Here is a 72089-nt window from a genome sequence, read left to right on the forward strand (position 1 = left end):
CAGAAACAACGTCCTACCAGCACAGAGCAGCCAGTGTTGCACAGCTTTGCAGGTAAACAGGATTTCATGTAAAAAAAGACAAACTGATTACAGAGGTGATGGTATGAGTTGTCTGCAGCATTTCTTATAAGCATTTAGCATGGTTAGCATAGCTTGCTACAGTTCCTTTGGATATTTCCTACAGCAGTGGTTCTCAAATGGGGGTACGCGTACCCCTGGGGGTACGTGGAGGTACTGCAGGGGGTACGTGAAGCTTTTCAAAATATCTTTAAAAAATCAGCAGGCTCCTCATAATAAGTCTTGGGTTCAAATCAAATCAAATGTTCAATGCAAAGTGATTAAAGTGCAATCTTCTTTTTTTTTTATCCTAAAAGAGGTAACGTTTATTTTTTTTGTGAGCAAATCTTTATTTATTAAGTTAATTTATTTTGTAAACAAAATATAATTTATTTATAATTAAATTACAGATTTATTTCTGTGAACACATTTTAGTTATTTATGTATATATTTAATTTTGTACCATTAAAGAGACCAATATAAATTAGCAGCGTTTTGCATATTTCAGTTTTGACTGGTTTTATACCTTCCTGGTGGTCACCGTCTTCTGTTTTTCTTTTTTGTTTAACCATGCAATGTTTGCAATATGGATGTATTTGTCAGGTTCACTGATATAAATTGTTTGGCTTTAATAAATCAGACAGTGATTTTACAGCACTGTACCTCTTTTTTATTCCAAAAATGTTTTGCCCGTGTCAGGGGGTACTTGACTAAAAATATATTTTTAAGGGGGTACATCACTGAAAAAAGTTTGAGAACCACTGTCCTACAGGATAAGAGTTTGAATGTGAGAGTTCAACAGACTGTCAACTTTAATATGAAACTCTGAAAGCCCCGACATACTTCATGTGAAGCTGAACAGTAGACCAGAAGTAGACAGTTCACAGTCATATTCGCACACACCTTTTATAGAACGGCGCAGACCGGGAGCCCACCCCTTCCAACAAAGCTGTTCATGTGGCCCTCAAGACTTCAGAAGCCACATAAGTAAAACTTCAAGATACCATTTGAGTGTTTGAATATTTTGTCAGTCAAATCAAAATGTATATTTTTGCATAGAGACAAATTACATCAAAGTAACAAGATTTTAAATAATTCATTTTAAGAAATCATAGAATACAGTTAAAGCTATATTAGTTAAACAGTTTGTTTATAGGTTTAGTTTTATTGATGTAGTTTTATTTTTTTGCTTGGTCAGTCATACAACGCAAACCGCTGTGTGAACGGTTTACGACTCCAAAGCAATTGACATGTGCAGAAGAAGAATGTAGATTTCACACAGCAGCGCACTGTTTATGAAATTAGTGATGGATGCCACCATCTACCAATCAATTTTAAAGTTATTCAGACCTGAGAGTATCGTCACAAAATCAGCAATACAAGGGAAGCTAATAAAAAAGCAAAACAGAGCAATGGCTTTGTCTAGCACTGACTGAAATTTATGTAGAGAAATCTCTTTGGATTCAATTTTTTATTCTCACACCAGTGGCATAAAAGTTGGAAAGAATACAACATGAGCATTCAGACTGCAAACACTAGAAAAACAATCATATTTGATCTAGTACCACATATTGAAGTGACACAATTCAGAATTTGGGGGAGTGAAAAGATTGGAATTGGGCCATGAAAACATCAGATATGGGCCACATAGAGAGCTCTGGTGAGCTTTGTTTGCTGGAAAGTATTTTCTAAAGTTAAAATGTCCACAGTTATTTGGTCACCAAAGACAATAACTATTCTACTTGTGCTACACCATTTACTGGCAACTTATAAATTATTACAATAGACAGAAAGACAGTAGTCTCAAATTTACTGCAGCTCTTTACATTGTGCAACATTTATATGGTGTGAAAGTTGTCAGTTGCTGAAGCTGTGAAGGATTATTAGGTGAGTTTGTGCTTGTTGAATGTGTGTTGTGCTCAGGCTATTACAAATGGTGTTTTTCTGTTATGGACCAAACATCCAATCAATCTGACACTTTTTCAACAACTTATAGTATCATCAGTGTTAGACCCAGGTGGGCTGATCTGTTACAGAAAACTGATGTTTTCTCTTCAGGGATGTTGCAGAGATGCTTTTATCTTTTTTTCCCTCTTTCTAATTTAGTTTGTTTGAGTATAATGCCAGTTATCATATACAGCACATTCATATTTAATGAATTAGAATATGCATTCTGATGAGGCTTGTTTTTTAAATTAAAAGTACAAAACGTAATAAAACGTCAACATGTTTTAAACGTTCTTTTCGATGAGGCCACATTTCTGTATTAAACATTTGATTGATTGATTGATTGATGGATTGATGGATTTGAATGTGAACCAAAATCTGTTGGTCTTTTTCCTTATCATAGAGTTTGTATTGTTTGAGTTGGTCTTCCTTTGACTTGGTGAGTATGTAAAACTTTGGGTTTGCCAGCACTTTGGCAATTGGGTTCATATTGTTGTAGAATTTTTCTTTAGACAGAAATTGAGCCCTTTTTATAAAAACTGATTTGTCAGAAATCACTTTCGTTGTAATTATTTGCTTATAGATGGAAGCTGTTTAAACTGCCTACGCCATAGAAGGATTGATGGTTTCATTAATAATGTTGAAAGTTAAGAAATAACATGAGACAAATGTAAAAAAGAGATGCAAGCCTACACAGAGTTTACACTGCATTTCACTAAATGCAGAATATGCAACAATAAAGTCCTTTGTTAAGTAACACTGTAGCTTAAATGGTGATTGATCACACAACTTCATATAAATCAATACTCTGAAATATGCAGTTCTTAGCTATAAAGTATGCCTGACAGCGCCTGGACCTTGTTTCTTCTCTTGCAAAGATGCCGATTGAAGACTGAAATATCAAAGACAGGCCAGGATGTTTTGTGAATTCCTCCTCCACACTCAAGTGCTTTCCCTTGTTGCTGAATTGAAGTGCTTTTGATCTAAAACTTGAGGCCGCTGTGTTCTCAGACGACAATGAATATTACATGGGAACAGCGCTGAGACGCAGTTCAACCTTGTGTCCTCTACAGTGATGTAGCGTGTGTCAACAGGAAAATGAGTGTGAAAAAAACAAAAAAAACAAAAGCTAGATCCCGCAATTTTCTCTTGATGACTGCAACGTTAGGGCTGCAAACGTCTTAATTAGTAGCAACGCCCACCTAATTCCACGTGCCGTTTATTTCCTGGGTTGTGCCAGAGTGACAGGTGATAGGCTGAAGGGGCAGCATAGAGCAATTAAATGATGAGTGGAACCTGCTGCTAATATCAGTGGCTCTCTTCCCAATGCATGTCAGGATGTCTGTGGCTTATTTAGCTACATCAAAGTCATGCTGGAAGTACTGCAACAGGTGAAATCACAAGGAGTCCTTTGAACCTGAAAAGCACATTATCGGTCCATTTCTACACAGATCTCTGTTATCTCACTTATGTCAGAAAATAAGAGGAGGAAATAACCATTGCGAAGCACAATTACATGACCCGCACTGTGCAGAGAGCAGATCAGGCCAGATTTCATTTTGTCATGGTGAGTGGTTGCTCATACATATTGCGCTAAGCAGAGATTATGTCAATTCATTTTCAACAGGTTTTGACATCACTTCGCAATCAGTGCTACTCTCAAAAATTGATGCAGCTGGATTTCAGCCATCTCCTCAAAACCTGTGTACAAATAATGATTTCATTACACCATAATCTTATTCAGCCCAAACATGCTTTGACTTTGCCTTAAAAAGGGTACCGAAGTTGTATTGCCATGAAAACAAAGCAGTGATCACTTTGTGTTGGCTGCCAGCTGATTAATTAGTTGCTAAGTTACGGATAATAATTGCTTAAGTGGACTAATGCATGTGTGATGGTGTATTGAAGTACACTGGCGGTTGTTCAAATGTCTGTGACAGATGAGTCGTATAAGGTATACTGACATTATAAGCTGTGGGTAAAAAATTTGCTTTTAATGTTACCTCTCCCCCTTAAATTTTAAATTCGTTGTCATTATCAACTGTTTGGGTTTTTATGTTTATTTCTTCCAAAGCCATGAGGGCACAGTTCCAGCATCTTGAAAGCATCTGCAGATGCAGTGGCACCTGATTACTTTCATCAACTCTTCATTAGTTATGCCTTAATCACAGATCATAGCAGCTGAGGCACCTGTGAGCGAAATGGTCTTAATATGGCTGCTGGCAGAGATGAGCTCTCCAGCTGTTTGCTGCCCTCCAAAGCTGTCAGCCCTCATTTGAGCCAATTGCCCTGTGGAACTCAATAATCAAACCTGTAATAACCTCACACAACCTGGAATGTGCCTGTGTGCGGGGGGCCCGGCCGCTGCACATCTCATTTCACTCTTTCTCTCCGGCGGCCAAATCTAAATGTTGTGCAAGTCAGCGTAGAATGGAAACTGGTGGTTGCATGATTAATTTTTGACTTGATTATTTGGCTTCAGACTTTGTGCACCTGACTTTTTTTTTTTTCTTTCCTCGAATTAATTCATATGGCATCGCAATAAGTAAGTGCATCTTTGCAATTTGTTGAAGTCAAAATTTCAGTTCTGGAGCATCGAAGACTGACACAGAAGACCACATCAAAGCGGTTACTTATAAAACATTACTTTGATATGCAAATGACTTGAAGTTTTAACCTGCAGATTGCAGGACTGAAATATTAAATTAATAGACTTCTCCAAGGCAGCAATCAGAATTTACTTTCTCGTATTTTTAGTTTAGAGTCTGTTTATTAATACAACCCACAGTTCTACCTTTTCAGCCCAGATTTCTTCCAGCTTGAAGGTTATATACTCTTAAGATGAGTGTTTGGCTTTGTTTGCAACCCTTTCACGGAGTAATACGTTTCTACCCGACCTGGGTCGCCCATCTTTGTTTTTCTGTCAAAACCTTTCTTTTTTTTTCACTTTCATATCTTCCCTTTCTTATTACATTTTCTATTTTATTTTTGCTGCCACTATTTGAGGGAACAAAAGCATCATTATGAGATTAAATAGATTTCAGATTTATTAAACAAGCATATATTTTAGAAAAAAGAAAGAAAGAACACAGTCAGAAATAATCCAAATGCACTAAATTCCATCCTTAATCTGAGAACATTTTATTGGCTAGAAAAATGACATTAAACTTTGATGTGATAGAATGAGCAATAATTATCTTTAATAATAATTAGCAACATTGTCATTTTATGTGAACTCACTGGACACTTTATTAGGTACATCTGTAACTGCTTAACACAAACAGTTAAATGGCAGAAACTTTATGCGTGTAGGTATCTCGACCCGTGAAGACAACTTTCTAAAGCTCGAACTGAGCAACTCAATGGAGATTTGAGAGATTTTGAACATGGTTGTTGGTGCCAGACAAACTGGACTGAGCATGTCAGAAACTCCTGATCTACCAGGATATTATCTTTTACAAGCTTTCCCCAGATTTACAAAAACGGTCAAAAAAAAGAGAGAATTTCCAGTGAGAAGCAGGTATGTGGAGAAAATGCCATGCTGATGTCTGAGCTCAGAGAAGTATGGCCATCCTGGATGAAGACAATGAAATGCAGACAGTAGCTCAAATTGCAACCAGGGTGTGTAAAATACCATATCTGAAAGCACAGCGACTTGAAGCGAATCTGCTAGAGCAGCAGAACTCCATACCTCAAACACTCCTGTCAGCCAGGATCAGGAAAATGAGGCTGCTTTTCACACCGACTCACCAAATTGAGACTTAACAGATTAGCAAAGAGCTCCCATGTCTGATGATGCTCAACTTCAGCTGTGACATTCGGATGGAAGGGTCAGAATTTGGTGTAAACAACATAGAAACACAGATACGTCCTGCTTTGCACCAACAGTTCAGACTGCTGCTAATGTCTAATGGTGGTTGGGAGTTTGTAGCACACTTTGAGTCTCTTACAAGTTGAGCTGCAGCTGACCTGCAGCTCAACTTGCTGAGCTGCTGGCCAGCTGCAGATGACCATGCCTGATTCTTGATGACCACAGTGGGCTAGTCTTCTGATGGCTTTCTCTTGTCTGGAGGATATCAGTGAAATAAAGTCTTCCTTCAGATGTTCAGTGATCAAACGGCATTGAGGAGTGGATTAGCACCTGTTACATCTCTACTATGCCTCAAGCACCAGGGGTACATGCCAAAGAAATCAGTATTACTCTTTGGTCAGCAATGTCTGACCACCAGCAATGGTTACTCTTCATTGCTTGTATTACTTCTTAGGTTCTTGAAAACAAATTTTCACTTAAACATTACAGTTTCAGAGAAAGCTCACTGCTTCGCTGGTTGGACATAGGGGAACTTTTCCAGTCCACGAGAACATCTAGCAAGATGCAGAGTTGTTGCTATGGAACAAATCTAAAAATACTGCAGACTTTTACTTGCACATGGACAAGCTGCATGTGCATATTCATCTGTAAATAATCCATTCTATGAATGAACACTAGCAGGAAAACAGCAGTGGTGTAGTTTTTAATGAAGGTAAGCTTTAAGCTGTGCTTACCTAATGGCTGTGCTGAACAACCTCTGTGCCAAAGCACACAACTAATTGTGTATCCCCAGCTCAGTCAGGATTTAGCCTTGCAGATTGTTTCATAACAAACTGCGTATAACTGCTTTCATGGAGCGAGAGAGATGTAGAGCCCTGAAAATATGTTAAGAACGTGATAATGTTAAATTAATAGGTAGTTATTTATTTGATTTAGTATTTAGTCCGAAGAATTAATTTGATTTATGGTTAAATATGTGCTAAAACTACTTAATTTTTTTTTGTCATAGATTTCTGTCATGATAATACCCCTTTAAGAACGACAATGCATGATGGGAGTTGAAAGTTCATGACTCGTGATTGTGTACGGAAAAAGAGAAAACTACACACGCTGTATTAGCGAACCGTGGATTTTGTTTAATAAAGTTGCACAAACGCAAAAATCTATATAAGTTTTTCAGTTCTTTTTAAGGGTGCAACAGAGACGACTGCAAATGTGTCTGCAGGAATTTTCAAACTACCGTTTCCCACCTTACTGCTAAATAATATGTGTTTTATAGGTTACCAATGTATCTGTCAGGTGTGATTGCCTGTCATAGATTTAAAAAAGAGGGTATTTATAATGTTTTGTTAAAGTCAACTAACTTTTGGAATGGTAAAACTTCTAAGATAAAATGTGATGCAGACTTAGGTTTCATTTTATGCAACAATTAAGCAGGAAAGAGTCCACGTTGCATCATATTTGTCAGATAAGACTTTCTTTAAACCTTATTGTACAACGAATTTGCTGCAGTTGTTCATATTAAACAGCACAGTGCAAATTTGCAACTTCACTATTCCGTTTTTGTTTGATGTTTCTAAGACTTGGAAGCACCATCTGCCTTGTCCTTTAGCACTCTTAATGAAAATAGTTTAAAGCCTAAACTTTTCTGAGCAGCTTGCCTTTTTCTTTTTTGCCTAACAAGGTGGGTATTTCATTTCACCCGGGAGCTTTCAGATACACTTTAGTCTCCACAGTGTGATGAGGTGCCAAAACTACCAGGAGAAGGTAGCACTGTGGAGAGTCTGTCAGTTTGCCGAGGATCAAAGCCTTTTGCAAAGAGCGCACACACATCAAACGCTGCCGTGCACCGTGTTACCTAGCAACCTGGACCAGGTGGTGCAGAGCTGGAAATATTAAGGCTCACTTTCTTCCTGTTTTCTGCAAGTTTTAAAGGAAATCGATAAAGTCGTGAATGTGTTGTGCATGTTGGAGTAGTGGAGAGGCCTTTCCTCTGCATTATGGCAGACAGCAGGGACGCAGAGAAAGATAAGAGGTAATATTAAAAGCTGTAGACGGTGGAAAAAAAAAAACATATGAAGTGATGACGCACATCATCTGGTGGATCACACTAATAATGCCCATCTGCTGTAAATGAAGTAAGTGCACAGCAAAGTTGGCAGAAAAAATGAGCACGTAAAGAAATAACCAACATGTAAAGAGAAAAAATGAATCTGTGGTATTCATACCCTTCAAAGTTTGTAATTTTTTTATTTTTTTGACATAGGAAAACAGTGTTTTATGAAGCAGAATCTGCAAGGCTAGCCAAAAACTTTTTATTTTATGATAGACAACACAAAGCAGTGAACAATTATGAAGTGGAAGGGGAGTATTTATGGTTTTCCAACTTTTTAAATGAAACTGCTGACAGAATATATGTTTCTCCACAAATCTGGTCTTCAATGAATGAAAGACATCAGAGATTGTGAATGAAGGTTGTTGCGTGTCATGTGAGTTGATATGGAAACATGTAGAAAAATGTGCTATGGTCAAATGAGACCTAAGTTGAAGTTTTTGACCTACATGCAAAACAATATTGATGTAGAAAAACTCCCACTGCACATCCTCCTGCTGTCCCCAAAGTGACACCATCATGCTAAAACCTGTCAAAACCTCAGCTACAGTATTGTTACTTATCTATTTTTTTACTCCCAACTTAATCTGAAATGTCTGGCTGCATTAAAATTCATATTCTCTTTTATTTTATTTGTAAATCTCGATGGAACAGCTAAATGATTAAAATTGGTCGTGAAAATTGTATTGGCGTTGACTCAATCTCAAATGAGGTGTTTTTGACTGAAAAACTAGTGAGAAGTCTTGAAAGTTTTTGTTTACACATTATTTCTGTTCAGTCTTACTAAACCTGAAATAAGAATGAGTAAATATTTCACTCTAATGCTGCAAAGCTTTAAGATATATACTCGAAAAAGTCTGAAATTGTAGCAAAAGGGGATTCAACAAAGTGGAGCACTTTTAAATGATTTTGAATATTTTTAAAAGGTTTCTTTATTTCAGTAACTAATTTCACATAGTGATAAAAACCTTATGCAGATTAATTATACAGATTGATGTTTAAAAACCTTTATTTCCGTTAATTATGATGATTTCCTGCTTATAGCCACTGAACAAAACATTTGAGAGTAGAATATTACCTCAGACCAATATAAAAAAGACATGTCTGATACTGAAATGACGACTTAATGAAAAGTATGCTTAACACCTGCTTTAAGGTTAACAGGTATTCTAATGTATTGAATGTATAAAAACATTTAAAATGTTCATTTGTCAAAAAATATAGAAAGCCGTGTTTTTATTTCCTTCCACTTTACAGTTGTGCAATTCTTTATAATAAAATCCAAACCACAGACATGAGTTTGTGTTTTAGTATCAAAATGTAAACGACTTATAGGAGTTTAAAAGCATTTTTAAAGCAATGTATCACATGGTTGGTGTCAGACGGAACCAGTGGTCATAATGTTCCACAAGCAACTCCACATTTTGATTATAGCACAGCGATTAGGTTAGGAGGAAACTGAGGATTCCTGCAGGTCTTTGCTACACAGAACAGGAGGCATCTATACCTCCTGCCACAGACAACGACTATATCACATTACTGGCCAAGTGTGAGGTCTTAGCCCACTATCTCAGCCCCCTATTCTACAGTATAAGCCAACCGTGAGGGATTATCACTCTGTCTCGTTGCTTTATGTGCTCCTTCAATGCACCTGCTGGTGTTTTGGTGATTTAGGCCTACCATTAACACCCCCTTTGTTGGCTCCCAGTCTTGCCAAGGCACATTAGCTTTATTTACCTATAAAATGTGACGGTCATTGTGGACTAAGAAGTGAGTGCATGTATAGCCACATAATTGAACAGCTGGGAGACCACCGAGAGCGACGCCATGCCGCAGCCCACAGAAACAGGTGTATGCTGGGAAATTATTTGATGAATGTTCTCTTTAGTGTCGGTGACTGACTGCCCTTATTCAAACAGCAGACAGCTCTTATGGCCAAGTACTGAGGAAACACATACTGTACATGGCTCACGCAGTCAACCACACACACGCAGGCACACCAGAATGTGAACACAAAGATATGTTAGCCTGAGCAGCGCACAATGCCAAGCTCCCTCCGCTTTGATGGAAGACATTTCAATGGAACATTTATTGATTTATTTGGTTTGTTGATCATAACTGACAGAAGAAGCCATCCTGCAGCCAGCCCGTGGGTGGGAACGCAGGTATGAGAGATGCTCCTTTTCTGACAATACCAACATAGCCAGGTTAAAAAAAGAAAAGGTTGGGAGGACACAAGCCTACATGTGATAACTTCATTAAGCCACACAGGGACAAAAAAAAATCTTATTATAAAGGGGCATAAACAAACTGAGCAGCATCTTTCATTTTGTATGATTTATGAATAGAGCGTTCAGCAAAAGGACAACGATGGGTTAGAAGGCCCGGTAAAATAAAAACATAAAAACCCCTGCCACCCTTTAAGGATGAAGTGGTGCGTCGTGATCTGAATATCCTCAACGCTCCAACTCCCACCTTTTACAAAGGCAATGAAGATTTTAGCTTTTAAACCAGGTGCTCACCGTCCAAACCGTAGCTCTCATCTCTTTCAGCCTGACTGTAGAAGGAAAGGGAAGCTTGCGTATGCTGGCATAAGATCCCAACACACAAAAAAAGAAAAATACAAAAATAAATCAGCAACAACTGAATTCTGGTGCCATGCTTCCTCTCTGTGGGTGTGAGGATGTATTATTGTTTTCTTTTTTTGGCTGTACTACGACTCAGTTGGCACTATCATTTCTGTCCTCTTTTCTTTTGATTTTTTTTGATGCAACATGCAATTATGTTTGATGTTGCAGGAGAAAGTTTCCCCGTGAAAACTATTTCTCCTCTGGCTGAAAGGGCTAACATTGATGAAATGATCAATGTGTTGGGAATGGGACATGAGGGCTTTTTAAAAACCGTCACCGACATTGTAGTTTGGGAAACAACAACGTCTGAGCCCTCTTACAACCTCTCAGCTTTTCAGTCTGCTACATGTCCCTAAGAAACCAATTACTCCCTTGCCTAAGATTTTCTGCAGCTCAGGATTAGGGTTTTTATCTGTCTTTGGCCTAGGTCAATAGTTATTCACTATTTAGCTATTTATTTTTATTTTATTTTTTTTTAAACACCTACATTTCATTGCTTAAACTGAAGAAAATGTGACGTGCTCTTCCTTGATCTCCATGAACCAAACATGAAAATAAGAAGGGAGCCTATATTCACCATAATTCTGCCCCAGGAAAAACCCAGAGGTGGCATATCCAGATGTAAACAATGGTAGGAGATTATCATTATGAAATTATGAAAAGATCTGCGTCTGAAACGCATCACGTCACATCACAATCCCACCAAACCTGGTCCAACTGCATCCAAACAGACTTTGTAGTCAGTTGTCTACAAAAGGCCATCACTTTTAGTTGTGCTTTCATTTTCTTAGCTTCCCTCATGTTATGATTTTGTGACAATACTTTAAGCTTGGAAAAACGTTAACACGATCCATAGATGGTGGCATCCATTATTACTTCTGTAAACAATGTGTTGCTTTCTGACGATATGTTCTACTTCTGTGCATGTCAGTATGTGGTAGCCCTAAGTATTGCAGAACCAGAAGAAATCTGTAAGGCAGCAAATGCTTTGTCACAGCACTGTGATAAATGCATTCATCCTTCTTTATTGCTATATGAATTCAGCCATGCAGCTCCATCACTCAGAATTATGTCAAAAACGTGTTCTTAACCCGCAGAGTTTGGGTTTGTCCTGAAAAGGATTGCACTACTTACAGTATTTACACCGAATCACAGAGAGAACAGTGTAAACACAGCAACTGTTGTTGCTTTCAAACTCTTCTCTGGGGCGCCGGCACCAAACCCTTTGAGGAGAAAAATCTTCTTGATCTGCCTCCATACAGCTGAACTTTCCACTGGGGAGAAACTTCATTCGCATATTTGGCTTCAGCTGCCACAAGCGCTAGAATTATGAGCCAACTATCAGCAAGGCATCTGGCTGGTTGATCTCAGCAGGTATGCGAGAGCGATTCTAAGTAATCTGTCTTCTTTTTTTTTTCTGATAAAAAATGTGTATTTTGAGACAGGTGTTAAAATGTTTGTTTTTTTTAACAATGTGTTGAAATAATTCAGTAAAATCATGTTTTAACATAGAAAAATTGCCAAATGTGTTGGTATTCCAGGTAAAGATGTTTGAAAAGCATTAAAAGATAATAAATTTTTTATCGCAGTAGCAACAAAAGACTCACTTGATCTCAAACCAGAAACAAAAACTTAACAAAGCTACCTTTATTAAGAGAACATTTATTCAATATTTAAGTTATCGGATGTGCGAATATTGCTTTGCACATCATAGCAGTGCGTTCTACACCTTGTACAACCCCTTTTCTAGTAGATTAGCAACAAGTCATCTAGGAATTTCACAAGGCGAGAGATTGCTAGACCATTTGAGCATTTCTGTTTGCACCATCTTGTGTTATTTTTTTTTCATTAGCTAATGTCACAGGCTTTCTATGTGATGTAGGTCTTGGTCAGTGATGGCGATATAACCGTTGCTGTTTTGAGTTGACCTTTGGATCGTTATGCTTTTGAAAGTCCAAGCGACAACTCATTTTGAGTCTGCTTATTATTTTTATTAAAGATGGCTTGGTATTTCAAACACTTTCTGGTGCCACTGTATCAGAGTTCCCGGGGCCTTTGGAAGAGAACAGGGGTATTAATTTAGAACTAGAAATTATTGAACTTTTTCATCTTGACATTATGCTAAAAAAAAGACAATTTCATTGTCCTTTTGTTTTCTATTTAGTTTGTATTCTTACTATGTGTGGGTTGATCTTTAAGTTTTTTCCCCCAATCATTTATAGCAGCAGATTGTCGATACCAATGTGTGTCTACAGTTTTTATTACAGGCTTCATCTGGATGCTTGAAAACAAACATGCACTACACTTACAAACAAAATATGACTTATCCATGAAAGCTTTTTCAAACACCACTGGTGTCCTCTCTTGCCCTGACCCATGGGGGGCCTCTTGGTTTAGTGTGCAGCATATGGTGAGAGCACAAACCACCACTCCAGACTGCTCTGGGTCAGCCTGAGGCTCTTTAGATGTTTTTGCATGCTGCTTTTGCTGTAATCGGCACTAACTTTTTTACAAAGCGTTTCCATAGTTTCTTCTTGTCTTAAACATCTCTTATTCTTGCTGCATTAAGAAAATAAAAGAACATGACTGAAAAACTTTTCCATAAACATACTCTTGCAAAAAATTCAATTTAGATACACAAACGGGGTAAAACAAAAAACCAACATACGATTTTCTTAAACACAATTTCTACAGCATGACAGCAAAAATCTTTGCAGATTTTCCAAAACATCTGAAAATGTTCTTTGCTGATTTCTTCACATCCACACTTCAATTCCACAGTTTTCTGTTCAGTTTAGGAACCAGCATACATCTCTTAGTTTCCAGAACATTTCTTGTTGAAGCCAAACCTCAGTGTTTTACCAGTTGAAGGCAATTTGTTCAAGTGCTGAAATGGGGTCTCTTGTTGCTTTTAGAGTACTTTCTTTTGTTAAACTATTTCAGTGTTCTGAGACTCTTATTTATTTTTTATTTTTTGCTATTGTACTGAAGATACTGGAAACAATCAGCTCCTTTCTTGGCTGTAAAACCTTCTTTTGCTGGTTGATTTTGGCCATTCAAACGCCGCCAATCAAGCTCAGGTGGGCCTCGCTTTAGTTTGAGGAAACAAATCATATTCAAACACATGTCCTGCTTGTGTTCTCCACTTCATTATGTAAACATTTATGCAAGTTCTTCTTCCATTATACAAAAGTTTCTGACAAAACATTTCTCCAATTTGCATGTGATTGCTCCAGGTATTCTGTAGTTTTGTAAATAGTGTTGAAGTGAAGGTAATTCTGAGCAAACCTGGCTGTCTTTATATGTTGTGCAATAAATTTAAGATAAATGAAAAAGAGACTGTATTACATGCAAAATAGTATTGATTTATTTAAGAGGAATAAAGATATTCAATGGCAATCTTTTCCTGTTGGGCCATTTATGTGGGCTTTATTCAGAGCTGTAAGGACAGAGACTCTCCTGGTATAAAGAAAAAATATAAGTGGAGACTAGCACAAATGCACTTTTTGTAATGTGGTACAAATTGTTCAACTCTTTAAATTCACATGATTCTGTCAGTGTCATCTGTCTTTTATTAAAGTGCTCTCTGGTACTATCAAGTACAAAATGATTGAAGGCTGCTAAGTTTTGGTCTTGGATCGTAGCAGCACACTGTCAATCCCACAGAGGTCAGTTTGTTCTGTCTGCACTATGACATAACAAATATATAATTTACAGCAGACTCGCCTGAATTATTGGATTCAAAGGACTTCTACTAGCCATAAGTGTTTCATAATGCTGTTTTGAAACACTGAAATAACTTTTCTGTCGCTTGGAAAGAGTAGATTGCAGCCACAGAGCGCTTGAATCTGGAAGCAGATGCATGCTTCATCAAACTTTAATCACCAGCAAGTGGTGTCCTCTTCTAATCGAACACACTCAAATCTTCGGCCCAATTTGTGACTGAAGAGTAGGATAAAGTGGAAATGCAATGTTTGACAGCATTTAAATTAACCATCATTACACATCGAAAGGATTTTAAATCACGATTTGCAATGTCACCTCTTATTTGAATTGAACTTCAAAAACTGGGTTTGTTGACTCCTACCAGGGCTAATCATGTCATGAACTATATTTTGGGACGTTGAGCGGGCTGTTATGTGAGAACATGAAGAGGATTTGTAGAACATCAAGTTGTGTCAAGTGTTTGAAACATATGTATTGCCTTTTATGTGCATCTGTTCTGATTAGTGCATGTGTACTGGGATCCACGGTGTGGATTTGACAGGGTTGGGTGCATTACTTTTGCTGTGATGTCAGAGCTTAAGTTACAGAATGATTTGACATTTAAAAATAAAATCTGGCACAGCTTGCCTTATCTGTATGAACCAGTGTCACACACAGTTAGATTATGATTTTTCTTTCATTTTGCACACATACTTTTTTGTTTTAAATTAATCTAAACAAATATTTTCCCTCTATTTTTGATCATCACAAATGTATTCTCAAGCTACAAAATATCCAGTGGCAAAAACATGTTTAAAAATACTTTTCTTGATTCTTTCTGATCTCTATGTTGCATATGTCACCTTAAGGCCACAGTTTCCAAGGGACTATGCGCAGTAAAGGGATTTAATAAATGGAAAGATATTAGATGTCCATGCGGATTGATTTGATATATATTGATTCTATCCAGCAAGAGCCAGAGCACTGACATGCCCATAAAAGATACAGCTCACAACAAATCTGATAAAAGTTGTGCTCACACAAGCTCAGCATAAGTCACAAGCACTGTGTGGATCTGAGATGCTACATTTACAAGTGCAAAATATTCTTGTGTCCTGAACTGGCTGACAGTCTAGCCAGTATCTACCAGTACACAACTTGTATCTAATCCCTGCTCTTTGCATGCAGTCTTATAACTGATGCATGTCAGCATCATTTTTGTTCAAATGCAAGAACACATATGTAATATTACATATGGGCAATTCTTACTTACTGTGAGCAAGTGTGTTTTTTTTTTTAAAGCAAAATAAAAATAAATTAAATATATTGTATTTAATATACATTTTGTATAAATTGACTCCCCAAATTAGATTTTATTTTTTGTTGTTGTTTTTGTTTCTGGATAGTAACCTATTAATTTTAATATGAAACCGTGGATGCAAAATTTCTTGAACTGCCAGAAAATAAATGCGAAGAGATTGAAAAACAATACTTCAAGAACTACAAAGATCAATTTTGTGATGAGTTTGGCTTAATGTTTGGTATGTTTGACAAAGAACAGTGTGGGATTTTAGAGAATATTTGACTTTTCTTATCTTTATCAGCTTTATATTAAGTACAATGTTTTCTTAATATTGAATATATGCTAAATCTATATTTTCTAAGGGAGACCTAAATAAAACATCCCTTTCTACTATACTGTAACCTTCTCTTTAATTTTTTTAAAGGTGTTTTTGGCTCTAGTGGCCTTTATTTGACAGTGGTCAGATAGGAAAGAAGGGGAAAACATGTGGCAAAGGTCAACAGGCCGGGACTTGAACCCATGACGACTGTGCCGAAGACTAATGCCTCCATATACGGGTTGGACGAGTTACCCCACTGCAATCGCAGTACCTATAACAACCTTCTCTAATAAATGCCATTTACCATGTCTAAAATCTCAGAGCAGAAAATGCCCAATGTGACCTGGAACCTTTAGTAGCTGCTTTGCAGCCAGCAGGTGTCCTGTGGCTCCATGATCCAGAATGGCAATAACATCTCTTTGGGTATTTGTTAATTGTGTATGTTGTCTAATTGCAACGAAGAGAACAAAGACACACCATTGACACACAAGTGCCTCCCCAAACTAGCAAAGCTCTATGAGTCCTGCCACTCAGGCTGCACAGAGCAAAATAAGCCAAACTGCCCCTTATGACCACGTAGCCACATCAAACAATATCAACAATCACGTCTGCATTATGCAAAAAGTGGGTAAACAACAGGCTGAGGGACAGGAATTGGCTCAACACCAGCTGTCTAATTAGCTTTGTGCTTTCTCTTGAAAAGGAAACAGAGAAAGCGGGACTGTCTGAAAACCGGCCAAGCATCGGTTCTAAGTATTTACTTGCCTTCACATCAGATGGGCCGCTGCATTTCGACTCCCACCAACGTGTCAGATTAGACACCAAAATTAGATCCTTACTTGAGTCCCCAGGAGGCCATTGCTGGGCTATTTTTGAATCACTGTAAAGACTCTCTAGAGAGATGGGTAAAATTTACATTTTAATGAAGCCTTATAGCTGATTGCTATTATGTAGAGTTATTCACAAGCGCCTGGGACACACACAGATACAGTGAAATGGTTTAAATCATGTCTTCTTAGCTGGCTGTAGATGCAGCCATGCCCCACTAATTTAACATGCTCCTGTTGAGAGTGCTTGCAGAAATAAAGTGTCCTGTAAACACGGACCGAGAGCAGAGAGGACAGAGTGGTGCAATACATGACAAAAAAGTCTCACTCTGGACTAAGTGGCTAGACAAAAACACTTGGAACAATTTTCCTGAAATCAGAGAGGCTTTGGACACTTTAGTGGACATGATTTGAGACAAGGGAAAAAAAACATGAGGTGGGCTTTGTGGTAACATCACATTGACAACTACAGCACTGAGTAGCAGGGGCACTGTGACAAGTGGCACCAATGATGAGCGTTGCTGACGAATTTAGCGCAGTGAAAGGCAACATGTATCATGTCAGAATCGTCACTTCACTGTCATTTAGCAGCAGCCAGCGTGGGAGTGAGGACAAATCCAGACTCCCGCGTCGTTATCAGGCACACTGCAGTCGGCGGCATTGGGCGGCAATAAGTCACGTACAGTGGAGGCTGCTATTCAATAATGGGCAACGACAAATTCCTGCTGTTAATGACATTTCAGTGAGTGACATGAAAGGCGTCACAAAGCCAGCTTCCTGCTGCGGGAAACAAATGCAGCTCGTGTTGCAGGACTTGGAGTGAAACAGAGTCCTGGCAGCCTCAACACTGCTTTAAAAGTGATCAGTCCTTGCCTTGTAAGTGGCAGATGATCCTAGCACATCCAGTGCAAGGGACATCTTATCTACAGCCCCCCCACCCACCCCCTTATCGCTCAACCCCAGTGGAAACGATTGCCAGGTAGCAGGTTGTCATATGACACAAAGCCACAGCTCAGCATAGCTTCCCACACCAACGGTAGCTCCCATGTGATAACACATAACACAACAGTATGCTGTTGCTTCTAAGATAGCGCCAAGGGGAAATGTGAGCCCAGTGAAGATTTCTATCTGCCTTATTAAACAGCTGACCTTGACTTTAGGGAAAACCGGATTAGCATGACTTTTCTTTTTTTAAAGACACTATATGATATTTTTCAGTTGAAATGATGAGGCTCCTTCTAGGGATGGGAGCTCTCCATTACATACATACGTTAAGTCTGCCTTTTCAGACTTATGATGTTGTACAATTACTATGTGATATAAGGCATTTTAAGACTTTCTAACAAATTTCCGACATTAACTATTAGATTAAACTCTGATATCACTCATAGAAAAAGTCATTAATGCTACTGAATTATAGAATCAACAGGGTTTTGTATGTTGGCTGCATCAAGACTAAGAAGGATTGATCATAGATGAAGATTGAATGCAAAATTTATGTTTGTGCCACATTCAAGGTGGTTTTATATTCCTGCAATTTCTGTCTTTTATAGAATCCCCACAATACCCTGTTAGTATGTATTTTTTTCTAGTGTGTTACCATTACCATTGTCACCTTATTTGCTTTCCATAATTGAGGTCTACCTTACTTAACCTCATAGGCAGGCAGTGACGACGTAGTGCAGAATTTTGATTGACCTTGGCTAGCTCATGTGACTGGGCAAGGGTGAGACCAAATGGTGGTTGGCTCTTACTTATTGGAGCACAGGGCACTAAATGACCTGCAGATGGCCTGAATCTGGGTGAGGGCTTTAGCAGTTATTTTGGTATGATTTATTGAAAGCCAACCCATGGTCCAAGTCTTTGTGGGTTGACCTATGACAGTTTTCTTCCACTGTCTAAGCTCTGTTGCTCGACCAGGGGTAAGAAATGTCCAAACATCCCAGAGGAAGGAGCAGTTGAGGTGAGTCTTGTGTACTGACAAAGACTCACTACAGCTTGAGTGGCAGACTCAGCACACTTAATTCAATTAAGTTCAATTCTGCAATAATTGCTGATCTCAACCTGACCATGAAACCCTCATCATCCAGGTCTCTTCAAAATATTCATTGTAAATCACTATTGCAGTGGGCATAATGGATCTCTTGTAGCCATCTGTGAAGCAATGGGCAGATAAAGCCTCTGACTGAAGAATTACTCTGCTGAGTTTCTATGTAGTAAAGAGGATGTTCAGAGGTTTGTACTTAAATGTATGCAGCATCCGTCATTGTGCAGTCAGTTCCAGAACAGAACCACAGAGGACATGCCTCTCACCCATTTCATCACAGAGCATTTACATACTCTCCAAACAATTTCAGATGCGCTGATCCAGAAGTACTTTCTATGTTAAGGTTAAGTAAAAGGTTAATGGGAATGTTATCTCCTTTAATTGTCTTATGTAGCCACTAAAGCAATAGTCACTAACATTTGCAACATCTTGCTGCAAACAGTGGACTAGAGCGTCCACAAAAAGCAGACTGCTCAATCACTTCTTCGAGATAGCATCACAACTGTAGATTTCTATCACTTCAAGCTCTTTGCTGATGAAGGTGCAAGAAACCAGAAAAAAAGTCGAAGTCCTCTAAGTGTAACCTATGCAGCATTGTAGCCAACCCTACCTCTTTCTTGCTAGAATTTTTTTTGTCTGTCTTGGATTTTTACCAGTTCCCATTGTTGCTCTTTAACAAATGGAAGGACTCACACAAAGTCCTTTTCCAGATAGGTGTCCCTCCCCTGGCACAACATAAACACATCAGACAATGGTTTGGCACTTGCTTGAGGAAACAACACATCTTAGGCCTCCGCCGCCTCAGATGTACACAAGGATTGATGAAAGGATCCAGAGTATGATTGAAAGGATAACTACATCCTCCAAATTGCAGCGTGCGTCAGGTATACATCCATTTCTCCCTCTCAGACAGAAAGAGAAGAGCGTGTAATTTCTGATATTTAGAGGATTTATGTGAAAAGACTTTTTTTTTTTTATCCGAGACTGTAATCACGTTTCTACCCTTTTATGCATCCCGTAAACATAATTAAACATGGCTAAAGGATTCTCTTGGCTCATTTACCTAAACTCCTTTTGACACCTTTGGTTTGCAAAGAGCCCTTCACCGCCCAGGTTCAGCTCAAATCCATTTTGAAAAGCGATAATTGCAAAGTGAGAAGTTCTTGAATAACTCAGCTGCATGATATTTACATCACTGAATTGAGTGTGAGTGCGTGTGTCTGAGGGAGGTGGAGCTGAATTGGCCTTTCATTATGGGGTTACCTCTCTCTCTTTTTTCTTTCCCAGACATAACCATTACTGCTCCCTTTCCTTCACCCTCTCTATACCCTCCTTTCCATTCCTCTCTTGTTTTCTCCTCTGCTGTCTGCACGGCGGGCTCCTTTTTTCCCTCACCGTTAGACGTTATCTCAAAGACCAGATCACCATGGCAACAATTAGTCACATCGTCATCGCCCACACTTGTATTTGATGGCTGTTTTTATTTTTTGAGGGTTTCTCAATGCACCCCTACCTCACTGGCAGATTGCCAAGTAACCTGTTCCGCTCATCGAGGAACAATGTTGCCATCTGTTGGCTCCGCGTGTTTGCACACAAGCAAGCGACATTGAAAAAAGAGACAAGCACCTCCCCCACCTCATTCTATGATGACTCATGACGGGCAATCACATGGCAATTAGGACCTTCGACTCCAACCTGTCTGTGGGGCTCAAGTTTGAGACACGTCTCATCTCTTTCAGAAGGTCAGTGCAAACACCACCTTCTTTCCATTAATGAAAACAGAGATGAAACACAAAGATGCTGATTCCCTCTAGATCCACACACACATGAATTCTCTCTCTCTCTCTCTCTCTCACACACACACATACGCATACACGGAGAATGAGGGTATGATACAGGCCTGACTGGGATAAAAGCGGAGTGCAAGTAGCTTCCTGACAGCTTGGTTAATTAAACATGGAGAATACTTGGGCTTACGACCAGGACTCATACTTATTCATGTCTGCCATATTGTATATCTCTAAGTGAAAAGAGTGCTCTCTTGCAGCAGGGTACCAACTAATGTGAGAGATAATATATTGGCTGAGATTTTGGCTGAGCGTTACCCTTGAAATCTTGGACCTGCTTCTGTTCTCCGGAGGCGCTAATTACGTTTTTTTCTTTTTTTTCTCTCTCCCCAAGTCTTCCAGTTAAGTGATGTAATACTTCATACTCACAAATAATTTTCCATTTGGGACAAATTGTTGCTCTTGCTATTTTATTCTGCTTAGTTCAATTCTTGCCAAGGAAAGGCTGGGAGAAGGTTCAACTCCATTGTTAGGATTTTCATCATCAGGGAGACATAATTTAAGCACAGAAGGAAAAGGAGCAAAGGCGACTGTTCAGAGTGGTATGATGCAAGATTGGAGGAAAACCAACTCAGTTCTGCTTCAGGCGTTTCAGCACAGAGCTGCAGTTGAGGACCCCTGCTAAGACACAAGCCCGAGGCTACATATTAATTCAGCTGAGCTGTTTAGCAAGAGGTGTAATTCACCTGCTTTGCAGTTGAGACTTACAACAGAGCATGTCCACTAGAGCTACAATACCTTGCATAATGACTCATACCCCTTGAACTTTTTCACTTTTTTCACTTTACAACCACAAACTGCTGTGTATTTTATTGATATTTGGTGTGATTGACAAAGTTACGTGAGATACAGTCATTTAAGATTGTCAAATGAAGCAAAAACGACACGTGGTTTTGACTTTGTTTTCTAAATTAAAATCTAAAAAATATACCATGATTTGTATTCATCCCCTTTTTATAAGATGCTGCATTAAATCAGTGGCAACCAATGATCTTCAAGGGTCCCCTAATGAGTAAAATTATTCCAGTTTATTGAAAATTATTCTCTGCATGAATCCATCTGTTCTTTAGAGGCCTCAGCATTTAGTTAGAGAACATTAGTAAACCAACAACATCATGAAGACTTAAAACACACAGCAGACAATTCGGGGATTAAGTTGTGAGGTAGTTTTACAGCTGTTAGAAAGTTAATATCCTAAATCTGGTCTTCATAGAAAAGTGGCAAAACAAAGGCCACTGTTAAAGTCTCATTTGCCACAAACCTTGTACTGGACACAGAAAAGCTGTGGAAATGAGTAACTGAACCTACAAACTGGATACTGCTCTATCAAATGAAATTGCAGCAAAATATACTTAAGTTTGTTGTACCCTGATAAATGTGAAAAGGTTCAAAGGGAATGAATCTTTTTGTCAGTGACTGTGGATGTCCATGTTACACCAACCAGCCTCTGGCAAACAGGGCTGTGTTTGCTTTCAGGTCTTCATTAACAAAAGGGAAAGGCTTTCCAGTCCTTGGACCATAATGCTCTGCTATAGCTTGCCAGACATTGGGAAACAAAAGAGACAATCAAGCTGCAGATGTTCATGCTTTCAGATATAATGACTTCTTTGGTTTTGCTCAGTGAGTCTCATCAAAGCTTTCACAAATAAATATGCAAGATGCAAAAACAAAGAAAAATCAGCACACATAGCAGAAAATGTAGGCATATCTATATTTCTATTTAATGTTCTGTATCCCACAGCCACACAACACATGCACACACACACACATCCTTGTACACACCATACAAACAGGACTTTGTATTGATTTCCTTTATTTTAGAAACGTCAGACATTTACCATAACGCTAACCAATACCAAACAATGCCTAGCTCTAACCTTAACCAAAATTTTATTCACACCATACCTATAAACCTAACTAGTTGAGTGCATTAGAAGTGCAAAACATTGAGAACCAGAAAAAGGTCCTCATCTTCACAAAAGACCTCCCTTCGTTGGTAAATATTGTGATTCTGGTCCTCTATACGTAATAAATACAAGTACACGCACACACACACAGCAAATCCTCTTGGTTTACATTTTGATTCACAATGCTTTCTATTTAATTTACTGTCAACTGCATTGCATTTGTTAACTTTACTCTCCCAAGTGCTGCTATTTTTGGCTGCATGTCATAAAACCCTGCCATGAGAAAATGATCCCTCCAAAAAACCCTGGCTCAAAGGTCTGTGAAAATTCCCTGCATTTGGTGGTGCTTTGCAAATTAATGCAAACACCTCATCTCCCTTTATTATTTATTCATTTGGAGCAAATGTTTTTCTCTGCATTCATGTGGAAGCTTTGCTTTTACCCTTCAAAGGACAAAGCTACAGTAACCCAGGTGTTATTTTCCACTATAAAAGGGAGCAAAAGAAACAGTTTGCTCATGTTTGCACTCCATATGCTGTCTCATCAACAACCTGACAGAAAACATTATGACATGGAGAGATAAAACACTTTTTGTGTTGCTTTTCTGTGTTAGAGGCAGGTGAATCTTTTCTCCTTTTTTTGCCCAGCAGATTTGCATAAAGTTATAGGGAGATTAATAGAGCAGAAAGGATGCTTTACCTGTTGATTCACTGCCAGTCAGTGCTAAATCAGGGACCTGCTTCAGATTCCTTCCCTTATCTACAATCTCAGTACAACGTTATATAACTGCAGCAGAAACGAGACCGAGGCAGCTTTGAGATTTGTTTGATTCAGGGCCCCAGTGTGAAAATACTCAGATCTTTAGAAACACATTTTACAAAAAAATACATGTTGAAAATCTTATTTTTGCACATTTAATGAGCTCTTGTTTAAATCACCATTCCTAAGCAGCACTGTTTTCACCCATTATCCTCAGTAACACATCACAGCAGTCATCAGACCTGACGCAACAGTGTCTAATTAAGCTGGATCGAGATCCTGACAGACTGCGTTTATTGTTTAAGCCTTTCCCGAACATTTAAATGTCTGTCGCGCCAGACTGGATTGATCCTCTCGGGTACATTAACCTATCAATGAACGAGGTGCTGTGCATTATGATTAAGCACATGGAAAACATCCACGTTCTTAGCTCAGAGGTCAGAGAGAGGCAGCTACAGTAAACCACAAAAGCACAACAATGAGCTGCTTCCTGGCATTAATATTCATGAGATGAAGCCCATGCTGTGTGTTGTTTCTTTCAGGAAGGAAAGAAGATACCAGCGGCACATCTGGGCAGTGTGTGTGAGTCCAAGGCATCGATAAGGACACATTGTTACATAAATGGGGCGAGAGGACAAGGAAATAGCCAGCAGCAAAGATGCGGCGTAATTAAAGTGCATGGGGGTGTCGGTGGGCTCCCTGCCACATTTGCCATTGACTTTCAACCAGATGAGGAAGGTCAGCAACAAGGTGTTTAGAGCAATCTCTGCAAATTGTTGGACTGAGGCTTGATAATCTCCAAGGCTTTAATGGATCTCAGATCTGTTTACCAAGTGAGTGCACCTTACAAAGTCATTTGGCAATTGTTTTACCCTCTAACGTAATAACAGAACTGGAATTGGCTTTTTGATCAATGACATCAGTGGTTAAGTTGATATATTCAATAAGAGCAACAACCTTGAGCCTGTTAGAGTTACTCCACATGTTTCTATGCGTGTGTGATTGAATTAGAGGGTGAGACTGTAAAGTACTCCCTAACTTTCATTCCGAATGCATTTGTTTCAGTTTTCTCCTCAGTGTCTCATTAAAAATGCTTTGAGGCTGCGTCTTCTCTGCAGACTGACCCATGCAGTGCATCTGGGGTAAACATTAACATACAGTACTGAGTGCTGAATGTTTATCTCAAATGTCCCAGACATTTATCATCAAAAGTGATAAATTTTAACCATAATTAAAAACAGCTGAGGGGACCTTCTCTGAATAATGTCCCCTCATGGATGCATGGAAAAAGCTTTGCTGTTCTATCATGTGTGAATTCTTTTTGTTTTTGTACTTTTTTTCCATTTTCTTGACCAAAGTGGGACACAAAAAGCAACTTGACTGCACAGGAAGAGCAACCCACCATGGTCTCAGAGACTATAGGTTTGTCTGAGTGCTGTAAGGTTTCCTCTGGTCTCCGTTTAGGGATTAATGGTTGAATGGATTAGACATACCTGAAGACTTAACCAGCTCCAATTTTCACTCTTGGTACAATGCTACAGCTTAAATTTAATGCCTTAAGAAAGCACCACAGTCATTGCTCAGGTGATGATCTATAAATATTATTGTCTCTTTTGATATAGGCAACTCGTTTGTCAGACATTAACATGTACGAGGGAAGACATGTTTTTCCAAGAAGAAATGCATCCGCAAGCCATTGATAGTGTACTTGCTAGCTTGGTGAATGTATATATGATCATTTAAACAGTGAAATATCAACACCCCCACCATATCTGTGTTGAGGAATGTAAATAATGAAAATAATTTTACATCCTTGTTATTGTTTCATCTAATGAAAGAAATCCCTGAAGTTTCATAACCTGACCTCACCCAGGTAGTATACCTTTGAGATCATTTAGTAGAGACTTTGTTCTAGGCCTTCTCATCCGACATAAGTGCTTGATGTCAAATGAGCTTCTTGAAGAGTAATCAAAGATTCCCACAAACGCACATCTAAAACTTGTGGAAAGCTTTCCCAGATGAATTTGAACTGCCTGACATCAAATAAAGTCTTTGGATTAAAAATGGGATATTACTCAAGTTGCTATGTGCAAAGTCATATACCAACATATACCAGTAAGACATATAGTGGCTTAATAAAGATTACCTCAAGCTAAAAAAATTTTAAAAAACATTGGTGACATATGATCAATAAAAAATATTATTTGTTTTAGAGCATCAGTGAAGCATTGCATGGAGACAATCCGCCTCTGGTTCTACTGAGGTGTAATGAAAGCTCAGATTGTTGTATTGGCATCTTTTGGTTCATGTCTATCATTGGGTCTGGTGTCGCAGATTTTCCTCTTGACAACATCCCATAGATTACAGGTGCTTTTCCACTCTTCCATCAGATCCTAGCAGCTTGATTTCCAAATAAAATGCACGCTTTACTTTTATTTGAAATGAGAACTTTTAACCACTAAGCTACAGTCCATTTCTTTCTTTTTTTCCCCTTAGTCCAGGTAAGATGCTTCTGGTCCAAGAGTAGTGTGACATGATCATAACCCAATATTTGTGGCCCATGTATAGGATTCATCTATGCATAGTTGCTCTTGATGTACTGACTCCCAACCTCAGTTTGCTCCTTATAATATGCCCTCAATTTTTGGAATCAATTTTGCTGGTGCATCATTTCCTAACACACTTGTGGCTTACCCTCTTTGTGAAGGGTGTCAGTGACAGTCAGCATTCTTCCCCACATTGTGTAGCCTACTGACCCAGACTGAGATGTCATTTAGAGGCTCAGTAAACCTGTGCAGGTGTTCTGAGTTAATAAGCCGATTAGAGTGTGACACCAGGAGCTTCCGATGTTGAACTTTTTCACAGCATTCAAATCTGAGGCATGATCATCAAAATTGCGAGAAATAAAGACCTGAAATATTTCACTGGATGTGTAATGAATTTAATATATGAGTTTCAGTTTGTCAGAGTGACAAAATATCTTGAACTGTTTCCAAAACTTTATATATTTTTTTTGTACCTGTAAATACAACATGACATCGAGTCCAATATCATAGGATATTGGACTCGATGTCATCCACTGCAATGGGAGGTCGGTATTAGCATGTGGTTCACAGAGACATAGAGCGGGACATGAGGGAAATAATCACATAATTACAGCCCCACTTCTACGTTTATTGTATTGAATGAGACTAATATACACATTATACAAGGAACTTCATATCATAGTTAATACAGATGGTTATTGCCTGTAAGAATGCACGAGTTCAATATGTGAGGTTGACGTGAGGAGTGAGTGAAAAAGTAATGAGCAATATGCTTTTAGAAGTCTTTAAAATGAGCTGCTTACAACAGATTGCAGCTCGGATGCAGTTGTGAAACATCCTGCCTTCTGAGCCTTTTTAAGATTTTATTCCTTTTGTTCTTTATGAATTTAATTTCACTGCAGTAATATCTATAATTCAGAACAAATTCTCCCGATCTCCTTGTCTTTCCCCGTGTGGGAAAAAAAAAAAGAAGAAAATATAGATGGGCTCTGCTTAATTTTTATGAAAAAAATGCCATATTCTCAGGCGAACAATGGGAACACTATTACAGGCCTTGGCACAGAAAGGCCTCAAAGGCCTTGGCACAAAAGCTTGTACAAATTGAGAAGATAGAAGTGCAAACTCATTAGCTTACCAGGTTTCAAATCATAGCATTTTTTTATATGCTGGATGTCTCAGTCTGCAGAACTCTCATCTGATGAGGGCTGTTTTGCATGACTTCAAAGGATACTGATTTGCTTCAGAACTTGTGGCTGATGTTTTTTGGTCTGATATATTTGGTCAGAACATAGGCTGTGATGTCTTTAACTGCAGAAACTCTTTTATAATTGTTAAAGAATTTGGTGTAAAAGCACTCATTTTAAAGTTTCTTAGTGAGATGTGGTGCAGTGCATTGCCACTTGTTTCATTGCATATTGTTTTGTGTTTCTGGATAGTGTTCTAGTCGGCCCAACACAAAATGTCTTCAAGGACCTTTGAGAGAGCAAAGTTATCTGATGGAACGCACCACAGCAGATAGGTAAAGCTTGGCTTCTGTGTTCGGGTGCAAAGTCAATTATCATCTCTCCAGTTTGATGTCGCTTCAGTGTGCTCTTTCTTTGAGACGAGCCTAAAAGAAGGCCAAATCTGACAAGAAAAGAAGTTTATTTTCTTCATATTCGACCTCAGAATTTCTGTGATACAATGCCTGCACTAAACCTAACAAAAGGCGATGTTTGATGACACCAAAGCTATAAAACCTATTGCAGCACAAAAAAAGAAGTTGCAAAGCAAATAAAGCCCCTGTAGACACTTTTAACTTCTCACATCTGAGCAAACTTGATATTTGCTCTGATCCTTGTTTGCTCTCGGCTTGTGCTGTACCAAGTATTTAATCTGCAGTTAGAATATTATGATAGCACTTATTGCTGGATTCAATTTTGAAAGTGACTCAAGTCGGAGCTGCAGAAGCACGCACATTCACTGCACCTCGACAATCGGCGTGCTCCACTTCTAATGGTCCCCCTGGGTGCACCATATAGGTAGTGTAAAAAGATATACTGCTGTCATTCATAATTTCCCTTCCTTTTTTTTTTCTTAAAATGTGCTGTCTTGCACAAAGAGGATGTAGGTAAGATATTGCCCTATTATCCCATTAAGATCTCATACTTCAGAATCTGCAGCAGTCATTTTTAGATAGCTTCTCTTCTGCACCATTTTCGTCCTGCTGTACAAGAAGCTGTTCGGTGATGCTGCACTACCATCTGCTGGGAAACCTACATGTGGAATTGCAGCAAATGCCCAGCTGTCTTTCTTCATCTATGCCTCTGTGTAACAGAGATTGACTTCTCCGTCTGTCACTGATGACATTGTACGACTGCTGTGTTTAAATTAGCCGCGGCCCGATAAGAGAATATAAATTACTCCAAATCTGCCCGGCCTTAGAATCTGACAATTCATTGGGAGAATATCTTGAGTCGCCGTGGATAAGTCTGGCGCTGATGTGGCTTAATATTGACAGTGCCCTGTTACGACTCCCCTTTATGATGAAACTGTTTGTCTAGCAGAGCAGCCGAGACGAAAAGCCGAACAACGCTTGCAGCAGAACAACCAATAGCCACAGCTGTTTGACTCTCCTATGAAGTAGCATAACACATTATGTAATACAATTACGCACCAAAATTAATAGCAGGGCAATTGTGCAGGCAACTAGCCAGCTGTGATGGCTTTATGTAATTGTCAAAAACCACAAAAATAAAAAGGCAATAAGGATGGGCTTTTTTTGTTTTTTTCCAAGCAATAAATTTTGAGACAAAAATATTACACGTCATACTTCTGTCTTGAAACAGTTTAACACATTATTTGGCATAAAATACTCTTAGTATAGCTTTCAGCTAGTAGGAATTTAACTATAAGTTGCTCTATAAAAAGATGACAATGTATTTGTCTCCATTTTATGTGTTAAAAGACTCAAGAAAAACATGCAGAGACGAATATACTAGAGCATGTGTCACTAGTTTCATGTGATATAGACAATAAAGATTGCCTATAAAACTTTTATATCTGCTCTGCGATTTTTGCTACAAATTACGTCTGCAGTAGCTGCAGTCGATAGCGAAGACTTTTGTCCTTTCAACAGAAAACTCCAGAGAACGTGACTTCTGAGTACAAATAAAATGCATCATAAATATGTATCTGATAGTTGTGAAAGGGTAAATATTTTAAAAAATGTTTAAAAACATATTTTTATTATCTTTGGAGAAAAGATACTTTTTTAAAAGTAGGGCTTCTCTAATATGCTCTTGTTAGCTGTTATCCCAAGCTTTTAGTTAGAAGTAAACAAAACCTTGACTTTCTAATGGACAATATTTTCTAATTTTGCAGGAAAAAACAACCAAGTTACATCATATTTACATACAAATACACTGTAATACACTGTAATATTGCATCTAGTACGTCACATTGCTGTTGGGTAACTTAGCAATACATGAATATTACAGTTATTTCTCTACATTTTACATTTTATAGGTTTTGGCAATAAAGGAACATGTTCACAATAAATAATTTACTGTGTTTCACTAATTTAAGGTGATACAACAATTACTGATTGTGCTGATTAATAGATCATATCTGCAACTTTTTAAATGTTTCATACACATGACAGTGATGTTGGATGCTGAATTTGGGGCAGGTGAGTATTTTGGGGAATTTCTTGGATTTCCAACTACTAAGAGAACTCCTCTTCATTGGGTTAAGTGTAAAAATCACAAAAGAGGAAAAAAGTAATTGGAAAAATAAACACTACCCCTGTTGTTTTAAATTGCTACTTCTATAACTCCCTGCAGTGGCTAGAAATGCATCAATGCTACAAAACAGTTTAGCACATTGCTGAAGCACATAGAGCCACTGTAATATTTTCTCCAATATATTTATGTTATTTTATTACATTGCAGCACTATGTGAATATGAAACTTTCACTATGTCGTATATGTGCAACAGCAATAGCTCCAAATGTTGGCTTTCCGACTGGGACATTTAAACTCTTGACTATAAGCACATCGCACAAATATTTTCTATCCAATATTTGCAAAAACGAAGAAAAGTTGGTTTAACTGAAACATATTTGTCTTTTCTTCGACAAAGTTTTAAACTATTACTTTTCTAACTTCCCAAAGTGACGAGCTGCACCGCTCGGCCACTTCATGGACAGCCTTTTAATCAGTACAGCAAATTTGCAGATACAAGCCTACAAGTCCTGCTTCTGTCTCAAAGCAGTTTAACAAATTGCCATGACATAATATACTGTAATATTACTTCCAGTATGTCACATTGTTAATCTGTGCAGCTTGGCTTTTATTCAGGTGCTGCTTATCGAGCTCCATCGCTGCTGAAAGTGCTTTCACAAAGATTCATTGAATTAAGCCTGTGTGCATAAAGAAGATGGAGAATAGCTTGGAGCACTTGTTCAATTTACATAATGCCTTTAATTTTACTACATTACTACAGCAGACCCCAAGGATAGTTCAATCAGCTTACTGTATACAGAGAGTTCAATGTACAGAATCATTAAAACAAACAGATTAACAACAAATGTTACATGAATTAACGGTAATTATCAGTAGGGACTGACTTTCTCAAAAGACGCGGTTGAACAAAGCGATAATCACGCATGCGTGACAAATCAGAAACCCTCAGAGAGCATCAGTCATCTACAGGTGCATTTATGGTCAGGGGGTTTCTCCAGGTTAGGTTATGGATCTGTTCTAATTTCCTTCCATCTTGACTGTGTGGCAGGAGTTCATCTCAAGCCATTTTGGATGTCGGAGGTAAACTTGCCGCTCTGCCGCCAAACGCAGAGAGCTCAGAGCTTTCCAGGAGACGACGGCAGCATCTTCAGCGTGTGATAACGTCGACGCACTTGAGCTCCGCAGGAGGAGGGGCACACACAGGTGAACATTGCATCCTGTACAAACCTGGTTATACATTAAAGTACATTGATCCATGTATGTCTTCACTTAATAGGCTCCCTGGTTAGTGCTGTGAATAGCGAGCGCAGCCTTTATGAAGATAAACAGTCTCTGCTGCCACCTAGAGGTAACAAAAGCTCCCCACCCCGTCCTACTGGGCTATTCATCAGTGCTAAAAATATCAAAGATGTTTATTTTTTTTCTTTCTTTTTTTTTTTTATTATTGAAAGACCTGCAGCAAGCACTCCCATTTTCCCTTTCCCCATTTACGGTAGACTAAATGCAGTCTGATGCGGCGCGTGTGTGTAACCAATCATTCATGCCCGCTTCGGAGAAGGGGTAAAACTCTCGTTTGAAGTCCTCCCTAGGCAAGGTTTTTATTTGCACTTAGCTCCAAAGGTCCAAATGCAGTATGTATGCACATGCCACAGGGAAATGACTTGCAGTCTAAACAGCTGTAAATTTCTGCTGTGTGGCGGCCTCAGCTTATGTCAAGATTTTATAACACAGATTGATTGGAATTATATAATGCTTGCTTTGACTGACTGAATCCACTCAATGGATCTGTTAAGGAGAAAGGCCTCGCACGAGCGCTGGTTGTAAAAAGAGGGCATGATAAATAAAGATGGGTTCACTGGGGGCTGCGGGGACCTCTGCCAACCGAGGCTGAGATTCCGGCTATGCTTGCGATTTAGGAACTGCGCGCAGAGATCATTTTATTGCACAATTTATTTCCGAGATCATAACGCACAGTGAATCACCTTTATTTTTGGCCTGCTGGCTCTGTGGAGTTCTGCTCAGCCTCCTTCAGATGTTCATGTCACTCATTTACATGAACCAGTGGGCACAAACCTGTGCAAATACAATGTTCAGCTGTGCACCAGTGAACATGTCTTAGCGATTTGGGGGTTAGGGTGCAGATGTTATTCCAATCCACAGAGCCTCAATTCAAAGGGACTACAAGGATGAAAGTTGTTTACATCGGAGTTGTGCAATTTAGTGTAGTAAAGGGATATTTATTAAATGGACTGGAAAACTAAATCCTCGAAGGATGCACACTGGACCCTTATTAGCAGCAAACAGCAAGCTCCTTCAATTTAAATAAAAGTAATCCTACTGAGAGCTGATTTTAGGCCATGCTGATCATTAAAATGCTGTCAAAAAGAAAAAGGTTTTTACTGATGGGGGCCAATCAGAACCAAATCCAACTGTGATGTATCCACTGGAATGATTCTTAAATAGAATGGATCACCAACCAGGTAAAGAGGGTATCTGCCCATCACAACAAGAACCCCTAAAGCTCCTACATTAAGGGAAAGTGTCATGTAAAATCAACTTTCTTGAGCTTCATACCATGTTATAATGCCATTCCTTCATCAAAAACATACCTGGAGTGATGCTTTGATTCTATCATGCATGTTTGAGAAATCCTTTAATCTCCCCTGGTAGTTATTGTGGGTGCAGAAACATGCGGTCTCACTGGGCGCTCAGAGCTGCAGTCTCCAGCCAAGCTTCCGCTTCACAGAGCAGGCGTCCCTCGCGACTCCCCCACTCAACACCTTCAGACGAGCGGCAGCAGCAATTATCAAACACCTGATGGAGCTGTGCATCTGCTCAGCTTAGTATATGAACTACTACTGGTAAATTGTTGTTGAAGGCTTAGTAGAGGGACGTTGTTGCGATGATGTGGGGAAGGGAGAGTGTCACTGATGTGCAGGAGCTTCTTAAAGAGACAAAGGCCCAATTTCTAGGCGTCGAATTGCAAAATCAAATTGTTTTCAAGTCATGTTTGATCTATACGGCAACAACTCAAGGTTTCATAGTTACTTGATTGGGCTATAAAGTGGCGCTATGCCCAGAAGATATATAATATTGCTATTTTAGGATTCTTTTTTCTCAAAGTCCCTTTTGTGTGATTAATTTGTTTGACTGCAAAATTGTAAGGAATCTTTATGAAATTCTCACTCCTCCTCAGAATTAGGCATTATTGTTTTTACTATCTAATATATGTAAGAGCTTTGTGCAACAATAGATTGGAAACTTAGATCAAAATTAAAAATCAAGGCATCGCCTGAGTATTAGGAAAATATTAGCTAAATTTCAGTTGTTGCTCATAAATACTTGCCTGCTAATGCTCAGGGATTAAAATAACAACAGATGAAGGGAAAAGTCCAGCACTGACATTTTTGAGCAGCAAGGCACTGTGCATATGGAATAAACGTGGCTTCTTTTCAATGTAAACCTTCCTGTAAAAACATACAAATAAGATTAGAACCAATAAAATGATGCAGTGATGTACTTTAAACACCATAAATAACAAAATACATTTTTCATGAGCAGCAGCGCTTTGCTGCTGCTTACCATGGCACAAACAGTCATAAAAGTCAGAGAACTGCTCTGATAATTCTAAAAAGATTAGAATATAAATTAATAAATTAAACCGTGGATAAATTATGGTGCACTGTTCTTTGGGTTTGGAAAAGTTGTATCTGAATAATCCACAAGAATTTTGTGGAAGAGTGTTATTTGAACAGACGAGACCAACGTTAAAATGTTTGTCCATTTGTCCAGTGTGGTGAAAACATATTTCTACATTAGTATAAAAACCTGATACCAGCTGTCAGGAATGGATGGTGGAACAGAAGACCCTGTCCAGAAGATCTGCTGGATCTGGAGGGGATGTGTGACTGAAATAAATCTGAAAAACAGGGTGGGCTAAGACCATTAAGAGTTTCAAACAGGAAAAATAAATTAATAGCCAATACAGAAAGTATAAAATTGGTGTGATGTGAGTTCGCTTCAGAATATTATTAGCATTTGTCTAGTTCTGAAGTACCTATAATAGAGCTATTGATCTTTTGGGAAAACCAGAAAGCAGAGCATTACTGTAATCTATACTATGAATTAAAATCATTGGACAGAGAGAGAAAACTTGTAGCCCCTTTCTGCTGTTTGGGTCAAAGACTCTTATGTACACTTATGTTTATAAGGCAAGTTTTTGGATATAATAAACCGTCGTAAAAAAGAATAAAATATATAAAATAATCAGAATATGTTGTAACTAAGAACTATTTGTGTGTATATATGTCTAAACCAATATTTTAAATAAAGTTTTTTTTACCCAATGTAAAGGCACTCAAATTTGGACTCCATACACCCACTTGCACTCCCTGCTGAACTCTGTACTCCCAGGTACAAGCAACTCCTTCCGAAAGGAGCAACCCGTCCGCTGACCCAGGAGAGGTTCCTGTCGTTCCAGGGTGGAGAAGAGCAGCCCACCCAAACCTCCAGTAGCAGAGAAGGCTAGCAGAGAAGCCCTTAGGAACTAAAATAAACCTAACACCCATCATCCCGGATGAGGGGCAGACATCACCCGAGTGACTGGGCCCAGACGCTGACCACATCCAGACACGGGGTCAGAAAGAGTCCACACACTCCACATGAGCCAGGCAAATAGAGCAGCCCCCAAAATAAACAGCCCCAACCTCCCAGTGAGTTCTTTCCCCAACTCCACGGACCTCCCACCGCCCATAAGCTCCGACATGAGTTCACCCACAGAACCACCTCCAACCAGCACACAAACATCGAACATATGCCCCCAAACAGAGATGCCATGAATCTCACATCCACAGTGGGCACCCCGGTTCCATGATTAATTAACCTTTTCATTCACCACAAAAGCTGATGAGAGCACAAGCTAAACACACAGCCCCACTCCAAACACCCCCCACCACATCCAGCCCCTCACCTCACAGCACGCCGACACCGAGCCACGAAACCACGCCGGACCCCGACCCCAAATGACAGACAGAAAACAAGGGTGTGAAAAGACCCCACACTCAAAATGACTTTCTTTACTAACCTTTTTCATAATGGCCAGATTTGTAGATCGCAACATATTTTGCATATTAATGTTTTCTTCTTTTTCTATTAGTTAAGGTAGACAGCCAGGAAGTGGAGTCAGCTAGAAAAGTGTGGCACTAGATGCAAAGATGCATACCAAGTTTCAGAGTTACACTGCTAAAAGAATTTGCATAAAATCCCCATAAAATACTTGAAAGTAGTGAGTATTTTTTTGCAAAGCACTCTATATGCAGAGTAATGATGGAGTGAGGAGAGTGAATTTCAGTGTTTTATCTAGTGGTTTTTTTGGGGGGGGGGTTTCACGTGGATTTTCCATTTGAGTTGTTAATTGTTGTGTGGAAGGCATAATGAATCCATGTTTAGATTGTTTCTATGCAATTCTGTAAGACGGAGCTCATTCAAGGAGGATACAGAAACAACATTTTATTTAAAATCTTAATTTTCTTAAGACACTTAAGAAAATTAAATGAAAATTAAGTTTTATTTATCTTTTTGTAGTTAAGTGGGCATCAACAATGAATGTTTAATGTGAACTAGATCTGCTCAACGTTGCTTGGAAGAATTACCAGCTGTTTAAAGCTGCCCATTAAAAAGTAGTATAGCTATTAGCCTTTTTTTGAATTTTTTTATTTTTTATTTTTTTGCTCTAGCAAAAAAAAAACGAAGAATTAGGGAATTCTTCATTGAAAAATGATCAAAGTGTCGTTTTCACGTAAAACCACAAGAGGGCAGAGTACGCTCACAAGAAAATAAGCCGTTACAGGACAAACCAAAGGAGCGCCATTGAACACGTTTAATGCCCTTTTATGCGACAAAATAAATGTATTTTAGTTGATTAAATACTAACTAAAAAAATAATACAGTTTTATTCAAAGATGTTTATTGTTGAAAAATTGACTGCGGTTTATTGTGTTTTGTTTTCATGTTGCCCAACACGTACTCCACCGGACATGGCGGATCAGCACCAGGGACAGCGACTCATTTCAGTACCAAGAAAAGCTCGCCGAAATCTTCTGTGACTGTGATTATTATTATTTTTTTAAACTATAATTCAATCTTTTGGGGGGCGATATCGAGATTCTGAGGTTGCGTGGCTTCAGAAATAAAATCTCTACCTTTTCTTCCCCCGTCCTCTTTCCTTTCTAGGTCACCTTGTTGCAGAATGTGGCACATTCTGGTCAGATCCACGCAACTGGATGAAAACTACAGGCTGCCCACTCATGTCTGGGATTTCCTCAAGCTGGGAGAGGGGCTGGGGGTATAAAAAAAAAAGGCAGGATTTCGTTTCACGTGGAGGATATCGTCACTGGGCGTACGTCAGAAATTTAGGGTTTAAAAAAGGGGGGGAAGATGGGGTGGGGGGAATTTAACCCTTTTTCATCAACGTAGTAACATGGGCCAGCAATCAGCAGCACTGACACCTGTAATGGGAACTGGTCTGACTAATCTGAATAAAACCTTGTTGAAGGCTGCCTGTTTTTCCAGATGTACCTTTCCATTTGTATTTCATTTTAATTGCTGTGCTGTGTTTACCAAATTAAAGGATGCCTGTATCACATGTCTGAATGTGCCATCAAGTGTGGGTGCAAAATTGGTGTCCCAAACCATATCTTTATTTAAGAGCTACTGCAAGTGTAGCCCAATAGCCACCAGCATTAATCCTCTTTGGTTTCAAAGTGGAACTTAATTATTTACTAAACGTGGAAAATGTATTTCTAATATTAAATATATATATATATATATATATATATATATATATATATATATATATATATATATATATATATATATATATATATATATATATATATATATTAACTTCTAAATAAAGATCAGACAGAATAATCACCCATTTGCTTTTTTGAATGTAACGGCATAAGGGCGTAGTAACCTTAAAGTAAATGCTCAATGTCGCATTATAATCCCTCTTTAAACATCTTTTAAAATGCAACAACTATGTGGTCGAGTTGTTATCCTGGAGCAGACTGACAACTCTGTTGCTCTGAATTACTTGCAGCCAGTTACAATGTGCATGAAATCATGTTTTCAGTTCAAATTGCAAGAGCAGAAAAATATTCAGTTGTTGACACAACTTTCAAACTATGAAGTAGTGCATTTGTCCTGTGGTCATGCTGTCAAAATGAGCAACTCGGGACGCTGAAAATCCGAATAATTTTCTGTTTTGTTGACTACAAGTTCAAAAATGTAAAGTTATAGCTGAATCTAGAAAACCACAAAGGTGCGCCTTCACGCCACATTTATCTACGGTGTTTGGCGTGTGGAGAAGAAAAAAACGCAAACGAGGAGACGGGCTTTGTTAAATTGATTTCCTTTGCAGTAACATCTGGACTGATCGATAGAGAAGGGAACCGGTGGGGGAAGAGAGATGAAACTGAAGAGGATGGGAAGAAGGAGAGGTGAAGGGGGGTGGAGGGGGGTAGAGCGTGAGGAAGAGGAGGAGGAGGAGGGCGGCATACGTGATATTCTGAGCCGCACTGTAAAGGGGGCCGTCCCTGTTTAGTGGAGATCTGCCCGAGGAAGGCCCACCTAGAGATCATCTGAAGATATCTCCGATTCAGACGATAGTTTCGCGTGTGGGTGTGACCGGACCATAAGGGGACAAGTCGAAGGCAATCTGCAAAAGAGGTAAGGACGACTCTCCATGTGCCGTCTCATCGTTCATGTTGACGGCTAGGCGTATAGAGGTCACCACCATTTGATGGCCGTGCCTGGGAGCGTCGTCGTACATAGTAAGGAAACCGGTTTGCGCCGTGCATGAAGCAACCCGGAGCTGGTGAAGAAAGTAGACGTATGTACATTTATTGACCGCGATGAATTTGGAGCGCGGGGTGGGGGGCTTAGGGGGCTCGTATGTGTGTAAAGACGGATGTGGACGTGATGCGCGATGGAGATGGTGTAACTTGATGCATATAATAATTAGGCTGCAGATGCTGGATGAAGAATGCTTGACCTGCACCATCCAGAGAGTCTCTGAAGGGATTGGCGCCTAATATCAGTCCAAGCTGTTAATCTGAGGCTTTACGCTGGTTTTCGCTTAATGGTAGACTGTTTCTTGTATTGGTGATTTAATCGTGCCTCCCTTCCCCCAGCGACGTAATGTGGCCCTTAAAATATACATTAAGTCCAACCTCCTGATATAATGTAATATAGTATACTGTGTAGTCCCTTGTGTGTAAAACAGGCCAGGTGGAGTCCTGTCTTCTCCACTTGGAGTAACATTTAATTCGAGCAATAATTAATGAGCTCTTCCGTGATTAGCCTTTTCATTCAAATCTATTTTTCCCTATAAATATTTCATGCCCTGACATGATTTGGAAAAAAGGGAGTTGAATGCATGAGTGAGCAGAGAGTTTTTTTTTTTTTTTTTTACCACTGGCAGCTGACTGAATTGCAGCCGTCACGATCTACCACAGGAGGCGGTGCTGCCTGTTTCACCACCTCCAACTAGTGCTCCACTAAATTACATCAAGGCTTCATAAAAAGCACAGCTACAATATAATTAGCCAAGCATTAGGATGCAAATAAAAGGAAGAAAAATACACATGAGGGATAAGGATTTAAATATATGTGAAGCTGCAGCTGAAGCTTATTTGTGTCTGTGATTGTCACTGACTGCTCATATGGTCCATCTATCCACAGTAGTTCGGCCAAGATGGATGTGTTTATGAAGGGTTTGTCTAAAGCAAAGGAGGGGATGGCTGTGGCCGCAGAAAAGACCAAGGAAGGAGTTGCAGTGGCGGCGGAAAAGACCAAGGAAGGAGTCATGTTTGTAGGTGAGGCGCTCTCAGAGTTTGCTGGTTATTTTCATGCAAATCATCTAAATGTGCTGCGAAACTTGATTTATTTGATTGTCTTGATTGATTTATACAAGACATGTCTGTCTTGTATTGGTTCTGCAACCAATACAAGGCAGACATGTTTTTGCATTTCATCCCTTCTTCAATATTTTCTAAAAAATAAATAAATGAAAAAAATAAGTGTCACTTATACAGTAACCCCTCCCACTCACTGCGTGGATGTCCTACTGTATTTCTTGCACAGAGTAATCAGGAGAAAGAAGAGCGCATGGGTTTAACATTTGGTCAAATTTGTATTCCAACAGGAGGACAATTCCACAGCTCTTTGCGACTAATTCATCATCAGACGGGGAGATTCGCCATATTCCTTATAACAGAAATATGATGAATCACCCAATCAGGGCCTACGTTTAACTAATGTCTGCAGAGCAAAAATGAGTTGGAATATATTCCAGTTTCACATGAGATCAAACACAGCAGCCCAGGACTCGCTGTAAGTTTTAGCTGTGCCACAGTCGTAAATAATGCATCAGGTTTAGGAGAGGTGTCATGTGTTTTTTTTTCTTTCATCATTTGCGTGTGTATGTTATGAGCAGGAGGTGGAAACAGGGTGGTGTGTGTCAGGGGGGAGCTCTTCACCCCGCACAGCGCAGATTATAAAAGGCTGAGCCTGTGGTCAAACCGGCTAAACAGACAAAATATTATTTTTATTTTTATCCTTTTAGTAGAGGCTGATTTTCTTCAACCTTTATTTGCCCAAGTATGTGCATCCCTTTTTTTGCAATATAGCTTACAAATTTGTCGCCAAAGTCTAATGCAATCCAAAATATTAAACAAGCATGCAAAATATATTGAAGGGAAAGTAAATTAGAAATTGACATCAGTAAAAAAAAAAAGAGTTTTTATTAAGAATTTGCTGCAAGAACAATTATTTCTGCATAATATGACCTGTTATGTAGCACACAACTTCAGTAATGTTCTTAGTGCCATATGCTATGTAGTAAATACCGTATTTTTCGGACTATAGAGCCCACCTTATTATAAGCCGCAACTACAAATGTTTTGAAAAGAAAAAAAACTGGAAACCTACATATATAAGCCGCACCAGGCTATGAGCCGCTTTGGTTTTTTTAATCTGCTGGATTTATTAAAGACGCAGCCCTCCGTCTCCAACGCCAAACCATGGATCCGTTCACGCCGACCTTACCTGCAGCGGCTCTATTTCCTTCCTGTTTTACCAGATCGATAGCCTTCACCTTAAAAGCTGCGTCATATAAACTTCTTCGTGTGGTTTCCATGATGAGGGTCTCTGAGTTTGAAGACATTTCTCCGTTGTGCCCGCTGCTAGCATGTTCTTGTTCTAAATGAAAATTAGCACTTTCTACTTTGATTTCCAATTTTGACTTCTATTGATTCACTTCGTGCTAAAGAGCCCCCTGGTGGTTGAAGAAAAATCCACAGAAAAGCCGCACCGAACTATAAGCCGCATGGTTCAAAGCGTGGGAAAAAGTAGCGGCTCATAGTCCGAAAAATACGGTACTTTCATATAGGACTATGGTAAGAAAGACTTGATCCTCCCTTTATTTTTAAGGTCTGTTTCTTTGAGTTATTATTTTTGTTTCAGTGTTTGACTCTGCCTCTTTGAATCCAAAGAGGTGCTGTTACATGTAAAAAAATTACATGTAAAACACAACATCATAGAGGAAACAAAAATTGATGCATATCTCTATGTAATGACTAATTATATTAATTTTAAATACTCTGGGGATTATTAAATACATTTAAAAAGTCGTAATTTTAGGGAACTGCTTTGGCTGTTTCTGCAAAGGTTTTAATCAATCTGGAACTTTTTCACATTTTGTCACGTCATAGCCAGAGACTTCAACATAATATATCAGAATTTTATGAGATAGACCAACACCAGGAAGTGCATAATTGCTGATTGGAAGAAGAAAGATAAGAAAAAATATGCCAGGCATTTGTATTCGACCTACTTTCATCTGAAACCTTTAAATAGTTCACCCATTTCACTTCAGAAGTCACCGAGCTAGTAACCAGAGTCCATATGTTCAAAGACAAGGAGATTATTTATAAACGAAGGAGCAAAAGGGACCCATGGTGTCTCTGGGGGAGCTGCAGACCCACAGCTCAAGAGGAATAATCTTTTGAGAGGACAACTATCCATCCACAATTTTCTGCTTATCAATGACTGGATTATAGTCCTGGATCAGAGAGTTATTCTCCAACTCACGCTGGGGATTCCCAAGGCATTCTTTGGCTAGGAGGGCTATGCAGCCCTGAAAAACCTCCAAGCCTTCTCCGGACGACAGAGCTTGTCTCCCGATCTCTAAATCTGAACGTGCTTCCATTTTACAACTATGCTCTACTTTGTGTTGGGCTGTGACATGAAATTCCACTAAAAGACATTGACATTTATGGCTGTAATGTGACACAATGTGGTGAAGTTCAGGGAGTAAGAAAAGCAGTGCGCTATAGATTTTTTTGTTGCTAAAAATAGCACCAACTCTGACGAGTATCGTTCAGTTTGTCTGTGTCTCTCAGAGAAACTGAGCAACGCTGCAAAGTGTTTCTCGGTAAGATGCTGAACACTTGTTAAGAAACCCAAATTTCCACTCACACATGAACCCCTCGCCCCTCTAAATTCATCGGCTTGTTTTGTTTATTCTGCAAAGGTTAGCTCTTTTTGTTGCATTCAGAGAACCTTGCCTATTTTTAGCCAACGTTGTCAGATTTGTCAGTCTGTAGATGTCATCTTACCACCCAGCACATTTAGCACAGTGCCCCTGACTTTCAACAGGACTCCAAATATGTCAGACTGCAGTCACAACATGTGCAGACTCATTTCCATTGTTCCCACACTGAGCAGCAAGGGGAAAAAAAGGGGAAATTTCTGCTTCTTCTCTGTCGCTGCATGTTGGGCCTGGTGGTGTCCTGGAAAACTGCTCATGTGTTTGCTTGGAGGCTCCTCTTGGAGGAGGGGTAGCAGCGATTTGATTCATCTGAGACCTTCCTTTTGACAGCTGCTGCTACTGAAGACCACCCACCCAGCTGAGCAAAATAAGAGAGGCAAGGAGGAAGCAGTATGCAATTCATGTTGCAGTAAACAGGCAAATTCACTGATTCATATACCACGTCTACCGCAAGAATAGAATAACTTACGTCTTGCTTCTCTGAATCATTGCTGTTACATCAACGTTTGGCAATTCTTTTCTGTGCTTAAATATATACTATATACTATTTATATTTTTAGTCACAGAAGTCATAAAGTAAAAAAGTGTGTGCTGAAGATGTTCAAAATCCTTTAGATATAATTAAACTTTTATTGTAGCAGTATAAGAATGGTCTGCCATCCTCCGTTGATGGGCTTTTAAGATTTTCTTGCCACTAACTTTAGTTGTGTGGCAGTAAGATAAACTTAAGTTCCTGTCTTGCCACATTTGTCAGAGTTCCAGTTGTTTTGAACACTTGTCTTACTGTAGACATAAATAAGTTTAGGGAACTGTATTTTTGTAGTTATTTTGAAAAATAGCTATGAGAAATGACCCACTGTGCAATATTTTATGTTTAATTCAGGAAGACAGAGAGTCTCAGATTCCTCCTAAAAAGTCCCCAGACTTTCTGATCAACAGAAGCACTTAGCAACTCATATGCATATTTTCTGCATATGGCTTTTGAGATCTTTTTTGTTGTTGTTGTGGAAAGTGAATGTTTCTTGAAATCCACCATTCAAGATTGTGCGGCCGATTTTTCATCAACTCTGATTTCCAAAAGGTTGCCAATATTTTCAAATCCAAAGTTTAAAAGAATTCAACAGAGCAACTTCCTGAAATGGCCTATATCTTTCTCTCCTCTTCCTCATTTCTTCCAGCCTAAACAAGACATATCTGTTTCCTCTTAAGATTTTTTTTTTTACATATCTCTGCTTCTTCACACTTTATTTAAATCCCCTGACTGACTGGAAATTTGTCTTCACTCTTACTAAGTCTAATTGGGCTGAATGAGTTGTCAGTACACATGTTATATCAGAAAAAGATTGAATTTTTGCATTAACGAATGGCGAGTCACTAATGAAATCTTATATTTATTGTTAGCATATGCAACTGTGACTTTTAAAGACTTTTAAAGTATATCTATCAGGAATAATAAGAATTTTGGGGGAGATTACAACACATACTGTATATTTAAATACAATAGTAACATATTGCAGATTATGGAGAACTTTATTTATTTGGCCTGGACAGATAACACTCTAAAGGGTGAAAAGCCAAATAGAAAGAGTCACTCCCATTTCTTTAAAAATATCTGAATAAGGTTTATTGCATGGGAATACTAAATTCAATATTTTGTTTTAGCGTGTTTTTATATAACTCTGCATTTTACATGTGTCTCAATGCATGTCGGTATCATCTTGATATTCCAATCACAGCTATGGTATGCTTGCACCACTCTGATATGTTTTCTTTCAAGGGTCAACCTTTGTAGAGACAGCTCGGTACTTCATCCACATTTGTCTTTCCTCTGCCCTCAGTAGCTAAAAGAAGGATGTGCTGAGCACCACATAGGATGACAGGCACTGAGTGGTCAGTAGGCACACAGTAGATTGCCTTAATAGCTTGATGGAGTTCAGCGTAGATGAATGAAGTCTGCCAAAGGTCAGAGACTTGAACAATGGCCGCGTTGTAGTTTAAACTGGCTATAAAGTTTTATAACCTCTCCCAATATAACTACTGAGAAACCTAAAAGGTTAATGCTTCTCGTTTATCTCATGCGGTCAGTGAATAATAGATGAAAAATTGCACTGTTTTACTTCGTTTTAAGCTAAGTCTGTCTGGTAGTGACACTTCAGATGTAATCAGAATAAGGGCGTGACTCTCGTGGAAGAACCTCGGAAGTAAATACTGGAGAGTGTTCAATTAGTCAGGCTATGCATCTTGACGACAACTGGACACAGATTGAAATGCAGGCTGACCTGGACGAGATTCAGTTCAGTTTACTGAGACAAAGTTTAGCAAATATGTTTTTACCCAAGCAGACGCACGCAAAGAGTTTCCGGAGGAATAGAGTTCATTTTCTGACCAATTTTCTTCCCTCTTTCCATATTTCAGGTACCAAGGCCAAAGACAGCGTGGGCACAGGTGAGGTTTCCATCTGTCAGTAACATGATCATTGGAGATGCACAGACGAGAGGTTTTGTGGACAGTGTCTGATTGTGTGCAGCTCACCCCTTTGTGTGGGCTTAATAGCAAAATGTTTTATTATAATAAGACAATGGCTTTCACAGAAACATTTGGAAGCTATAGAGCTGCTTCTTTCTGAATCAATGAAAATGTACAAGCACAGCAAAATTCATCTGGTTATGAACCGGAGGTTTCAGAGCAGCTCAGAAAGAATTACACTACATTTCTTTACATGAAATATTATATCTTTGTAACTTTTCTCTTTCTGTTTTGCACATCTTGAAATGTTGATGTGAACCATTTCACAGAATACTCAGTGAAATGGTTCTTTGTACTACTTTTTTTTTTTACAGGACCCAACTCAAAATCAATATCAGCCAAGTCCAACCAAATGTTTGAGAAAATTCCCAACATTTTCTAATTCGACAGTTCAGACATAAAACTGAACTGTTTAAATGGATAAAACAGAGCACCGTTGCAGTAACATGTTCAACTTATGTTGTCTGGAAAGGTCTCACCTCTTGTTGTTACTGCAGGAGGAGTCAACATGCTAATTAAAAATAAATTAATAATTTACAGTTTTTCTTGATTCATTGACTTAATTTTTAAGAAAGTGGCTAAATCATCATTCTTCCATTACCATAGAGCGTCGTTTTTAGCACCGCATAAGAAGGCTTAGGTGTGGTGTGTTCACTGACTGGACAAAAGATTGGATTTTTTTCGTTTTCAATTAGATGAGTCCCTGCTTATCTTTCATTTTAAAAGGGTTTTTTCGTACTCTAAGAAATAATCATTTCCTTATTGTAGCAAAACCTAAATCATTTAAAAGCTCACTCATTACGAGGCTAAGTGAAGGTCAATTATGAAACACAAGAGGACAGCGTTTTGCTTTTAGTGTATCTGTAGGGTTCAGCAGGATAGAGTTACATTTATGTATGTGTGTGCGTTTCTGCGTGTGTGTGTGTGTGTGTGTCTGTAGTGGCTGAGAAGACCACCGGAGCGATGGGGAATATCGTTGCTGCCACTGGTCTGGTGAAGAAGGACGAATTCCCAACTGACATGAACGTGAGTCTAAAAATCCCCCCCGTCATATGAGACATGGATTTTTTTTTTTCAAGAGTTGCTGAATTACTATAATCATAGATGCTAATTTTGACCTGCATCCAGAGTCTGAATTCTTGTTATGGTTAGTTTATAGATAAGCAGGAAGGATCTGTAACCAGCAAGTAAAATGGTAACCTAACCTTTTGTCACCGTGATGAAACCAACATGCCAATAAAATGACACAATAACAGGTGAAGATGGGTTACTTTAGATTATTCTACTCTACCTATTTAATAAGTCTCAATGAGTCACATATGCTATATCATTAGCTATCAAAAGTGTATTATGAAGGATGAATTATTTACTTAATCTAATACTGAGATTTTAGGATCTCAATCCCAATGTCAGTTTCTTAATGATTTAATTTAAAAAAATCAAAACAAGCGAGATTTTGGAAGTATGCCAATTCAACAATACTCCTACAAGGGATTTTTTAAAAAACAGTAAAATGATGTGACTCTGAACACATAGAGGGAAAACAAAACAAAACAAAAAACACTTTTCAAGAGTTTCTCCTTAAAATTAGATGAAAGCAGTAAAGTGTACAATGCCCACAAAAGCATTTATTATATGAAAAGTTGATCAGGCTTTTCTCTAAATGGGCAGCGTCCTTGTTGGTACTGTGTCCTGTTTCTCTCTGTTTCTGTCTGAGTTTGCACGTCGCACATCTCGCCACAGGCAGCAGCTTCAGGGAGCCTGGTCGGCCAATCACACGTGAAGTTTTGGAAGCATGTCGCCACATCATAAAACCAACAGAGAAAATTAAACGTATCGTCTTTTTCTACCACCTTCTTTATATTCAGAGAGAACGTAACGTAACACACACCATCCGTGTAGATGAGGTACCTGCAAGCGGAAGTGGTTGACGTTCAAAGACTTCAATGTATGTCAGCGTTTGTGACGTTATTTCCAATTTAAAGTTAGTGGGTTAATGTAGAGGCTTGTATTAAATTTTTACACAAGGCAAAGGGGATTTTTTTCATTCCAACAAGACTTTGACTATCAAAATGGAAGCTCATTAAAACGTTCACGCACTGAAGATGATTCAGGATGTCATCAGCTTAAAATAAAACATTGTGGCTAATCTAAAATAAAAGTACATTTTTAGGGTACATGAAGAAAGTAGATTAACGTTTGTAATAGGTCAGATGTGAGATGTTTTAGTCACTAAACGATATTAGCAAGACAAGATATCTTTTTTTTCCGTAGACCTTCACATTAAGCAGAATGTAGAAATGAGAGTTATTAACTAAGCTGAAATACAAATTTGTTTGGTGACAAAAATGTACGGCTATTAAAATAAGAGGCAACATTTCATTGCAAAAAGGCAGAATAAACCAGATACAGAAAACCATGAACATTATAAACCTCAAAATATTATTGCATTTCGGTCTTTGCTTTTTATTTTTTTGAAGCTCTGTTGCTATGTTTACTTAATGCTGCTTTTGAACTATATGTTATTTTTTAACCAGTGAGGATTTGGGTATTTTAACAAAATACGTTGTCAAATATCTCAGTAGATGTGCTGATTAGATCAAAATCGTAACGACAGCGTGGTGATTATCATGCTGCCTGGCCTCAATTACAGTCATCGTGATCAAGTGTAACCCAATCCTTTATTTTCAGCAGAATACCCAGTCACCAGTCAAAATATTAGTCTTACAACTGTCAGAAGCAGACATTTGCAGTAAGTTTTTTTTTTTCGGGGGGGGTTCAAAATCAAAGAATATCAATTGTTTTACCATAGAAAAACAAAACAAACAAACAGAAACAATGTCCTAACTCCCTGTGAGCTTTGAAATTTGAGTCAAATATATTTTGTAATCCTATGTGGTTTATTCACCTGATATAAAAACTATTCAGACTGTCTGTGAAACTGTAAGCGGTCTCGTCCCACAATGCTGGTCTTTTCTCCACTGTTTCACTGATATGATAAATCTGACAGCTTGTTCTAATTGCCCACTCAGTGGCTCGATACATACAAGTGATAGAACAGCAGACTGCTACACTGTTCACACTGTATTGAACAATTTACCTGCACTAACACACCAGTCACTCAAACCATTAAAACAACCACGGCAGACATTTGAAAATTAACAAATTATAGAAGAATGCCTTATTGTCAGAACGGGGTCTGAACATTTCTGTCAAAGCTAGTTATTTGTTTTTCTTCATAAAAGTGGTTCAGGAAATATTAGTAAGTCATACTAGCTGCAGGATGGATATTGAGACTTCACGCTACAAATTTTACTAAAACCTTTTTACATAAACAGACTTAAAAATGTTTTTACAAGTTTCAAAAGCTTCAGGAATGTTTTGAGGTACATAGCAAAGAGTAAGAAGAGATGAATGAGTTCAAAGTACCTCTAATCTCAATCTAATCTAATCCATCTCTGAGATTTGCTGACTAACTCATCTTAGAGGATATCCTGCTAATGTCTTGCTGGCTTATGGACACCTTAAAAGGTTTTGAGGAGTTCATGCTCTGCATGTTTTAGGACAGTAAGGGACGTGGTTGGCTATATATTTAGAAAAATGAAAAGCAGAATCTTCTATTTATACCTTGAGAAAATGAAAAAGAACTTTTTAAATATGATATGAACATTTTTGTGAGCGTCTGAATGAAATGACTCTACTCCATCTACCTAAATACATACGACCAATCATAAAATGTTATCGAAATCATTTTATATCACGTTCACTTTTTCACAATCAGTGATCCATCTGATTAGGTGTGTCTTTGTGGTGGTATCCCATGGTGCATCCTCTGAGGCCATGTTAATCTCATTGGTGGATTTACAGCAAAGACACCATCTTGCCAGAGCACACAGGATTACAGCCTGTTCTTCCTCTGTGGCCTAATTGACTTGATTAGTGCTGGGTTTAAAAATAAATGACGTGTGACCCACTAGCTTTGTTTTCAGGACTAGCCAAAGCAGGTGGGTCAAAAGCTGATGCATATTGTGAATAGTGTCGTTTTTCACAATATGCATGAGCTGCTCAGGTCATATCTGGCAGCATTGCTATAATAAAGTAACACAAAAACCCCTGGAAATGATTTTCCCTCTCTATTCAAAGAACACCCAAAGTCAGAGATTTAAAATCTACTTTGTTTTAAAGCTACAGTGTCATTGCATTAACACAAATGTCTAAAACAAACATTGGATATGATGATTCCATTTATTTTATTTTGATAGTTGAAACGTAGACTTTATAGGTTGACTATATCAACAAATAATGTTGATATAGTCAACATTATATTGATATATGATGAAACAAATAATTGTTTGCTACCATTGCAGTTCCTGACTGCAATTTTTATTTTTATTTTTTTACCAGTCAGACAACGTGTTTATTTCCCTTTAAAATGCATTTGTGGATAAAGCAGCAAAGTTGAAAAAGTTGGTGGTTGAAGTGTTTTCACAGCGCAACACACAAGTCAGCCAGTGTGGTTGACAAGCTGTGGTTGAGGTGAGCAAGCAGTCCATTTCATCATCTCCAACTCACACCATGGAGGACTTCTCTGGAAAAAAAACCCTGCAACAAACTGGATGTTATCACCTTAGAAAATAATGTTTGGTTTCTAAGAGAGGAAATATGTGATTGCGACTGGTAGCAGAGTCTAATCTTGAGATCTTTCTGCATTACGGTAAACTCCAGTGATCACAAGTTTTGCATTTCCACTGAGGCCTTCGCCAAAAGGAAAGATGATTTGCATGCAATCCACATAATCAAGACTGCTGCTCAACCCATGAATGAATTGTCCTTACAAATGTGGCTTAAAGGGAAATAAAGAGACTTTCCAATGGATTCATTCAGACTAAAGTGGTAGGCTAAGCACCTGCTTTCATAATCAACATGACAAAACTCACTTGCTGGTGTTCATATGTTTTGCATGCTTGGCCACCCTTGACTTTAGGCAAATACAACTATTGTAAAATTTAACTGTTGTCATTAAGTACAACATGGAGCTATGCCTCTATTAACCTCTTTTATAGCTTATTAACTAATTGACCAAGTGTTTGTTGGTGACACAAATTTCTAGCTAATTAAAACAAGCTATGATTAAACCATCTGAATTTTCAATGAGAAACACCCCAATAGTAACCAATAAAAATGTAATAGAAACACTTCCAGTGATATTTAAGCACAGCACGAGCACTTTCTGAAAAAATAAGCATTGTTCTTTGTCTTCAGTTTGATATTATCATTGTGCATTCACTTTTTCTTGTAAAGTGGGAACTTAGATCTGCTTGCCAACACCTGACGGTGTCGTCCTGGACATGCATGTCATGACAGTCATGATACTGTCCTGTCATATAGCAACAGTTTCTTCAGTCAGAGGCTTTTTTTAGATTTGTTGCAAGCCTGACTGCTTCTGGAGCTCATTCCTGCCCACAGCATTTACATCCACAATGGGTTGAAAAGATTTTTGGATGCAACATTTGATTTCCCTTTCAAATAAAGCATTTAAACTGGAATACAGGGTCACATGTGAGACTTTCCTAATGCAAACTGACACAAGTGCTGAAATACATTTCTGCAGCTGTTTTAATTTTTTAGGCATAAGGCAGCCATGTTGGATTTTGAGAACAGGTTTGATTCGAAATATCAGTCTTCCCAAAGCAATCTGACTTTTCATTGGGTTTGATCTGAAATTGGAGCTGACTTATATAACTAAAGTGAAAGACAACGTACCACAAGCTGAATGTAAAGATTTTCATGGGTTTAGAGCTTTCCATTGTATGTTAGAGCCAAATGGTTGCATGTCTTTACTTTACTTTTCTTATCTTAAAGAGAAACCGAAATCGATCTCACAACGAGAGATACGGGGCTTTATGAAGAGAACATTTTACTATTTAAACACATGTCGAAGCTTCATAAGCAATATGTTAAGTTTCTTCTGCTTCTGTGAATCTTTTCCCGTCTCATTTTTCTCTCTCACCTTTTCTGCAGCCTGAGGAGTACGGGCAGGAGGCCATGGAAGGCCAAGGAGAGGCAATGCTGGAGCCAGAAGGGGAGGCATATGATGAGTCCCAGCAGGTAACCGGCACAACATAAGCCTGAATGTCTCCCTCATGTCTATTCTTTCGAAGGTCACATGTCACCGTGCAGTCACATAAACCAGTGACTGTACCGCAGAAAGCATTTTTGTATGTTATGTAAAACACTGGGTCGCAGGCAGGGATGAGTCCATTCACTTACAGTAGACGGAGGCACGTCGGTATTCACACGCTTTTGCATGGCTTCACATTCAAGCTGGATTGTATTTCAACAGCCCTCCACACTTGCCCTCCACTTATCTTCCTCTCAAATACTACCTCGCTGAGGTCGCTGTTCTTTTTTATTTTTTTGTCTGGAAATAATATCAGAAGACTTTCCCAGCCATTTGTCACACAGGGTACATGGAGTACAGTGACTATAACACCACCTACCAGCAACGAAGTGTGTGCGCGTCGTCGTTCTGTTCATAGATACAGGCAGGATGCGAGTCCGACACAGATGGTTATTTTTGGAATTTGACTGTCAGGGGCAAGACAGACTGCGCAGAGTCAATGGCTCTGAAAGTAGATTTTAAATAGCCTCAGTAGTAAATGCCCCGCAACACAGATTATATGGATAGTGTTTCAAGTAAATATGTCATTATTTTCTGGGAATTTTAGTGAAGATAAAAAAAAACCTTAATAAGGAAGATTAGATAAGACTCGAAGATCTTACAGTGCAGTTACTTACAGCTGTTGTTTTTTTTCTGCATTGGCTAATATATGAATAATAATAAATTCTAATTGAATCCTAGAACAGGGTCCTGCAGGCATTAGCATGTATCATCCTTGCTCTCCTCCGTCTCTTCTTTCTCCCACTCCTCTGCATCTCTTTCCCCTCCCCCATTTTCTGCTACACAAGCGATGTGCGAGCTCTGTCTCAATGGGTGTGGCGATGACGCTCTATGCCTTCGTGCATTGTGGGTAATGTCAGGGTCTCCCTGTGTTGTTGTAAATACGAATTCTTACTGCTGCACAGCGAAAGTCGCCTTAAAACCCTTTTTTCAGGGCATCATCATTTTCTTGTTGCATTAATTTTAACTTATGTACATTTACTGTTTTTATTTTCTTGTTTTTGGTGCTAAATAGAGCAGTGTGTATTACAAGCAAACAGGGAATGTGCACACAACTCACCCCTCGTGCTCATGCAGGTTTGTGCTGCCATCTGTTGGCTGGATCACAGAAGCTCAGTTACAATAGAGTGACATCACCCTTGGCAACGAGCCTATAATATACTGTACATTCCCAGTAACATTTTAAGATCCCCCTCAAAGTAAAGCTCCTTTCTCATGATGGGGTTTCAATTGTTGTACTGCAAATGAAGCCCTAATCCGTCCGTCCATCCACCATCAGTTGTGAACAAAACACCAAAATACTTAGAGGGTTGTATGCAAACTCGACTTTTTTGTGTTTTATGTCACTTGTGCTATATATGCTTGTTGTAATATTATTCCCTTATCAAAAACATACCTGGAGTGCTGTTTTTGATTCTTTCATTCATGTTTGCGAAACCCTTGAATCTCCCCATGGCAGCCAGTGGGGGATGCCAAAAAGCTTGCTCCTCCTTGGCACTTCAGTCAGCATTTTCCCCACTCAGCTCCACTAGACCAGCGGCGGTAGAAATTTCCAAACACTTGATGGAGCTGAGAGTCTGCTGAGCTTATCATACAAACGCTCCTAAAACTCATCGTAAATGGCATAGTGGAGAAACACTGTTGTGATGACTGAAGGTGGAGTTTTGGAAAGAGTAGGAACTTCTTAAAGAGACTGAGGCTAACTTCCTGGTGTCAGAGGCAAAATGTTGTTTAAGTTATGCTTGATATAAATCACATTTTCATAGCAACTTAAGGCAACAGCTTCTTGACTGTCCTATGAAATGACACTATTTGGCTGCGTTTTTTTTCAGTTCGAGAACCATGGATTCAAATTATTTGAATTATCAAATACATATTTAAACCATGGATTCAAATATATATATATATATATATGTGTGTATATATATATGTATGTATACCCGCTGATTTATATATATATAAATTACAGGCTTTCTCAGTGAAATATCTTGCAAAACTACATTCCCATTCAAAGTTACGATACACATTTTAGCAACAAACCAACATAAAGGTTTAAACATGTATTCAGTGTGCAATATTACCTATTTGTATGTATATATTTGCCCTAGACTGGCTCCACAATCCCATCTAATTTGCAAACATAGTTTGATATTTACATAATCCTTAAGTTTTTCTTTTAAATTTTACTTCCAAGTAGTCTAACTTTCTTATCATCATATAAAATGGATCTTTATGCGTTTTACCACTGAATCGTCAGATAAGTTTGTTGAAATTTGACCAGCTTTTCTTTTTCTTTTTTTTTTTTACACTCAGTGCGTACACGCCCAGACACACTAACCAGTACAAGCGGCTTGGCAACACCACTAGTTAGTCTTTATGTGCAACAAATATGACCTGTCTATCTCTCACACTCATCTCCTGTTCTTTTCCACCAGGAGAGCCAGGACTACGAGCCGGAGGCATAAATGCAAGAGTCCAAACCATCATCCAACCAGCAGCACAATAACATTTCTAATAATAAAAGGACAAATGCTGAAACTATTACAATTATATCCCTGTTGCAAAAAAAAAAAATCCAACAAAAAAGACAAGCATTCCCAGTGAAAAATGTTCTTCCTTCAAGACAAATCTTTTAATATTATTATATATTGTAAATGTCATGTTATTAATGTAATGTGTTGGGTGTAGGTATTTATTGAAATGTAGGATTCGTCCTCTCGGTCTCATTTCCTTGATTCCCTCCCAATGAAATGAGACCAGAGCCAGGACTTGTGACTTTGTACTCGTGCGTATCTGTATCTAGAAATGTGCAATAGATGTTCATCAACTTCCAATGAGACATTGGGAGTGAAAAAATAACAATAAATGAGTAAATATGACCTGTTACAAGCAGATATGAGAACAATAATATCCTCTTAAATGTCGATAATGCCTGTTTGTGTTTTGTTTTTGTTTTCTTTTTCGGATTTCTTTGGAGATGAGCTTGTTTTTGAAGTAAGAGTTTTTTACATCGTATCTTTATAGTTACTCGTGAAATCATTACACTACACTATCTGTTAGAAACCAACAGAGTGTACATGTTTGTGTGTGGGCGTGTATGTGCGTGGGCGTGTGCGTGTGTGTTTGTGTGTAATAAAGATTTTAACAAGTTAAAGTCAGTATATTCTGTCTTGGAATCATAATGGTTGTCATATCAATATGTGCTTTAAATTGCAGGTCTTGTCACTGTAAAGGTTTCTGTGTTAAGCCAGATAACAAATCCTCTGTAAATAAAAAGTTTGAAAAACAAATGTATTCTTTGCGTTCTTTCTCTGCTTGAAATGACTGTCTGCCTCATTGTTCAGCATTGTAGTTTTTTTTGTTTTGTTTTGTTTTTTTTTTGTTCACTCCTGTCTGGGGGTTTGGTCTGGATGTGGAAAATCTGCTGAGTAGGCTCGAGCCCCCTGGCAGGAATGCTGTCATTCTTAGGATGCCAGTCTGAACCAGCCCTTTTTGGGGGGCGCTGGGGGAGATTATCTCAGTTAATCCGTCTGGAGCGTGCAGGCTTAGGGCTCAAATAGGTGGGTGGGTGTGAAGGGGGGCTGTTTTAAACAGTCCCTCCCGTCGCTCTTGGATCACACAGATCTGTGGAAGCTACAGAGTCAAAGATAGGAACCATGGCCTCGTTTAAGAAGTCCTTCGAGAGCCTGAAAGGAACGAGCCACTCGGTTGCAAAGGGGGTCACAGACACCGCAGGTACAATCACGCAGGACTAATCTAGCAACGTGTCTTATTAGATGTGAAATGCGTGACACGTGTTCAGTTTTTGAGGTGAACTTCCAATAGATCTTGTGATGTGTTTCCAGTGCAGGCAGCTCAAGAGGCTGTACAGCAGGTGGCAGACTCCTCCAAAGACACCATTAACACAGGTAACATGCACATTGCTTTCGCCATGAAGAATTGTTTTAAGATGCAAGTTACTTTAAAGAGGTCAGGTTTCTGTCATAAGTTAATAAAAAAAAAAGAAATCTTTCCCACACCGAGCGATTTGAGTCTTCAGATTGAAAGTCACTTGAATTATTATAAAACTAGTATTTGCTTACTGTATGTCAGCTGATAGTAAAGTAAAAGTTTAAATGTTTTTTTTTAAACTGGAGCATAAGTGATACAAAGAATTAGATTCTGTGCCTTGCAAAATTATTTATTCCTACCCTTTATATTTTGTGCAGTTTGAGAGAATGCAACAACAAAATTCAATGTACTGTACTGATATTATAGTCTATAGACTCAAACAAAGTCGCTTATAATTGGGAAGAGAAGAGAATATATACTTCACTTCCCAATTATGAAAATTAACTCTGGAGGAGTTGTAAAAATCCATAGCTCAGGAGGGAAAACTGGCAGACAAAACAACTGTCACAAGTTACTTTATGGTTTTATGTCATGAACAAATGTTGAGTGAAATTTTTCCTAACTTTATAAGTTTTTTTTTTTTTAGAATGACTTGTTTAACCTCCTGAGAATGTTTCTTCCGTTTTCTTTTTTTAATTTATTCATTTTTTTTTAATGTTTTGACTTGTAAAAGCTGCACAAGAAGCCAGCAGGCAGACTCAGGCTGTCATCGGAAAAGCTGCCGACAAGGCCACGGACACCATCAAGGAGTTTGGACAGAAAATGGAGCCCAAATGAGCAGTTCAAGCTGAACGTTTGATCATCCACGACGACTCTTAAGACAACCAATCACGTGTGGGATAGAAAATCTTAACGTGCAGTGTTTTGTTTTGTTTTTTTTTTCCACACAGGCGAACATTTCCAGCAAGGAATCTTTAAAGAAATGTGTTTTCTTCCGGTTTTCTGCTTGTATTGATTGTCATTCTTCATAAGTGCATTTGTTTTTGGCAAATAAACAGAGAACAACTTCTCCCCTAAGGCTCACGAAACGTGCTACCCCCACTGTGCAGCTAACACCGCTGCTACCTGTAGAAGCACTCATCACTGAATCACCACGGTCATCATTACCGGCACATCGCTGAGGAGATGGCCTTTGGCGGGCCGATAGCTCCCGATGGGAGTCCGACCAGAGCTCGTCTACCTTAGTGCTCAGCCACACACCTCCCTCCGTCGCGCTACATCGTCGCTAGGCAACAGAACTCGGGGCCGGTGTGTGATTGGTTGTGGCCTTCGAATTGAGAGCGAGCCTCCTTTCTGCCAGTACGTGCTGTTCCTGCCATGCTCACAGCTACGGTACAAACCAAGACGGGGGAAGGTTGTCTTTGTTGTTGTTTGAAAAACTCAACATACATATACATCCAAAATAATACATGAAACCTTTATGAGAATTACAAAGCGATTCCGCTTGCAATGTTGGAATAAAGGGATAAGGGTGAACAGGATGAAAGCCTTGGTTTGTGTGGGAGGCTCATCGCTGCTTCCTCCAGGCTCCTTCTAGCTGAAATGATCTTCTGTCTTATTGTATTTTGGAAGCAGAAGAAAATTCCTCTTATATCTTACATATTATATCTATACAAAATGTCAATGGGAATGACTTTTTCAGGAATTTTTGCAATTAATCTTCTCATATCACACTGAGAGCTTGCAAACACGTGGCCTCGCAAACATTCACAGATAAATGTTTTACTGGAACACACGTTTTACACACTTTTGCGTCCCACCGGCTTTCTTTGGCATGAGCTTCTCATCACAAGTGCCTTCTCTAATGTGAAAAGCCACTTCTCCCAGATCAAAAGTTTATCTGTCCCCTTGCCGTCCGCCATTGTGTGGCGGTGAGAACCTGTGGTTAATTACAGTGATTTACATATGACTAGAAAGCAGAGCACAGATTTTGTCATTACATTACCACTCGGTTACCAGGGCTCAAAGCTGGTTTCCAGGGAAACTGGAAATGTGAAGCTTTTTTTCTCCCCTCTCTCATAGACAGCCACAGCCTGAAAGAGCGAGGATTGCCTTAGATAGATTCTTCTAGAGACAAACTGGGTAGCCTGTGCAATCAGAATCAATCAGACTGGGGGGGGGGGAGGAGAGATGCACGGACAGATGTTGCTCTCACTCAGGGGTTTGAGATTTTTGCCATGTTTGACCCAGTTCTGAAGAAGTGTTGCAAAAAGGTCGGACTTTGCTGCTGAGGTAGGTCTCTGCGCTACATTTTCAGCCGTTTGCTCATTCTTTCTTCTAGTTGGTTAAATTTGGATTCCTCTGCATGGTATGTAGCGTTTCGTGATGAGATAAAACTAAAACAGAATTCAAATGTGAGGTATGTCGATGCCTTCTTAAGCTGAAAGGCTTAGTATCGAATCACACAGTGGGAGAGGAATTCGTGGTATATTAGTAGTTTAAATAAAAGAGTTTACCAAAAGTATCTTTTATGCTAAAATAACCCCCACATTTCCAGAAAGTAGCAACAATGATTTTATGACAATTTCTGTATCGCAGAAAATGTGTTTTTGTATAAAGATGAAGCTATTGTTTTCTCCTCCGCTTATGCGTGGGTTGGTCTCTGGTTACAGTTTGCACAAACAGTGTGTCTGTGCCGTGTTATGCCCCTCAGGTTATCTCACCACCTTACCAAAGAGACAGAATGGGAAGCCTTAAGGATGAGAAGCGAGCTCTCAGGGAGGACCGCCAGCCTTGCGAGAAGACAAATAATGAAGGACTTTCGGAAGACTCAGACAGCAGCGCTGCCGCAGAGGGATGTCCCTTACGCACATGTCAAGAGTCAACAGCTTCAGAGGACTGTCAGTCGAAACGCCACATGGATGCCAGCTCTGTTGGGAATAGTGAGAAAACTCTAAAATCCAGAGATACAGAGCTTTGCAGAGTCGATAGTAAAAGCACTGACCCATCGGTCTTTGAGCCAGTTAAGGACTGTGCACAGCCTGATGACATGCCTGTGACCCTGCAAACTGTAGCTACGCAAAATGAAGCCACAGTCTCTACTAACAACCAGGGTAACGGAGATGCTGAAGGTGAAAACGTGGCCCTTGACAAAGGGAACGGAACAGATGTTGTGAACATCTTTGTTCCTGTGCCATCAACTCCTGACCCCTCCGACCCTCGCTCTCCAGCCCCTTTTGGGCAGCAACACATGCGCACGCAAGTGAGCCTTGAAGTGGCCCAGTGCTGCTCGGTTGCCACCAGCCCCATGACTCCTCCTGAAGGAGATCATTCCTTCTTTTTCCCAAGCAATTTTGGGAAACACGGAGCTCGTCCTGTTGCGTCCGCTGCTGGAACCCATGATGATGTACTGCAGGTTGGTCAACAAGTGGAGTTCTGCTCTGTCGCCACATCCCCCATGACGCCAAAGACCCCATCAAGCACGGCTTTCCCAGTGCTCGTTGGAAGAGGGACGGGGCAAAAGGAGGAGAAAACGAAAAAGGAGGAGAAGCAAAGGGAGACTGGTCAAAAGAAGAGTTGCGCAACGACAAAATGTACCGAAGAATTGTCAAAAAACGACGAATCTTTGAAATGTGCTAAAGGCTTGAGTTCATATGAACCTGTAGCGAGTTCCACCAGTGGTCTGGCTACTGCTGTAACACATTCCCAGGGGACCTGTGAGGACAGTACCCAGCAATGCAAGCAGCAGAAGATGGGGAGCATGGATCAAGACATTACAATCTTGGTCACTCACTATGGCAACAATGACGAGGAAGCTGAGTCACATTTTCAGACCGTGGAGCCTGACATGGTGAAAATAGAAGAAACTGAGAAAGGTGAAGAAAACATCAGCAGTATAAAGAGTGAGGACAGAAAAGAAACAGCCTCCACAGTAGCTCCTGATCATGCTCAGGAGAAATCAAGCCCAAAGCAGCCACAAAAACTACCTGGGAAAACAAACGTTTGCACTGAACCCGATAATTCAGAGGTCATGGCTCACAAAGGTGCAGGAGTGGACCTGAAAGATGTATCCGTGCCAAAATCTCCAATCCCTGAATCCCCAGCTCCTTTCGGCTGCCACAACATCCGAACACAAGTGAGCCTGGAGGTGGTGCAGTGTCAGTCTGTGGCCACCAGTCCCATGACCCCTCCTGAGGGGGACCAAGCCTTCTACTTCCCCAGCTCCCTTGGGAAATGTGTAGGTGTGGGCACAGAAACAAAAGATGCTGAGATGAGGGTGGGTCAGCAGGTAGAGTTTCGCTCCGTTGCTACAGCGCCCATGACTCCGAGAACTCCAGTCGCCACAACTTTTCCAGAGATAAAGAAGGAAGTGAGCATCGAAGAGAAGATAGTGGAGGAGAAGGAGGAGGAAAATAGAGAACAGCTCATAGAGAATACGAAGGAAGTACCCAAAGAGGTGGAGAAATTAACCCAGAAAGAAAGTGTAGGGGAGGACAGTAAGGATGTGGAAAACTGCAAGGAAAAAGATGAGGAGAAGTGTGAGGAACCAGTGCAGGAAGTGAGCTGGGACGAGAAAGGGATGACCTGGGAGGTGTACGGTGCCGTGGTGGAAGTTGCCGTGCTGGGCTCCGCCATCCAGAAACACCTGGAGAAGCAGGTACAGAAACAGAAACAGCTGACCGCCATGCCTCCGCCACCTCCACTCAACCCAGCAGCATCCCCCCTGCCTCCAGAGCCGGGTTGCGGGGGTTCAGGCAAGCGCCGGGGCCGGAAGAAAGGGGAGCACGATGGAAAAGCAAGCCGGCGCAGGAGGAACCCCTTCCGGCTGTTGATGGAGAACGTACAGCAGCCACACTGCTGCTCCAAAGCTCACACTACCGAATGACGGAGGAGGCGGGCTTGGATCACAACAGCTGGCCGGAGGAAAAAAAATCCCATCTGATCTGCGTGGCTGTGATACTCTGATTTACCACAGCTTGAGTTTATAGTGTTGGACGGGGTGAGAAACGAATCACACCCTCACACGAGACAAACAGTCTCAAAAAAGCATATACGGACTGAGCCACGGAGCATCAAGAAGCAGCCATACTACTTTATTTTGTCGTTGTTCTTTTAGTAAAAGTTGCTGTGACGTCACTTTAACAGATTGTCGGGTTTAGTGGAGTTACTATGAGTGTGATGCATCAGTGTCATTGTTAGCTTTGCTTTTTTATTTTTTGTTTTTCTTTTTTTCTGCTCAGCCCATTCAGTCATCCAGTGAGTCATTTGAGCTATTGATATTTTTTAATGCACCTCAGACAAGTGACGCCATGGCAACAAGCTTTTCTTTCCTCTGGCTCATGATACTGAAGCTGAGAGAGGTGAGGACGGTTTTTATGTCCTGTCAGTTCAGTGCAGAGGTGATTTTTATGACATTTATGAGAATTTAGAGTTACATAGTTAATCTTGATGTATGTGCATAATATTTCCCAGGCTTTTGTGTAACTCATATTTTAATTTAAGAATGAGTATGCTTAGCCATCTCTCATTATTGTGTTAAAATACAATGAAAAGTATTTCAGCTGTAAAATTTGCTTTGAAACTTGATTCTAAGTGTGTTTTATTTCAGAAATGAGTGCCGTGTTAGTGTTCTCACATTAAAATTCCTCAAGAGCCACATACAAGCAAACCACCTTTATTCACAGATCGCACATTTAATACATTCATTAAGTTGTCAGCAAGAATTAAAATATATATATATTTTTTTTCCATTAGCAGTTTGCAGAAAGCATTCCACGAGCGAATGCATCGAACTCAAAGGTAAACATTGACAATCAGAGAAAGATTTCCACTGACTAATAAATAAGGATTTCAAACATACACAGACATTGCATTCTTGTATTTTCTTGTTTTTCAATTGTATTCATTTTGTAGCATCAGCTGCAAGGAAAATTAACATGGTGTGTTAAAGTGATTCTGTGTGCAAAAAAAAAAAAGTTTTGCATGCTTTGCTGTACAAATTGCTTATCAGAATCAGCCTTTTTGGAAGAGATTTTGCTTTTATCGTTACATGCCACGAGTTTGACATACTGCCAATGCCTATTTATTCATTCCTTGTTTTTCTCTGGTGTTTTCTGAACAAGACTCTACAACCTACATCTTTAAAACTGAAAAACTTATCAAATAAACAATCTAGAAACTGTATGTTTTTGTCATTTATGCGCAGATCTTACGTTCAACGCCAGGGCTGACGTTTAAAATGTCTGGAAAGCAGAATTGAGTCAAAATCCAATCCTAATGGTTTTACTTATTTGTTTTTACGGAGAAAATGTTTAAACAGTCACGAGTTATGTGTAAAAACTGTTGCTTACAAGTGTATTTATATTACTCCTTACAGACTTACTTAAGTTTACATTCCAGTTTTCATATGAAAGACCTTTTTGAAGGCAGTAGCTGCGTTTGATTTGGATTTTTTTTGGATGATTTTGTCCGTCGCTGTTACTCTGTTTAATGTTACAGATCTGTTGTGTCAAACATCGGGTTGTTAACCCCAAGGTCAGTGTGGGCTGTGCTTCTTTCCTTATTGTGATCCAACTGGGCGAGCGCTGCACCCAGAGGTTCATTGTACTGATACGAGTCATCGACGTCTTTGTCCCACATGATACCCTTCTGTAATATAATAAGCAAATTGGAATCAATCAATATTACAATTAATGAGTCCAAGTCAAGATAGACTTTAAGACGCAAACTCACCTTCTCATCATCTTCAAAATTTCCAACAATGTCATAGTTGTGATCCAGGGAACTGAGGCTTTAAGGGAAAAAAAAATTGTCAAACAGTTAGGAGGATATGTTTTTAGCGTTCAATTTAGTTTTTTGATTTGAACATATGTCTCATGGTATGGCTGGAAGCAAAAAGCCAAACATTTTGTCCAAACATGCCGCTGGGAGCACACAGTGACAATATGTTCACCTGGAAGCCATCCCAGCTCAAAAACCAGAACTGCCATAGATTAGAGGACAAATTCTGATGGTAAAGTAGATTTTTTATGAAATTTCTTTTACCTGGATTTGTCTGCATCTGAGCTTTCTTCATTTAAATCCAAGTCCAAGGCTATAGCTGAGGAGATGTTCAGGTTTAACACTGGGTTGGCACTGCAGCAGAGTAATGGTTAGCAACGGAAAACAGAACAAAGACAAAAATTAAGAGATATACACCACACTATTTACAGTTAATCTGGCTGGTAGTAATTTGTAGCCATTAACATATTCACAGCGAAGCATATTAGTTTGTAAATAATAATGAAATCTCAACAATATTAGCCATGTTATTTTTGTAGCAAATCTGATCTAAAGAAACACTATGCATTAAGCATTAAGCCCTTAAGTTTAAAAAATTGCAGTTTGTTAATGTTTATGCTATTCAGAATGTAATATTTTGAAAATTCTCTGAACATTAAGAAATGTTCAGAGAAACGAATTTAAATTCATTAGAATTTAAATGAAGATATTTGTTCAGTCAAGTTTTATCCTAATTTTTTAAAATTGTATTCAGAGAACGGTAAGGGTGACATTGGTGTTGACCGATCTTAGTTTATATGCTGCAAATGAAAATTGTTTATTCCACCAGCAATTTTAGACAATTTCAACCAGTAAGTTTGTTTGAGACAGGCATCCCTCAAATATACTCAACAATGGAAAAGTAGTGTCAGTTTCATTTACATTTTGATAGCAAAATTGCACTCATAACCTTCTCAAACGTTCATGGAAAATTGTGTTTTGATATTACAGCAACCAAACATTTCCCGCTTAAAATTGCACTCCAGATTTTTGCACGTTTTTACTGATTTGTGTTTGCTGATGAGCTCTAAGTGCATGGCTGAAGGGCCTTTTTTTTAGATTGTTCTCTCTCTCTATCAGATTCATTCAGATCTCTGGACTCTACAAAATGCTGAAGCTCCTTCCAGTCAGAGTAAACAAATTGCTAAATTTAAACGATTACTTTAATCTACCAGAGGTATGGATCATTTTTAAGTCAAGGAAGACATTTCTGGACTGAGAACTTTAAATACATGCCAGTTTCCATTTGTTAATAAACTGTTTGTGAAGCTGTTATTTATTTAATAAAATGTAAATGGACAAGTATTGTCTGTTGTCTTCAAAGTGTATATTAACATCAGAGAAAATGTTAGCAGCTAATTCATTAAAGTGAATAAATTAATCAAATTTCATTATCTTAAACATATATAATTTCTACTCAAAATTCTACCCTCCTTAAATAAATATATGTTCTTACAACAGTTTAGCCAATATGGCTTTTATTTAGTCAACTCAATTGGGTCCCACAGAAAAAGTCCTCTTTGATTGGCTCTTTCAAGGCCAGAAAACCCCATATGGGGCCCCCACACTGTATGTACAGTGACTCTGTATATTTTGTGGTAAACTGGACGAATTTCTTCATCTTGTTAATGGGCTCACCCTTCCATGGTGTACTTGTTGGTCCCAGGCACGACAGCGCCACCTTTCTGGTTGTCAGAGTTCAACATAGTTGAAGATTTCATGGCATTCGCTGCTTTCAGCTTCCTTCTGAAGCTGTGATGCGGAAAAAAGTTGCATTAATATCAAGTTTTCCGGCTAATTATTCGCCCTGCTAAATGTCTTTCTCTTACTTTCGGCGAGTGCACAAAAGCGAGGTCGTGAGTATAACCAGTATAATGACGAGACCGCCAACCATTCCCAGCAGACCGTACACCACGGGATCCGGTTTTGTTTCAGTGACGGGAATGCTACCCTGAAATAAATTTAGGAAACTCATCAGCATTATCTGTAGCGATTGAAGCTTACATTTTTACTTGTTGTTCATCACTTGAGAGAAAAGCAGCATCACTTTTAGGAACGCAGATTCTGAAGCCGAATATGCTTACAATATTTATCAGGCCCAGTGCATACAGCTGAGGAAAATGATTTTGATCAGAAAGCTTCTTTTCTACTTCTGAAGAAGTAAGAGCTGTTCCGTTCAAAAAGATGAAATATGCCACCATAAAAGACTGTGCGGCATTCCTGAGAAGAGAAAGGAGAAAAGAAACATATTATCACATTATTTCATCCAATATGAATCTAATATGAAAGCTCAATTTCTTAAATCATTATTGCATGTTGTGATGTGCTTTGTTAATAGGATCTTTGTCACCACCTAGTGATCAATATCTATATATATTTAAAAAAAGCATTTTTTGTTTAGTTTTTTGTTTGTTTTGGCCAGTGACTTTACTATGATAATAGCTGTAAAAAAATTATTTTTACCTGGATGTTGAAGGCTGGTCTTTGATTGAAACGATGTCAACTGCAGCGCCGGTGGCTGCTGAGAGCTCCCTGAAGGAGATTAAGTAATTAAATCAAAGGTTTTTTTTTTCATATATATATATATACATAATATTACAGTTTTCATAGCTTCAAAAAAAACAAAAAGTATTGACAAAAGAAATTCACCTTCTGATCTCACTGAGTGCCTGTTCGACCTCACTCACTGTAGTTCTAAACTGGAGTTCAGTTCGGAAGCCCTCATCAATGGTGAAAATCTGAAAAACAAAAACAAAGATAACACAGAAGTGGAAACGCAGACATTTTAAACCCCGCGTCGTGTTTGCACGATGTTTCTCTGAGAGTCGTGAATTCGCATCCAGTCCCTCACCTCCAGGACGGCGGTGGAGGAAAGGCCGCCAGTATCCGTTGCAGATACCGTTACCAAATATTTCCCTTTCAGTGTCAGATCAAGACCTTCTGTAGTTCTGATGGGAGAGGACAAAACAAGTACAGCAATCACACAACGAGTTCCAAGTCATCAACAAGTAACGTCTGACTTAATATGCTAAGCAGCTGTTGATTTGGAGTCAAAATGCTCTGGTATGGTTTTTTGCACTTACTGAATAATCCCAATGTAGATATTTTGTTGTTGTGTAGTGACGGCCTCAAACAGGACCCTGGTAGTGGTGGTAGTGTTTGTGAGCCTGTTCTCAAATTGAACTGTTTCTACTTTAAATTTGATCACCCTGTTCTCTCCAGAGTCCCGGTCTGAAGCCTGGGAGCAGAAACAGAAGCTCAATTAAGCATCTAGAGATAATTGCTATAACTTGTCAGAAACAAGTTGGTTATGATTTGTTGTTCAGCTATACTCACTGTGACTCCTGCAACTGATGTTCCTTTGCTGGCACTTTCTGACACCACAACTAAAGCAGCAAGATAAGATGGAGACAATCCATTTTTTAAAAGTATTAACTATTTTTAAAAAAATAGCTTGAAGCTATGACTTGTACAATTCTTATGTATGTCAGAAAATGTCAAAGACCAAAATTTGGATGCCTGGAAATCTTTCTACATCTTTGTCCAAATATGTCATGTATTACTTAGTTAAATATGCTATTTATTTGTTTTATATAAAATTATTTACAGCAACATTTGTAAAAGTATATAAATCCATCTGAGTTGTTAGTAACTGAGTGTAATGAAAAAAAAAACACCTAGGAACCAACAAACCCTAAAAAGCAATATAAAAGACATTTCTTGTGATATTTTTCTTACCACATAAATGATCAAGTCTAATATTCTGTCTTCTCTTGGTTCATTGTGTGTGATTTGTTAGATATGAACTATTTAAATATGCTTACTAACTTTCTAACATTTGAAAATAGTTACTTATAATCATTTATTCTCAAAGCATTACTCACCATATACAGAGTCGGAGTAAATAAATTCAGGACTGTTGTCATTAATGTCTTCAATGTTGATCACCATTTCTCCTGGAAAGATCCAGCAGGAAAGACTTTAACAATTTTTTAGGTTTCATGAAGTCAACATTGGACTATAATTTCAACTTTCTGACACTGAGATAAAATTGTGAACAACTCAGTCCTGACCTGGCGTAACGCTGTTGTTCTCTCCCTTTTCCGTGAACAAGTCCACCACCTGAGCCTTTACCACAGCTTGGTCACATTCTTCATAATCCAGAGGGTCTGCTGGACCGACTCTAACATCCCCATTCGGGTCGAGGGTGAACCAGCTGCAGGGTTCCAGTTCGCCGCTGCACTTGCAATTGACAGATTCCAGCTCATACACCAGTGAATGGTTGGTGTCTTTGTCCTGAGCTACGAACGTCCCGACAAGCACATCTGTGGCGGCGTTCTCCTCCACAGAAACGCCTCGGACTGACGTGAACTCTGGTCTTTCGTCGTTCACATCCAACACATTCACCTCCACCACCGCCGAAGCTTTCTCCAGCTCCAGATCTGCAGCTTCCACCCGCAACGTGAACGTCTTGAGTGCCGTCTCATAGTCGAGCTCGATGTCCGGGTCTACCATGATGTTGCCGCTGTAACCCTTCTCCTCTGCCGAGGTTCGAACAATGAAGCTGCCAAAGCTCCCATCGATGATGCTGAAAGAAATGCGGTTGAATTCGGCGCTTTGGTCCAGATCCTCGGCGTAAATGAAACCCGCAGATGCGCCTGATTGAATGAATGAGTACAAATGTTATAATCCTGCAACGTAGTTAGGGATGAAGCAAATGGTTTTAAGCTGTAATACTTGCCCTTTTCTCCTTCTTTAACAGAAAAACTGTAGGTTGATGCTTTGAAAGTTGGGGCGTTGTCATTGATGTCCTAAGGTCCATCAGAAAGGAAACGTGAGCCTTCAAGTTCTGTGTCTTGCATAATTATTCATACCCACTGAATTTATTCCTCTTTTATCATGGAAAATACACACACTTTGCTGTATTTTATGGAAATTTTAGGATAGATCAACACAAACCAGTGCATAAATGTGAAGCATTTAGGAAATGTGTGGCATGCATTTGTCCACTGTTTCCCTATGTTTGTGTTTGTACGATTGATTTAAATTGACTCTATTTCTATGTTAAAGCTGGATGTAAAATGAATCTACTTTAGTGGTGGGAAAAAAATCAGAGGCCTTACGACGACAGATATATGTATAATAAATTAATTGCAGCGTAGACTATTGCTGTTTACTAGTTAGGTGACCTCGTAAAGCGATTGGTTTTCCTGGATATTATTTAGAGGTGTTTTAGTAAAGCAAGGTAAATACAAACGCAGACCACGCGTTTCACAATTTTTCTTTATAAAAAGATGAAAACAGCGTATCTTTTTATTTTGCTTTACATTTACGTGTGACTTTAGGTAGTTCAATCAAATTAAATCCCAATAATATACATCTAAGTTTGTGTATCTTGATAAAATGTGGTGATTTACGGGGGATGAATGCTTTTGTGCGACTATCCACTTGCAGCGGGGTGAACATAAACGGTTGTAGCACCTACCTGCACGGTGATAATAACTGAGACGGAGCTTGACAGCGCTGGTGTTCCCTTATCAGTGGCTATTACGGTGAGGTTTATCCTGCCATTCAGTTCTGGTTCCAGTGCCTCCCGATCCAGTTCACCGTTATTTGTAAACACACCGGTGTTTGGGTTGATGCTGAAGCTGCTGCTGTGTGCGCTCGGTTTAATGCTGAATTCAATCTGGCTGTTTACTGTACCAGCTTCATCTCTGTCCGTAGCCTGGAAAAGAAAAAAACAAAAGTAACTGTTAAGGAGTTGCATTTTTTTAATAATCTGCATCAATATCTGGTGCATCAAATGCACCAGATATAGACATATTTTTTAAAAAAAATCACTACTACATTCACAATGTAGTTTAAATGATACTTGAAAAATTAAATTATTTATTCATTCTTTAAATCTTAAGTCACACTGAAAAGATGGAGATGAAGCTGGTATTGGTAACAAAATCAAATAACCGTACAGTAATAACATTTTATACTGAAAGTCATGTTCAAACATGCAATAAAATATTATTCATCTTAGGATAAAAATGATAGGTAAATCCCAAATAAAATAGCTTAAATCAGGAAAGAGGTTTGTGATGTTGCGACCTTTATGCCAAGTGTCACAATAAGATTACTGTCGGCTTTCTATTTACCTCAATCGGGAATTCAAGCTTCTCACCCTCAACGACAAACTCTCGGTACACGTCTCTGTTGATGATTGGTGGCTGGTCATTAATGTCCGTCAAAGTAATCTCCAGCACCGCGGTGCCGGGCTTGCCATCCGTGTCTCTGGCCTGCAAGGTGGCTGAATACAGAGCTCTGAGCTCGCGATCCAGGATAGTCTGATTTTTCACGTAGACTTTTCCCGTGTCACTCTCAACGTCAAAGTACTGCAGTCTGAAAGACAGGTTCAAACTGCTCAGTGGGGTTGTTTGGAATAGCCAACGTTAGATTACAAAATAAAAAGCTGTCATATAGATTAAACTAAACAGAATAAATGTGATTAGGGTAAACATACATGCTCTCTGGAAGAAGACTGTAGGTGATTTTGCCTGCATCCATTGTGTCAGGATCATCTGCCTGGAAAAACAAAGGAAATGTTCCCAAAGTTAATTTTTTTTTTTTTTTTAATTTGATTGATTAAAATATCCAGATGGTTATGGTCTTACCGTGACTGTTGCCACCTCTGTCCCAACAGGAGAGTGTTCAGCCACATTTATCTTGTACGTGTCGTGCGGGAACGTGGGGCTGTTGTCGTTGGTGTCCTTTATGATTATTGTAACCGTGGCAGTGGACTGGAAAGTGGGTTCCTCCTTATCTACAGCAATCACCTGCAATGTGGCACATGCATATGAAACAAAACTCAGGTTGACTACTGTATTCTGTTTTTATTTGTTCTCTGTTACCTGAAGAACCATTTGCTGCTTTTCTTCAAAATCTAGATTCCCAGGCTGCCTGACAAGAAGCTGAACGACGTTCTCTGGTCCAGCAGGGGAGGGCTCCACAGAAAACACGTCTTTATCCTCTCCTTCCAACGTTAGCTCGGTTTGCACAAACTGTAAAACATGAGAGCAGTCGTCGTCGCTCTGAGCTTACCATTTATTAAAAGGGCATTGGTTTTGTTTCTCACCTTGTCTAGATCTTTGACTGTCATGCCAATGGAAATTGCCCCCAATGAGTGTTCAAAGACGTCGCCTGTGAATTGAGTTTCTAGCACACAGGAGCCTTCGCATTTGTAAAATTGAGGCGGGTTGTCATTGACGTCGCCGATGTTGATCTCGACGGTTGCTGTCGCAGTGGCAGGTTGTCCGTTGACGTTCGGTTTAGACTCGGTGCCCTAAAATCAAGCAGCTGACATTAGTTGTTTTTTTTTTTTAAAAAAAATTTTTTATCATATTTCTTGTCATCTGTTGGTAAAATAAACACAAAAAACTAGGGCCCGATTTATTAGTATAACTTTGTTCAAACTGAATGCTCTCCAACAACAATTTAAAGATATTACATTTATTATTGTGAAATCAAAAACCTGTCATGGTATTCCTGTTAATTCAAATACATGTTCATGTTTGGTCCCAAATTGTGTCTTAAATTATTCTCATTAATCATCGTGCCTGTCACTTGAATTCCTACATTACCCTATTTGCCTGCTGATGTTAACTTTGCATATCTTAAAAAGAGGCTAACAAGTGATTCTTATTGGTTTGTTACCTTCACGGTCAGAGTTACTTTGTCACCAGTAACTTCTCTGTCAATTCCCGATGACACAGATATGATGCCGTCATTCTCTGAGATTTTGAACAAGCCATCAGCCGAGGAAGCTTTGAAACAGGAACAAAACAAACAAAACACATTACTTTATTTATTCCCATCAATAACAAGGTGTGACATTCTTTGCAGCTACCTTCAATGGTGTAGATGATATTGTCATTGATTCCCTTGTCCTCATCGAGGGCGGTCACTCGTAACACAGACGTGTCCTGATGAAGGGGAGCAAATAGGATTTATAGCGACAAAGCATTTCTGACTTTCATACAAACTTTGTTTTATGGATATTTAAATCAAATTCACTGTAAAAAAAAAAAAAAAAAGAGTTTGCTATTTGTTGCTGTAATGGATATACATTTATTAGTGAATAATAAACACTCACCATAGGAGAATTCTCTTCAACGCTTCCTACATATGGACCACCGATGAAAACGGGGTCAAGGTCTGGGACGTCCTCAACCGTCACGAAGGAGAAAATACTGGTTGACTGGAAAACCTTATCCCCAGTACAAGAGCCTCCAAGATCCTGAAGGAGACAAAGTGACTATTAATAAATATAACAGTTGAATTGATAACCACCAATTTATTTTTAAATTAAAACAAAATAAATTAAAGCATAATGAGTCGTCATGCTCATTTCATAAGTATTCACACCCTTTGGACATTTTCACATTCGGTCACTTTGGAAACACAACTGTCATGATAACGCATAGTGGTGGCAGCATCATCATATGGGGATGATTTTCAAGCGTTTTTTAAACCGGAAAACACTTCAAACTGGGGTTGAGGTTCACATTTTAAGCAGGCCAAGGTACTTAAACTTACATTTAGACACTAATGTACTCCACAGCTTCAGATTTATTATTACGTCAAATTTATATTTATAAATATATCTAAAAGACACAGAAACTTTTGCACTGTTTGTGAGTTTTTTTCTTTCATGTGGATGAAATGTTTACAGAAAATTAAATAAAATGAGAATAACCATGTTGTCAATAACGATACAAATGATGATTTAAAAGCTCTTAAGCGAATCCTCTCTAAAGATACTTAATGAAAATGTGAAAAGGAAAAAGCATTTTTATTTATGGTGGAACACTGCATTTACAATTCTGGATGTTTTAAGCTTTAAATACAACCATAAATGCACAAATAGGACAATGCTTTCTAATTCTATTTTTCATTGTAGTGTATTATTATTAGTTCTTTTAGTTAAAGTTCCCAGATCCCAGAAGCCTGTAATCATGTTATACTCACGAAAATATTTTATTGTCATTTTAGAAGGAAAGTCTTTTGGAGATACAGACAGATGACTGCAGCATTTGAGTCATTGTGTTTGGATAAGTGGTATGTTTCATTTTAATTGTTGGAAATATGACATTTCATATCTTCAAGCATCATACTCACACTTGCTTGAACCCTGAGCCGATAAAAAGTGCTCAGTGTGTTGTAATTAAGCTGGCCCTTTAACGTCAGTTCACCAGAAACATCATTGATCTCAAACACATCAAATCCTTGCGCCGGTATTATCTGGAAAGAATGCAAATTTTTTTATTTTGAAGCATATTAAAGACGAAAATTAAAGATGAAGTCAGGTGCTTTACGGCAGAACCATACCTCAGTGATTGAGTATCTAACCACACCGGCATCGGCTTCATCACGATCACTTGCTGTGAATTTAAACAATGACGCTCCTATAGCCGTATTCTAAAAGCAGAAGGAAAACACCAAATTAAACAAAAGAAAGTGTCACACTTTTCTTTAGAAGTAACTCCAAAAATCTAAACTAGACTTAAAATCTATTACATTCGTTGATCGAAAACTACAACTTAAATCAAATATAACGTTTTAATGTTATTTACTTACTTCTTGCACTGTCATGTCAAAAGAAAGATTTTCAAATACAGGACTGTTGTCATTGGCATCCAGTAATATTAAAGTTAATGTTCCTGGTGTCTGAAAGAGAGGATGGATGCACACTTAGTACAAAAATAAAACTGATGTTTAGGAAAATAAGTAGTTGCTTAAGTTTAACTCACAGTATTGGAACCATCTGAAACATAAACACCGAGTGCCATTGTGACGCTGGTCTATAGAGGATGAATAAATATACGTGTTCAGTCTAAAGGAGCATTTTTAATGAAGTAAAGTCTCTCTTCTTTTCTCATATCTCACCTCTCTATCAAGGGCAGAATTCACAGTCACCTCCCCATTTGCTGAATTAACTCGGAAGAGTCCAGCATTGGGCCCAGTCAGTGTGTAAGTCAGGGTATCTCCTTCTGGATCGGATGCTAATATAGTAAAAGCAACGGAACCTGTGTAAGAAATAAAAAGTGGATGCATGAACACATAATTACTTTCACATGTTAAAAAGGAATGTTGCACAGTACAAACACAGTACATACCGACAGGAATGTCCTCACAGATTTCAAAAACAATTTGGTTAATTGTAGGACTGAAATTGGCTGCAAAGAGAGAATATCAAGTGGGAATGTTAATGTAAAATCTACTAATAACAATTTTAAGAATAACTGTATTTATATGGCACATCATTTGATGGTAGTTATGAAATAATCCACTAAGTAAAAATATTAATCAAATGTTAAAGGTCAAGATAAAACAGAAAAATAATCATTCAGTAATAAACCGAAAGCCTACCTTTGCACGAGCAGACAAGGCACAGTAATAGGAGCCACCCTGTTAGCCCACCCATGACTGTAAATGACAGGAATCATTAAATAAAGAGGAAAACATGTTTTGCTTTATTGCTCGTCAACATTCAAGACAATCTAAAAAGCAGGACAGATCAATAAAGCTGGTACTGTATTCAAGCTAAATGTTACATCGACATTCAACAGCGACATCTGACGTTCACATATATCATTAGTTAGAATGCAAATGAGCTAATCGTATACTATAAAATGTATAGTATTTCAGAAATAAGCTTAGCATGTTATGCATTCTAACATTCTGCAAGAAAAACTACTGCTTTTATTTTTTTTTTAAGTTATCTTTTCTGGCTGTTAGCAAAAATAGAGTTAATTGTCAACCAGTTCATTTTGTACGATAATTAGAAGTAAGAGAAAAGTAAAAGTTATAGCTGTATTTAAATGCACTCCATAAATTCATATTTATACAGAACAATGACATGTAATCCAATTGCTTCATAGACATAAAAAAGACTGCTTTCTTCTGTCTCAAGAATGCAAATCTGAGGTTGAAAGATGAAAACACATCTACATGCCACATATCTACTGTACATATGCTAATGTCTGAAAGTGGTTGAAGGTAACTGGGGTTAGGAGCCTCAGTTTGAGTTAAACTTCCGGGGGAAAACCCCCAGTTTCATACTTGTCTAAGTTAAATAAAGAGATGACCGGTCAGGGTGGGCACAAAAATGATGTTAATGTGTCATAATGGAATTTAAAAAATGGAAAATCTTACTAAATTGATGTGAACCATAAAGAAGACCGTAAAATAAGTTGCTTATAGTTCCAAAAGGCAATGAGGAAGCATCTTACTTGACGTACTGGAGGCAGTTCCATCTACTTGCAACAAGAAATCTTATTGCATGATAAGAAAATGACCTTTCACTTGATTTATGACATCAGTAAAATTATGTCTAAGCAATTTATTTTTCTTTTGGTGTGTTTCTAAGCCACTAAAATGACTTATAGTCTGGACTAAAATGTCTTGACTTTGTTTGCGCTGAAAAACATGGCTATTATTTTGACAAGTTTTCTTAAAACTCTTATCATTGTAGTTTTCTGAGGTAATGGTAGATAGGTATTTCTATATCTTTTTCTATATCTTTTTG

At 38.8% G+C, this 72089-nt stretch overlaps 3 protein-coding genes and 1 long non-coding RNA gene across 5 annotated transcripts in view; 3 read left to right on the plus strand and 1 right to left on the minus strand.

The window, feature by feature from the left end:
- The first annotated feature begins 20415 nt into the window (after positions 1-20415).
- On the plus strand, positions 20416-35986 carry LOC111606935. Its single transcript, XR_002752279.1, has 5 exons — positions 20416-20501; positions 23815-24105; positions 30592-30746; positions 35591-35649; positions 35775-35986. It is a non-coding gene; the product is annotated as an uncharacterized LOC111606935 (long non-coding RNA).
- Positions 35987-37068: 1082 nt separating this feature from the next.
- On the plus strand, positions 37069-52769 carry sncb (synuclein beta). Of its 2 annotated transcripts, none has more exons than XM_005795409.2 (6): positions 37069-37274; positions 38289-38422; positions 43573-43602; positions 44624-44709; positions 49705-49791; positions 52300-52483. In XM_005795409.2, exons 2-6 carry the CDS (start codon positions 38302-38304, stop codon positions 52327-52329), a joined length of 354 nt encoding a protein of 117 aa, XP_005795466.1. In that variant the 5' UTR covers positions 37069-37274; positions 38289-38301; the 3' UTR covers positions 52330-52483. The 2 variants fall into 2 exon arrangements, with proteins under 2 accessions (XP_005795466.1, XP_005795467.1); XM_005795410.2 differs by lacking the exon at positions 37069-37274 and adding an exon at positions 37290-37378 and having other exon boundaries at positions 52300-52769.
- A 3008-nt stretch (positions 52770-55777) lies between these two features.
- gprin1 (G protein regulated inducer of neurite outgrowth 1) lies at positions 55778-59702 on the plus strand. Its single transcript, XM_005795411.3, has 2 exons — positions 55778-55987; positions 56409-59702. Exon 2 carries the CDS (start codon positions 56439-56441, stop codon positions 58578-58580), a length of 2142 nt encoding a protein of 713 aa, XP_005795468.1. The 5' UTR covers positions 55778-55987; positions 56409-56438; the 3' UTR covers positions 58581-59702.
- Positions 59354-72089, minus strand: part of cdhr2 (cadherin related family member 2) — a 13521-nt gene continuing 785 nt past the window's right edge. The window contains exons 2-31 of the mRNA XM_014470695.2: positions 70931-70987; positions 70678-70737; positions 70448-70587; positions 70312-70362; positions 70139-70228; positions 69890-69979; positions 69680-69802; positions 68655-68798; positions 68409-68484; positions 68216-68325; positions 67638-67844; positions 67414-67563; positions 67177-67338; positions 67026-67087; positions 66661-66904; positions 66000-66239; positions 65256-65325; positions 64588-65172; positions 64399-64470; positions 63851-63900; positions 63598-63752; positions 63366-63462; positions 63164-63252; positions 62978-63046; positions 62599-62734; positions 62344-62465; positions 62153-62266; positions 60740-60829; positions 60428-60485; positions 59354-60343 (exon numbers count right to left, since the gene is read on the minus strand). Coding sequence (XP_014326181.1) covers positions 60188-60343; positions 60428-60485; positions 60740-60829; positions 62153-62266; positions 62344-62465; positions 62599-62734; positions 62978-63046; positions 63164-63252; positions 63366-63462; positions 63598-63752; positions 63851-63900; positions 64399-64470; positions 64588-65172; positions 65256-65325; positions 66000-66239; positions 66661-66904; positions 67026-67087; positions 67177-67338; positions 67414-67563; positions 67638-67844; positions 68216-68325; positions 68409-68484; positions 68655-68798; positions 69680-69802; positions 69890-69979; positions 70139-70228; positions 70312-70362; positions 70448-70587; positions 70678-70737; positions 70931-70985 — 3867 coding nt within the window. The 5' untranslated portion in view covers positions 70986-70987 and the 3' untranslated portion in view covers positions 59354-60187. The remainder of the gene's footprint in view (positions 60344-60427; positions 60486-60739; positions 60830-62152; positions 62267-62343; positions 62466-62598; positions 62735-62977; positions 63047-63163; positions 63253-63365; positions 63463-63597; positions 63753-63850; positions 63901-64398; positions 64471-64587; positions 65173-65255; positions 65326-65999; positions 66240-66660; positions 66905-67025; positions 67088-67176; positions 67339-67413; positions 67564-67637; positions 67845-68215; positions 68326-68408; positions 68485-68654; positions 68799-69679; positions 69803-69889; positions 69980-70138; positions 70229-70311; positions 70363-70447; positions 70588-70677; positions 70738-70930; positions 70988-72089) is intronic.

The sequence above is a fragment of the Xiphophorus maculatus genome, chromosome 23 (genome assembly GCF_002775205.1).
Source record: "Xiphophorus maculatus strain JP 163 A chromosome 23, X_maculatus-5.0-male, whole genome shotgun sequence".
Taxonomy (NCBI): Eukaryota; Metazoa; Chordata; class Actinopteri; order Cyprinodontiformes; family Poeciliidae; genus Xiphophorus; species Xiphophorus maculatus.

Excerpts from the sequence above, each read along its gene's own strand:
- sncb (XM_005795409.2), top strand. The coding sequence starts at position 38,302 with ATGGATGTGTTTATGAAGGGTTTGTCTAAAGCAAAGGAGGGGATGGCT. Across the intron at positions 43,603-44,623 it reads CAAAGACAGCGTGGGCACAG|TGGCTGAGAAGACCACCGGA; the intron begins GTGAGGTTTCCA and ends GTGTGTCTGTAG. Across the intron at positions 49,792-52,299 it reads CATATGATGAGTCCCAGCAG|GAGAGCCAGGACTACGAGCC; the intron begins GTAACCGGCACA and ends CTTTTCCACCAG.
- gprin1 (XM_005795411.3), top strand. The coding sequence starts at position 56,439 with ATGGGAAGCCTTAAGGATGAGAAGCGAGCTCTCAGGGAGGACCGCCAG.